The sequence below is a fragment of the Notothenia rossii genome, assembly GCF_949606895.1.
Source record: "Notothenia rossii genome assembly, chromosome: 7".
In the NCBI taxonomy this organism is placed as follows: Eukaryota; Metazoa; Chordata; class Actinopteri; order Perciformes; family Nototheniidae; genus Notothenia; species Notothenia rossii.
The window spans coordinates 36,541,659-36,613,747 of NC_136905.1; the positions used below are offsets into that span (position 1 = coordinate 36,541,659).

Genomic DNA, 72,089 nt, shown 5'->3' on the forward strand with positions numbered 1-72,089 from the left:
CATAAAGCTGGTTGGTTTGGAGATGGCAGTGAATTTGTTTTAATACAATGCGTTCAAGAGTTTTTGAGAGGAATGGTAGGTTGGAAATGGGGCGGTAATTAGTCAGGCAGGAGGGATCAAGACCGGGTTTTTTGAGGATTGGAGTAACAGCAGCACTTTTGAAGGCAGAGGGGACGGTTCCATGGGACAGCGAGGAGTTGAAAAGGTTAGCCAGATAAGGGCAGAGGACGGGGAGGCAGGATTTCAGGAGAGGAGTGGGTAGAGGGTCAAGGGAGCAGGTTGTGGGATTTGAGGAACCGATCAGATGGAGTATTTCAAGTGGGGTAATAACAGGAATTGAGCAATAATTGTCCTGGATTTCATTAGAGAGGTATGTTTCTAACACACAACCTAAAAGCTTAGAATTCCAACAAATTCAGACTTTCCGTATAAAGTAAGACTACATAATTTATTTTTAATTTCAGTAGCTATATTTCAAAAGCATTGCAGCCATCTTATCACACCATAAAACGTGTATTCAATTGTCATTCATTTTGTCACATTTAGATTAACCCAATTATAACATTTAAATTGAGCCTGGTCAGAGACATTTAACAGAAATGTTAAATTACTTATTTAAACTCAGTTGGAAAAAATGCGAGTGCAATTTATATGTTCTTAGACTTATTTTTCAATTGCATTGAAAGCACTTTTTATGCAGCTTGTTTTTGTAGGAATAGTGGTTAGGAAAATTCATAAGGACTTAGGAAAAGACGACCGGGCTTCAAGAGAATCCGACTGCACTTAAATTCGCCGACGTATTTATGATAAGCCAGCGGATGTTATTAATGAGCGTCTGCTGTGGGGAAACTACAGCGTAATTACTATAAGTGCATCAATGCCTTTTTCTGGCTTTATGAACGTGGACAACAGTGAAAAATATATTCTCTATTAGGTTGGAATAGGACAAAAAGGAACAAACGTATTGTTTCTCAACCTCTCCACTCGTTTCAATCAACATTAATCCCAATTGTAAAATAAAAGACCCCCTTCACCCCAGCCACAAACTGTTCAGTCTGCTGCCGTCTGGCAGGCGTTACCGCAGCATCCGGACAAAAACCACCAGATTCAGAGCCAGTTTCATCCCACAGGCAATAAGACTGTTAAACACCTGAACTGTTGTAACAACATCCATAACATTCATCTGCTACTTAGTAATTATGTATCTATTATCTAATATATCATTCCAATAGCTTGCATATAGACTCTTTTTTCACTACTTCACTTTTTTTAAACTACTTTTCTTTTTGTATTTACTTTTTAATATTTACTTGCACTATATTGTCCTGTTTTTTTGTATTATTGTGTTGCACTGTTGGAGAAGCCTGTGACCTAAGATTTTCATCGACATAATCTACTCTGTAGCTATGTTCGTATGACAAATTAAGAACCTTGAACCTTACCCTTGTATGAAAATATTTTAAAATATTATTATGACCTTGTTAGGCCTTAACATCTATTGCTGTGTATATCACCATTCAAACATGTTTTAAAAAGTTTAAGAAACCCCACACATGAAAAATGTTGACTTCATTTGATAATTAAAAAAGAAAAGTATTGGTTGTTTCCGCGAGCGGCCGAATGCTGTGTCACGGTAAATACTGCGGCCGCGAGGTATTGTGGGACATCATTTTCTCCTTTCCTTTTGTAAAGGAAGGTCCAGTGTGTCCTAAGCTAAATGTCAAAGCTCCTTTCCTATTGTCTAGCGCAGGGGTTCCCAAACTTTTTCAGCATGAGACCCAAAACAGAAATGTTGTGGTCCTGAGGGACCCAAGCTCAAAATATTTCATGATTTTCCATAATATCTACATTTATAAACAAAGAATGCAACACACCATGAATAAAAAAATATAAATGAAAATATTTATTTAATTATAAAAGTCTCACCATAACAACCTTCCCTTTGAGCTTGCCCAGAAGAAATAAGGATCAAAGCAGAAAGACGAAACATGGGACGTGCAGTCAAGTATATACAGTACAAATCAAAATTATACAATTATCAAAAGTGCAATATTAAGTTTGTCGCTAGCTCAAAAACTAGGTACACACCATTTTAAACTATTTTAAATAAACAAAGAACAAACATGTTGTAAACAGAAAGGGACAAAACACTAACTGAAGTGCAGTCAAGTGTATACAGTACATCACAGGTGAAACCACATTTAAATTATAAGAAGTGCAACATTACGTTTGTCACTAGATCAAAAACTATGTACACACATTTTTTAAACACTTTTAAATGAAGAGAGCTGTTTTAAAACACTCTGAGAGACTCCAACACTTGGCAACTGATTAACTTTTTTTTTGTGGAGGCTGACTTGATAGGATGCCCTCAGTGCCCCTCTGTTCTCTTTGAATGCCTGAAAATAACAGAGAAGATATTATCATTAACATTGCTGGGTTATTGGGTGATTTTTAACACCAGCCGGCGTACGCTGTATACCCAATGTGGACCTGGCAACCGCATTTATAGCGCATTACATTACATGTTACTTGTTAGACGCTTTTATCCAAAGCGACATACATACTCAATACTGTGGGGAATCCCCACGGAGGGATTTTTACAGGGTTGTTGCACAAAAAATCCAAGCTTGCACAGAAGAAATCTGAGAGCAAACATTTCACGAGCGCACAGAAACAGCCTGAGTGCGAGGAGAAGGTTTTAAGCTGGAACACAGGAAACCTGTAAGCGCAGCAATGTATCTGATTGCAAGCGTACAGTTTGAGCAGAAGCAGAGCAAATCTAAGCACAAGCAGGCACTATTTGTGTGTGAGGACAGGGTTTGAGGGAAAGAAATACATATTCTGAACGTGAAATCAATAAAGTATGCTCTCAAATTTAAAGACCACGCTCTTGAATAAAGATAGGGAATAACCCCCATATGTATTCCCATCTGCATCACACTGCAGCAGTCACGTCCGTGCGGCTGATACTTTCTCTCGCTTTCCTTCTCATACTGCCTGTCACTTTCCCTCTAATCTTCCTGTGGTTATTGTTTCTGTTTTTCTCCCGGCCGTTTTAAAAACATTTTAGGCTAGTGAAAGTTGAAACACCGCTCTATGCCGCTGCAGAATGAAGTGGACTCGCGGGAGCGAGTAGAGGACGAGCGAGAGCGCGCAGCTGGCGGTCCGCTCCGGGGCTCAGTCTGCATTTCATCCAACTCTGCATTAACGAAAATATTTCACAACAGACCCTGCCAAACTCACAAACACACAAAACAAATGATTAAAATGAGTGACTTACTTTTCCGCTGTCAAAACACTGCTTCTTGAAAGACTCTTCTTTGCAGATGAAAAAATCCTTCGATTTGTCCCGATGCAGAGGATGTTTTGTTTGGAGATGCAGGTCCAATTTATTCATTTTCAAGCTTTCGTTACTGAGCACCTCTCCACATAAAACACACTGAGGCCGCTCCTCTCCATTTCTAACAGCTTTTGTGAAGCCAACGTTTAAAAACTCCTCTTTGTATCGTCTTTTTGCCATCATGTACGATCGGGATTAATCAACAGACAATAAACAGAAGGCGCGAAAACTTTCGCGGGGGACGCGTCAGAGCTGATAGAAATACAATCTTTTATTTTTAGTTTATTTGTATTTAGAAAATTAAATCATTCAATATACAATGCTATATTGCATAATTTCATTTTCAAAATAAAAAATAAAATACAAAGATTATAAAAAAATTGTATTTGCAACGCAGCCATCAGCTCTGACGCTGTGTGTGTGTAGCAATGCATTTAACTGGCGACCCAATCAAAAAGGATGGGTCGCGACCCTGAGTTTGGGAAAGGCTGGTCTAGCGAATTTGAACAGCTGTTATCAAGGCTGCCACTGAGGTACTTCAGGGTAATTTCACTCGGTTAGGAACCTTCCTAAATTAAACTAACAATTCGAATCATAGCCGCGGGAAGTAGGGGTGCTGGGGGTGCTGTAGCATCCCCTGTTGGCGAGTGATGTACACTTGAAAAACTGAGTGACCACCTAAATAACAATGATTAAACTACATAAAATAGTTATGATTTTACTTAAAATAAAATTAGCTGTATACAGTAGCATATAATAGTCATAGTACATATTTTTATCAGTCAGGTGGCTTGAATTTATTTTTCAAATAAATAAAATCCGAGTCATCTAGGTCGTAGGTCGTGGGAGAGTGACGTAATCGACGCAACACACACACTGCAGAGTGACAACTTTCTAGAATGGCGCAAAAAATGATTTTGGATTTTTTTTCTCCAACAAACAACCCAATAAAAAGAGTGGACCACCAGCTACTCCTCAGCCCACCACCTCTACAACTAGAGTAATATGACACAGAAGAGACTGACACATCTGACTTTGATGCATGTCCATAGTAACATTTTGGACAATGTGGATGTATCTGCTCTAATGAGGGTCTTCATTAGTGCCACCCCAGGCTACATTTGGAGTTTTGTGAAGCCCCAACACAAGGTAAGACGATATGTTTCCTTTAATGCTGTTGCCACTGTGCAGTGTTTTGCCTTGTCAATCAGTTAACATTGAATTCATAGTTTTATTAATGTTGTAAATAATATTTTCTGACTATTTGTAATGTTATGTAGGTTTGTAAGACCCATAGTTAGCATTTGGGTATGTGCAGCTGTTGCTAAGTGATGTAGGTATAATGGTTTATTAAGCCTAACACAGGGTTCCAGCGGGGTCTTAAAAAGTCTTAAATTTGATAATCTGAATTTAAGGCCTTAAAAAGGTCTTAAATATGACCAAAAAAATAAGAAAGGTCTTAAGTATGATTTTAGAAGGTCTTAAAAATGATCGGATTTGAAAGGTACTTCTGTGTTGCGATAGCGTCTAAATGTGTTTTGGGGGAAATGTCCGGGCTGCAAAGTAACCAGTACGGTAATAGCCTTTCAGTTCCCCCCAACAATTTGTATTGAATTAAATCAACATGGAACCAGTAATCACTAACTTTATTTTCCCCGGCCCCTTATTGGAGAACACCCAGCTAGTAACCAAGCAACCAAGCTTCAGCTAGCGGCAGTCAGAAACTCATGTATCTTCGAATCTACTTACAAATAAATATGGGGAAGTGTAAGTACAACCGTATTTGGTTGGAAAACATCTAATTTAGTGCTTGGTTGAAACCATTGGAGGGAACGTGTTTGAAGCCCGCTGCACCTTTGTTTTGCTAATGCAGCATTAGCTAATGCAGCGTTAGCTAATGCAGCGTTAGCTAGTGCAGCAGCTCCCGCAACAAGACCGGGGGACCTCCGGGTGATGTTTGGGTCTATGTCAACCCTAAAAGCGGAGGTGCTGTAGACGCTAAATACCGTAGCTAAACACCAATCATACAACAGCAACGATGAAATAGTGTAGCCAAGGCAGCAGAGCTCTGAATATAGCTCTTGTCACACACACACACACACACACACACACACACACACACACACACACACACACACACACACACACACACACTAGGGCTGACGGATATAAGGAGCTGTTTAAATGAAAACAGAGGAGCGACATTTCGCTGACAACTGCGCCGAGCACTTGACTTTATGTAGGTAGCCAGACAGTGGGACATTGTGGGAAAAGTCAGCACACTCAGCACGGATAGTGCGCGCAACATGATTGCAACGTCCAGGCAGCTCCCGTTCGAGCATATGCCTTGAGTTGCACACACACACACACACACACACACACACACACACACACACACACACACACACACACACACACACACACACACACACACACACACACACACACACACACACACACACTAGGGCTGCTCGATTATGGCATTATGGCTGGGTCAATAATTACATTTTAGTTGGCGAAACCTGCAGGAACCCTGCTAACAGTTAAGGCGAGACACCCCAGGTGAATAGGGTAATTTTTTTTAGCTTAAAGATATCAGCTAGAAATTTCTCCAGTTAATTACCTACCATAAGGCAATTTTTCCAAATATGCAAATGAGCCATTATCCCATAAAATGCGCGCATATTTTTAATACATTTCAGGAACCGAAATCAGAACTTTGGATAAAGCCAGGTTAAAACATCTTGCTTCATTTTGTAGTCATATTAGCATCTAAGGCTTTTACAGAAGGGATTTTGGATATCTCTTTTTGTCACTCCATAAATCAGAAAATACTGTCAACAGCCCTAAAATATCAATTTTCGCCATGTTTCTAGGTAGCCTATACAATCTTATATAATTCAGGCTATGAATGACATATGAACAAACCCTTCTGTAAAAGCCTTCATAATATTGATAGGAATATAACTGGAAGGTTTGGTGTATGTAAGTGCAACTGAAGTGGACATTTCGGACTCAAGAGTAGGAGAAAAAACTCATTTTGAGAAAACGACCTTTAAAGATTGCAGTGTGGCACTACACTGCAAACATTACTGATCTTGCCAAGAGTTGCCATCTTATATCTAGCCATAAATTCTTACTGGACTTGTTTTGAGAATAATGTACTATGCAAGAGCTGCTTGTGTAAGATGATGAAGCTTCTTTTAAGAACATTTGACTTCTGAATTCTTATTTGGTCAGCAAATCTTGAAATAAGGTATTTTACAAACAAATTAAGATAAATTACTGTCAGACACAGGTTTGGGTCAGTGCCTCATATCAATTTGTTTTTTTTTTTAGCTGTAAGAACTTGTTTCAAGACATGTTACAACTTATTTTAAGAATCACATGGGATCCATTTAAGTCAGATTCATATTTATATCAGATGTTAAATCACAACATTAATTCCCAAAGCAATAACAAATCAAAAATATCAACTTGGAATGGGGCAATATATCGAAATTCAATGTATCACAATAGCTCAATTTAGTAATTATTTCATAGTAAATGATTCTGCTTAGCAAATAACATTGCTACAAAAATGTGTCTCAGAAAAAAACATAGTACCACACTGTCAGACTGAAACTTTTATTTAAGACATTTTATCATGGTTCTATCACATTTCAACCCTATATTGCATTGTCAATCACATTGAGATAATCTAATTGTAATCCCTATCAACTGTATCAGCTCTTCATATACACATCCTTACAATGCTCATTCAATGAACTTTCATTTCAAGGAGAACAAAAGTAGAAATAATAATAATAATCATACTTTCCAAAATCAAAATTCCCTGACTATACTATTTTGCAGGAAAAATAATGTTAGCTCAGTGCATTACTTTATAATGTTTTTCTCCCAACACATGTTTGTAAATAAACAAACAGTCAATACAACAACACAAATAAATCTGTATTTGGCAGAATTCTTTGTTGGATTAGACAAAAAAAGGTAATAAAATAAAATAGTAAAAAAGACATTTAAAAAAACACTTCCTACACATTTTCCTGTGTTCTCTCAATAAGCTAGATTTCACTCAAATTATCATGTTGCATACACAGGTATAACCTTCCAATGCTCATTCAATGATCATCATATTTAGGTTTTAAGTGCAATGACATCCCTAAGGTTATATTTGATCAAAATATACACACTGTTTTCAAAACTCATCGAATAATAGGATGTATAATCAACAAGCTTTTCTGCATCTATCAACTCTGTTGCTTGGGCAAGATTGGGTACAGTGACTTCATATGCTAATAAATCTTTGTTAAAACACACAGTTTCATAAAGCTGATGTTCAAAGCAATACAATGAAGAATCTACGACATAAATGTTTTTTATAAGTCCAAAGATAGGTACTGTATCATTTGCATTAGTTATTATCAGAGACTTTCCGCTGATGTACTTGTTACCATTAAGAATAAGCCACTTGACTGAGACTGCATGTTGTATGCCATCAATCCCCAAGAAATCTCTAATCTTTGCTGTGATGTACTCTTTATTTGCCACTTCTGAGACGGGGCCCAATTCTTTCTCATGTAAAAATATTGGATGCTCAATGCCCATTTCATTTTGACAGCATTCAAGAAGCTGGTTATGGTTCACCAACGATTTACATACATTTTTGAAGTTCAATTTAGATGACCACTGTTTAAAAAAACAGTGCTTTGACTCAAATCTCATGCACATATGCCTTGTCAAAGGACCCAGAGAAAGAATTTGGGTAGGGAGATGCAACATGTAATGTTGCTTAGGCGTTACATTTTTGTCAGGAAAAAGTTGCTTAAACTGTTTTAGATGCTGCTCAATCATTTGTTTAAGTCTTAATACAGTTTGCATAGATATGACAGGCGCAAAAACTATTTGAACTATCTCAATTAATTCCAAAATAAACTTAACGTAAATATTTCCCTTCATATTGTTCAACAGAAAAGGCATGATCTTTAACAATATCAGCATTTGCCCAGAAGACTGTTTAAGTTTGTTATCATTAGATGACAAGGTATTGACACTGACAGGACAGGGCTTGTCTCGTACATCAATAGATGAAAAAGGAAAACTCTGCATGGCTGAATTGAAAATGTCCAACTCCATTTGTCCTGACAGAATAAGGTATTTTAACACACACTTAATTTCCATGGGTGCAACACCCTCAAGAATTATGTGCATTATGTCCTGTGGAGTTTGCTGAATGAGGTCAAAGGCTAGAAATTCAACCAGCTTGCTTTTTCTGTTTATTCCGTAGGTGGTTTTAAGGGCAGATTTCAAGAACTCTGTGCTGGCCCTTTCTATTTTAATGCACTGTCTAATGTGCTTTTCCACTGTCCTTTTAGTGAAACTTTGTTCGTTAAAATTGATTTGCATGTCCTCAAAGGTACATTCACAGTGCCTGCACTTGCTATATGCAAAACCAACTCCTTCCTTAAAGCCAGCGAGCTCATGTTGCGCAAGTGTGTCACCACATAGTGAAATTAAAGCACCAAATAAATCCATTTCACCATTCTGTGTTTGTATTTTGACACCATTGTACAGCAATTTTAAGTCTTTATCAATTCTTTCTAAAACAACATCAACACCACACTGGTCAATATCATTCGCTTTTGCTATAGCAAGGAGTCTAATTGCTGCAAGCTTCGATCTAAACTTGGGGTCTATGTTTCCTAGAGTATAATAAACCATCAGTAATTTGTTTACAGAAGCATGTGACCCCAAGGGGTTGCATATCTCTATTTCATCAGTGTACAAGATCAGCTGCAAAGCAGTAGGTTTTATTGAAAACAGAGGGTGAGATTTAAAAAGACTCCCATCAACAATGTCATACAAAAACCCATCTTTGTTGCAGCTTTGTGGTGCAGTGTTGATCATATCAAAGATTCTGGAGTTGGACAACAACTGTTGTAGACTATTAATTAGGGGTATATAGTAAAAACTTTTGTTTTTGATTTCAAGAACTCTTGAGTCTCCCTTTTTAACTCTACAAACTTTTTGAGACACAACTATTTCCTCTGGTTTCACTGGGTTAAAAAGATTCTGAATGGTGCTATCCTGCATGTATGTGGTGGCCATTAGGGTGAAAGGATCCTGAAAATGATCAAATGTTGCCAATGCTTCCTCTTGGAGCTGCGCCGTACTCCCTGAATGACTCTCGAAGACCCTTTTCATTTTGTCTCTCAAGGTATCCAGAAGAGCCGCTTGATACTGTTGGACCCCAGAGACAATATCGTTGACACTCCTCTGAAAGAGAAAATAAAAAAAATTAAATACATCAGAGTATGCATTTACAGTCCGAGTGTCCATAGCTAACTAACATAAATAAAGTGCCCCCATGTCTGAAAACAAGGTTGAAAATGACATACAAAGATTATCACCACTCTTCAACCCCTTTGACTACAGGCACACTTACATTCATTATGTCACTTAGCAGACACTTTTGTACAAAGCAACTAATAGATGCAATACCTGGGACAGGTGGCATTTTTCACGGACATTGATGGCAAATGCAACTGCACGTCTGGAAAGATTTCCGCCAGATGTATCAGCTTCTTCCTGGAGACATATTCATAGTAATATTACACAATTAGAAGAAAGACTAGTTAACTCAAGTGTTGTATGTTTGAGTAATATTATCATGTAAGATATGGCTTTTAAACCAGCAGCCCCTGTCCAATATGTCTTATTTAAATAGTGTCTGTGAAAATAATTACAGGAAGAAGGTCCTGTGTTCTGGCTAGTGAAAATTGCTATTTCAACCAGTGGCGGCTGGTCCATAGAGGCAGAGGAGGTTGCTCCTCCTCTATTTTTGAGAGGCAAGAGGAAGATCAAATCATCAATCAATCATAGTTTTACTGCTTAAGTTTTCATTGGACAGAATAAAGTAGAGATAAGTAGCCAACTAGTGTAGTAATAATAATAATTAGTATTTATATAGCAATGTCCAGATTAAAAGATTTCCAGAGTAAAAATAAAGAAACCCATATAAGACCCCCCTTCGCTACTAGTAACTAGGTAACTACAATTCTCAGTAGCTTGGCGGTAGCGTCACTATTTCCTGAATCAAGTAACTTTTCAGTAGCTTAACTCTTTTATTGATCAAGTAGTGTGGTAACGATCACTGAAGCAATTTTTTATATGGCTTAACACAGCAGAGATCCCATAGCACGTGAAGGCACCATTAAAGTAGCTTCACATGTAGTGAGCTACTTTTGCGGTGTTTGTGTAACTTAGCTTGCTACATTTGACTGGTTGGTAGCTTCTGTGTAGTGAAGCTCCATAATGGTAGAGTAACTGGTAGCTTAGCTCACTACATTTTCAAAGTAGCTTGCTCAACACTGCAACTTACCTGATCAGGAGGTTGAATCGGGAATTCCTCAAGCTGTTGCTCCTGCTGTGAAGGGACACATGTGCTGACTTGACTGTTGGTCCTTTGCATCCCTCGTGTTGCAGTGGCACAACCAGAAAAAATGGGCATATCAAAATGTTCAAGTCCAACTCTAGATGGTTCGGATGCAGTTGTCATCAACCCAGAAGGCGGGCTTCCATTTTCAAAATACAGAGCATGTCTACGTCTGATGTGGTAGTAGAAAGAGTTGAAAACTCTGTATTCTTCGGTACATCCATTAATTCCACATACAACACGGAAATCTGGACTGCGGCCATGTGCCTTGTTAATATGGCTCAGCAGAGACTTCAATGTTAACGCAAAAAAAACAAAGCAAATCACACACCGCCAATACGCCATGTTCCTCAAAATCTTCTGAACTGAGGAGGAGATGGAAGCTGACAGATTGATGTGACAGACAAAAGATCTGCTAAAGGCAAACTTGAACCACAGCCTGCGCCAGTACTGTAATATCTCCTAGTTCTACTTTTTGGCGGGCTTTGGCACGTTGGTTGGGTCAAACCATATTAACAATGGGGGGGGAGGTCTCTGATATATCCTTTGTAGTATGTGCTGCGATACGAAAAATACAAAAAGCATATGTATTAGCAATTACAAACACTATCGTCACCTTTTTCCCCTCAAATGCTTAATTTTATCATCCCTATTTACTCAGATTATTATTTGTCGAAGGAGGAGTTCAACCCACTACTGTATCATTGTCAAGTAGCACGTTCACGAGGTTAGAAAGAAGAGGTCACAGAAGAAGAGGAGAGAAGAGAAGAAGGTCACACATTTGAAGAGAAGGTGTGTATTCATATTATAATAAAAGCGCATTAATTTGTCACGGTACCAATATTGCTGGGTTAAAAATGCAATAAATATTATGTCTGTTAGCTAGCTAGCTAGCGCTGTTAGCTAGTGCTGTTAGCTAGCTAGCTAGCGGCGATGCTAACGTTGTCGTTCGGGTTAGCAAATCATTATAGACTGCTGAATTAATCCACTAAAATTGTCAGTTGCTTCTTTTTTACACCGGCATAGTGGTACGTTTATTAAATAATGAATTAAAAACGACATGTATAACTTTTATTTGTATCGTGATGTGTTCACCGGTCCCACAACTTCCATTACGCAGTCAAAATGGTAACTAAGAGTGGAAAGTGTTCAGTGTTTTACACTGAACTATTTGACCGTTATAATGAACCATGCGGGTACTACCGGTAGGCCTATAGTGCACACAAATATTTCATGCTTCAGATTGGAACACATTTATACACTCAAAACAGTAAATGTAAGTACAGAAGTATGCAAATTGAGATACAGCAAGGGACAGATAGCTGTTTTGTCAGTATTGACTAAAACCAGTGTGCGAAATATGGGGTCCCTTCGTTCTGAGTTGGAGAGTAGCACGTTTAAGTTCACGGCCAAATAGTAATTAAAGTAGTTTGTTACTATACAAGTTAAGCGCTGTGGGATATTTTCATTTAGGGACTGGAAGAAACCTGCCGCCCCAACTCAGATGTTCAATCTGACCATTGATTGACAGTTTTAGATTTAACCTGCTCCATATCTGGGGATAAGATAATGTTTGATTAATGTTGACATGTTTCTAATATTGATTGAGTTATAACAGGTAACACAGATGCAGAATCAGTGGCCAAGGGGCTACTGAGAGAGGTAATTCCAGAATGAGAATGAGAAGGTGAACTGTGATAATGAAAACAATTTTGTAATATTTCAACAGGTATTAAAGTAACTGAGGTTTGAAATGTAGAAAGAACATATTACAGCTAAGTTAAAACATAGTAATGTAATGAGATAGAATTTAATTTAGACAACATCTTGTAACTAGCCTGGTAAAGAAGTAAAAGCCATAGACTGTTTAGATCATTATGGGGATGTACATTTAATTTAAAGTCATAATAGAAAGACATTTGATGACAGTATGTTGGATTTCTGTATTCATTTTTCAGCTTGATAATATCCAAGCAGTGACAGGTAGAAGCAGTCTCGCCTGGAAATTATTCACTTTGTCAGTATCATGATTTTAGTTGTTTTTAATCCATAACATTAGTGTGTTCCATTACCAGAGACATTAGCAGTTCATATTATATTTAGATTTTAAATGGGATCTCAAGGATTTCATTTATAATAACACAGATGCTTGTCAGGAATTCAGAGCTATTGAGATATGTTATTTAGTTCACCTGAAGATGTTGGGGTTTATTTTGTTGACACAGGCCAAGTATTAGAATTCTGAAGCGGCCTACCAGTGGTGGGTCAAACACCCCAGAAGCACTGAGCGTAGACTTGAGGGGTGGGTATCAGATTTCTCCACACAGGTTGCTGACGCCAAAAGGGGGACCCGAGGAGCAGGAGGCCGACACAGCGGAGTTCGTCTGGCTGAAGGTCGTCAGGCCTACGTGACTCAACCCCAGGTTCTCCGGCCTCTACAGAGTGACCCAGAGGACATCTCATGCCGTCCGCCGAGGAGCAAAGGGGGACATCTGGTACTACTGGAGCCAGTGTGCGGCGAGGAAATCACCGGCTAGGACCATGGAGGACATCAGGACGGACCTGGCTATCGTCAACGCGGACATCCCTACAGCAGACGACTTGGAAGCAGGCATCAGCGGACTGGAGGAGAAGGACCTCGCGGACATCCCTACAGCAGACGACTTGGAAGGAGGCGTCAGCGGGCTGGGGGACTTCTCGAGGCAGCAGAGGAGTCTACTTCTCTCTGATCAGATTCATCAGTTCCACCTTTGAAGGAAAGGCCGCATCTCCCCCTCCCTATCAGCTGCCCTTGTTGGCGTATTCCGCTGAGGGGGGGGCCCTGATGATTCAACAACACGCAAGGATGCTGCTTTCTGGCACTCAGGCTCTCACTCTGATAGTTTCTTCACTGTCATTGGAGGTTGTTTTCTGTTCTCAAAGGTTTAATGAAGGGGGACAGACACAGTATTAAAGAAGGACAGTAGTTTTGTTTCAAATGTCTTATGTGTGTTGGTCTCGTTAATGCGAGACCAAAAAGGGGGAATTGAAGGATTATTTGAATTATTTGAAGGATTAAAGTAACGTGTTATGGCAGGAAAGTTAAATCTGGTATATTCATTTTAATGTCACCTTATATATATTCATGTGTGTTAAATTTGAAGGGACAAAGTATCTTTTCCCTCCCCCAATATATTGAGGTGAAGTCCTTGTGCTTAGAGAAGAGATGGGAGCATGGGACACCCTTATTTGGGAATAGGGCCAAGACTCTGGAATGTTTCCCTCATAAAAGAAGGGTGTGCGCTACACAATCTTGTAGCAGATGTGTGTGTGTTTTCATTGAAGTAAATATAAGTGCTACATGATTACTGGTCAACTATACCTCTGTTCTTATTCTTTCATGTGTGGGTACTAAATGGCTACAAACATTGTGGAGAAATTTGCTTAAACGTCTTTTATTACTCTATATGAAATGGAAGCAGTTTTTATGACAGGGACGAGAGAGGTGGGGGAGGGAGCGCATTCCGAGGAGTTTCAGCATATCAATTGTCAGGGGAATCGACTTGTTTTCAATAGAGGTGTGTGGTTGGTTACTTTGTGTTAACAATAGCAGTATGTGTAAAGGAAGCTGGAAATATACAATGTGAAACCTTTTATTTGAAGTAAAGATGTGAACAATAGCTCAAACAAATGGAGGGGCTATAGGACAAATGAGTGTGTTCTCTGTAGGTAAGCCTGTGTGAAGTTTGACTATTTGAAAAGCATCTCTAATACTGCTTAAGAGCATAGGTAATGTGTTCCTCGTTACTATTGATATGAAAGTAATTAACATGTATTACGTATATTTAGCCAACTATAACAACTATATCTTAAAACATACTTTTAACTTGTGTGTGGCAGCCTGAGGCGGGAAGATGGACTCAGGGACAAAGGGCCATAAAGGAGATGTGTGTGTGCTGGCTACAAGCTGCTGTGTCGCACTGATTGGGTGCGACAGGCCATGTGTTGGTCTCTGCCAATAAGATGACCTCTGGGGGAAAGCAGGCACACACCTCCTCCTGTGTTTTAGTATGAAAGACTGTTTTCCTTTGGTTCGCGCTCTTGTTTTTCACCGGCCGTTCCTGAGACCTGTCTCACACGGTGGTAGAACCTGAGCCCGGAGTACTCTGCAGAGTGCTTCGTGATTTATTTGTATTTGTATTTTGTATCGTTACTGTATATCATTAAAGCAAGATTATTGTTTAACTTGTATTCTGGTGTTTCTTAATCCCTTCCTTTTCCCGAATTCACCCAGCTTATCAAACGACACGCGGAGACGAGGTTGGTTTTCAACATCCTCCAAATCTCCAACAGCGCCTGTAACATCAGTGTTAAATGCGTATGTGCCGGTTGGTGTGTGTACCTTATGAAAGTAAGTGTTTATCGGTTAGCAGACGTAATGAGCGACATTGCAGTGGTCTACATGTAATGCGCACGTTCTATTGTTTACAATTAGCATGCTAAGCGGAGTTAGCTTTATTCACGTCTTATGTTGCCTTACTATGTAATATGGATGAGATTCATGTTGCTTAGTGTAATGCCCCATCCACCGCTTGCTTTGCATGTCCCGCAAACCAACCAGTGGAAGTCAGGGGAGGGCGAAATAGTTTCGGAAAGGACCACTCTACTGCGATGAGGTGGATTTGTTTATCGGCGTTACTATAGCGATCATGACGGTACTGAGCATAAAGTAGAAAGTAGATGAGACGATAGAGGGGTAAGAAACCCATATGAAGATAGGCTTTTTATTTCAGTTATCCTATTTTTGCACCGAAAATATTTGAAAACCATGAAAGTTTAAAAAGTTCAAGATAATGACCACTACACAAGCGAAGATGTGACACCCCGTGTTCGTTCCCAGCGCCCCCCTAGGTTGTACGAACGCCCCCCACAGGGCGCTGACGCCCCCGTTGAGAAACCCTGTAATATAAAACAACGTGCATCCAAACATCTTTAGCCAATGCAACCTCCTATGTCAGTGTTGCGCAACAATCGGGAGATGGGACCCCCCGAATATTGACGGGTATTTCGCACACTGACTAAAACCATTATTTTTCAGCCTCTGTAGCAGATAAAAACATAAAATGAAAAGCATTTAAGAGCTTAAACCACAAGGAATGATTGTATTCACTGTAATATTCAATCACATGTTTGTAAAGCTGTTTGAAATCAAATTATGATAATTAATTAATATTTTTTCTTCCTACCAGGTTATAGATGGGACAATGGATAAACTGGATGATGTTACAGTGTCAATTTTTAAGGGTATGTCATTTGTGTTTGAATCAAAACGATAAATAATTATTTGGGATTGTAAAATGTTGGTAATGATGCTGCTGTCCTCATAGCTGCTAACATCGATGAGGTGTTGATGCACTCCCTCACTCGTGATGATTTGAAAGACCTTTTTCCTGGGCCAGAACACTTTCTTAGGAGAAAAAGAGTGTGGTCTTTGATCAACCCAGAGGTAAATGGTTACCTACTTTGGTCTAAAAGAAAAGTTGCACAAGACATGTTATTTCAGATTGTCGCCATTGTTTGACTTTGACTGTTTGACATTATCTGCTGTTGTAGGACGAGAATCCTATCTTAAAAGATAAAGATGGCCCTTCTGAAACAGGAACTCCACCTTGTAGAAAACATAGTCTCCCCTCAACATCCACTCCTTTGGAGAAAAAACGCCCAAAGATGACCCTACAGCTACCTAGTCCACCAGAGTATGTGATCTACACGGACAGTGAGTTGGAACAAGCTCGTAGACATTACTTTGAGATGGCCCGCACAGGCAGAGAGGGGGAATGTGTAATGTCCAAGGAGTTGAGTTGCAGGCTAGTGAGGAACACACTCACCAGCATGATTTCCATCCTGAGAGCAAGTCCACAAGGAGAAGAGCTTCAGTACCCTTCCAAACCTGAACTCACAGCCATGGCTAAGAAAGTAGTGGAGTAGTATCCCATGTTACAAGACAAAGATGAAGCTGTGAAACATGTAAGTCATTAAAATGTGTGGCTTTTTATTTCTTGCACTTTGTTGATTGTGAAGTACTTAATAATTATTTGAATTCACTGTCATCTCTTAACATTTTGAAAAAAAAGTCAAGGCTTCATCAAAATGATTAAGTAATTCTTATAAAGTTACTTTGTTATTTCCCACAGACAACCATTCACAATAAACTTAAAAAGAGGCTTCTGAACGTAAAGTCTCCGCAAAAGAGGCAAGGGCCTGCACAAGAGAGGGGCTGTCCAAAGAAGAGGCGTTGCCTTGACTTGTCAGCAAGTGACTCAGGAAAAGATTATGATGCTGACTCAAGTGACGCAGGTGGATCAACAATTATTTTGGATCAGACTCTTACCAGTTCTGATGAAAATGAAAGTACATGTAAGTAGAATTGCAACTTAATTTCCATTTATATGGTTCTCTACTCGAAAGGCATATCCACACATTGCTGAAGGCATAACATCATGTGCAACATAAAAGTTGTTTGTAATGGACAGAGATATTATGGTCATTTTCTGTCATTCATTTTGTAGAGAACATTTTAACCTTAAAGGCAGCTATATATAGTTATGTGAGCATGTCATTGTCGTTTTCTGATTTATTGTTTGACAATTGTGGTAAGGCACAAAATGCATTTTTGAAAGGACAAATAAATATCTAAAATATCTTCATTAGCTTCCACAGTAGCCCGCTCGGGCCGCCGGCTGCCCAATTACACCGCGGACCAGCAATCCAGTATGGTCATCCGTTCTCCCAACTCACACCAGGGAGCCAAAAAGCAGCTGGTAAAGGCCCTCCACGGTACACTTTACCCAGCAGAGGACCCAGAGCCCGGGGAGGAAGAAGAGGCTAAGTCCTGAGTCTTCAAAACTTTTCTACTTGTGTGTTGTCTGAATATTTTTACAGACATCACCCAGCCATAAGAGGGCTGCTTCTAAAGGGAGACCATTTTTGACAGTCTTATGTGCACATAATCATTTTAATTTTTCATTTTAGTGGACAAGGATAGTCTGCAAGCACAGGCCAGGCATTTTAAGACTCTGCATGAGATGTACAAGAATAAAAAACAAAAAAAAGATGCTGTCTCTCAACTCCTTGATCTCGAGTTTGAAGCAAGAAGACTGTTCATTGACAGTGATGTCCTGAAAGTGGAGGACAGGCACACAAAGGTCCTGGATGCCTATCCATGCTTCAAGGATCTTCAGAATGTTAGTAAACGACTTCCCATTTTTACTTTTCAACAAAAGTTCCAGATTTTAATACTTATTCACCCTGTAGGTGATGTCTGAGCTGCGTCGCCTCCTGGATAAAGACAACCACAAATACATAGCAGAAGTAAAGAAGAGATGGGACGACTTTGTTGCTAAAGTGCAGTTTTACGGAGTTTCGAAGAAAGCGATGAAACCACCTATGACCCTGGATGGTGGTAAGTCACCTCTTAGTGTCTACAGTGTGTTGGTGAAGATATGACTGTGAATAGGAGTGTGTCATTGATGCAAGGCTGACCAAATAAATCTAAAATGATAATGCTCTGGGGGCATTTTCACACTATTTTGTTATCTTACCATAAGTAGGATCCCTCTATCACACTTTAAGTTCCTAGCTAAAAGTTGTATTTTAAAACCTATTCACAAACTTGCTGAGATCAACTTTTCACTAAGGAATTAGGAGAAATCCAACTGGGTTGGCCCAGATGACATCGCAATTCCTGAAACAGTTATTGGCGGAATGACGGACGGACTTCAAATTTGTGCGTCATTAATGGCGTCTGATGCAACCTCTGCAGCAGTAGCTTACTAAGTCACAACACCAACCAACTAAACAATAGACATCGGCTACCTCCAGGGAGCATGTCATCTGATGCACCCAAAATTAACCTCACAGTGCATGTCTCCTAAACTTGAATAACTTTGACCTTAAGTCAGTTATATATTTATAGACTTTATATGCATTATCTTTTGTTTCATGTGTCTAAACTGTAGTTATGTTAATACAGATTGTGTGAGCTAAAACAGTTAATACAGTGTCTGTCTTTCCATCCACCTGTTCGCGTTTTCTCTTCTCTCTTCTCATAGTGGAATTCTCGATTGCCTTGTTCAAGGCACTCCCTACACTCTTTCCTTCACCAGCTGCACCGCCTAAGAAATTGGGACATGCCAGTGAGGCATTGATACATGTTCTTCAGGTGAGCAATTGTGTCACATTCAAATCTTGATGTTTTTTTTACTTGTGTCTATAAAGCCATTTACTTAGTTTAATTAGGACAACATTTAACAAAATATGTTGCTGTTTTTTAAGCTGCCTTGTCATGAAAGGACATTCTCTCAGCGGCAATTGATAGTAAAGTTTAAATAATTTAACTTTAAGCGTAAGCACTGTGGCAATTTGGAGCTTGTTGGCACCGTTCCATCCATTGGAAGAAAGCGGCACATCAGTGCAGAGCTGTTTTACTGCTGGTCATGTAAGCCAGCTTTCAGCAGGAGGTTAAGCAATTTGTTTTCATTATTTTATTGGAAGACATGTTTTTGTATTTTCATTAGTACATAAAATGGTGCTGTCTTTGGATTCACAAACTACATGCAAAGCATTATAACTTCAATCATAGATGCAATATATACATAATGGTAGTAGAGGGTCTGCTTTAGTAGTTCTATGTTATGGATGTTTATATTAGAGTTTTGCTATCTCCTTTAGCCTACAGAAGATCCCACCGTCTACCTCCAGAAGAGATCTCTGTCCAGCCCCGTCTTACTTGTTGATGACTCCAACTGCCTTGTCGCCATAGGAACCACTCCCATCACTACATTTGCCAAGCAAGACCTGCATGAGGGTTTGCTATATCTAATGGCCTATTACTACACAATACATCTCACTTATCCGAAGTGTGTTGCAACCATCCTTTCTGTTATTCAAACAGAAATATTGAAGGACACTATCCATGACCGAGACGCCACAGCCTCATACAAAAAAGCCATGGCTGAGTGGAAAGCTTTCATTGGGGAGTAGATCTTGGTGGTAGTTAGGTTCCCAACCTGTTTCTACAATGCTCACCCGCAATGTCTGTCGAGGTTGGGAGAGAATAACATCCCAGAAAACAACTCACGTACAAAAACAAAGTTGCAATATTCAGCCCATCATTTCCTTCCAGCCCTCCTTTCCTCAAACTGCAGGTAGCTGCACCTTCAAAGTAAGGGTCACTTGCCATAACCACCTCTCTGTGGGCATTGCCCACATTCAGCCAGCAGGATGCCCACCTTTGTTTTGAAGGTGCAACTAGCAATGCAAATGTAATCATTGCACTTTACAAATGATCAGCTGAAAATTGCAACTTTGCTCTTTGTAATGTAATTAAAAAGCCAGAGTCATTTTTAGGTCTATATATTGAGTCGTGCCCATTTGCTGGGCACAACTCATGCTCGCTTCGACATATACAATGTGGGTGAGCTAGGTGGTAGTTGGGCTAGTTATTGTTAACAATTGATACTGGTACCAGTATCTGTTTTTGCATTGATACTTTGGACACAAGAGACATGACTTTCTATCATTCAGTGTTTGATAATTTTTGTTCAACAATAAGAGAAAACAGTAATATTGAAGCTCTTAAGTTATAATTCTTCAGTTTTGGTTATCTAACACAAAGTAATGTTGAGTGGTTTTCAATGTTATAATTTAAGTTTAAAATTATCGTCATGATTAATTCATACGTTTTGTAAAATGCATGCTAGGTTCTTGTTTTGAGATCTGTCTACTTGAATTCAGAAATAAACAAATGGTAAAAGAAAATTTGACAACTTGTTTTGAGTATATTTGGCTTATACCTGTGCATGGAATAAGTGTTTTTCTGCTTAATTCAGGACATTTGCCACTTTTCTAGCATCCATATATTTCTTATTTCCAGAATTATTATTCTTATTTTAAGAATTCTTATTTCACGCATTCTTATTTCAAGAATTGTTATTCTTATTTTAAGAATTCTTATTTCAAGAATTATTCTTATTTCAAGAATTATTATTCTTATTTTAAGAATTCTTATTTCAAGAATTATTCTTATTTCAAGAATTATTCTTATTTCAAGAATTATTATTCTTATTTTAAGAATTCTTAATAAGTCTAATTATCTCACTGCACTGGCAGATTATTACACTTGTTTCAAGTCTGTATAAACTCAAATCACATATTTTTTTTCTTGTTATAAGATGGATGATTTTTGCAGTGTACCTAAACCCTCCTGTTCTTTGGATGACAGCTTGCACCTCTACGCACTCCGTGAAGGTATTTCATGTTCGGGGTCATTTGTTTTTTGTATAATCTTGCTTCGTGCAAGTAACAATTGTTGTTGTCTTCTCTGTGAAAGTTTTTTTCGCCATTCTTTTGCCATTTTGAGATTTATATTTATAGCGGAAAGCTAACCGGGAAGTGTTTTAGCACACCACGTGACGCATCTGAACGAATCACGTTGTCAGAAGTTGACACCAGCCAATGGGATTTCGTTTCTTGGTTTAAGACCCTTTTGTACTTTCACGATTGGTTGCTGATACGAAGGAAATGACCATATTTGGATCCGATGAAAATGTGCAGGAGAGACGGAGCTTTCCAACGATATCTCTGATGACATGGTGCAAACAGCGGTCGCGGTGCTTTATGTTACTTCAGAATGCTAACTTTTGGTGAATTTAGGAGAAATATACAGACGGAAATAGACAAACTATAGTAAAATGAACACTTAAATGTGTATTTTGTACGTTTTCCTTCCAAAAGCCTGAAAGAAAACATGTTATGGAATCAAAATAGCACAACATCTCAAAATTGAGCAGTGCATGAAAAACGATGTTTTTGCCTGCCTTGTCTCGCCTTTAACAAACAATTTATGCGACTCGTATCACTGACAGCCGGGCACCACTTTTTTTTTTTTTTTTTAAGCGGCCCCCTCCCCACTTTCGGCAGCACCCCCTGAGCAAAATGACTTCCCGCGGCTATGATTCGAACCCAACCGAGATGCAGCACGGAGAAAGGTAAGCTGATGAGGTGGGAGTGGCTGGCAGAGGCGGGGTTGGGGAAAAGAACAGAGGTGCAGCAGAATTTAAATGTACCTTGACAGTACTTTTCTACTAATTGTGTCCGTTATTTTTGATTGTGAACTGTTTATGCACCTGAAATAAAAAAATTAAAGGGACATCAAATTATCAAAATAACCAACTATATAGAATTATTGCTGTAATTGTCTTGTTTTTACGCAGCCCCTAAAGCAGGGGTGGGGAACCTCCGGCCTCCGGGCCGTATACGGCCCGCGAGACCATTTTGTACGGCCCTCGAGGTAATTTATAAACACACGCAAAAAATAAAAAAATTCAAGAAATCTAGACCGCAAAATAATTAAACAAGCTTGTTTTTCCTGGCCAAGGTCAGGGTCCTTGAACACAACACGAGCCTAACGTGTCATCACGTGGTATATGTCTCGTCTGACAGGAGTGTAGTTCTAACGGAGAGCACCAGAACGCGGCTCCGGGCCGGGACTTCACAAATTGCAATACCCATAAGGAGCTGTACACATGCCGCAGTTTTTGCGTGGCTGTGCCTTTAGTTGAAAGCCCAGTGGCGATCTGTTCGTCTGTCATACTGATCATACAGTTAATAACTTTATTGTTATTAGCATCTGGTTAGCTAGCTATGCTAAAGAATATAAGAAGCTTTTTCTCCAACCAGTGAGGTAAAGGCACATCTTTATATGATCATTATAGTTATAGAAAAATAAGAGAACAAAGTAAACAGGTATACAATACTAATATGACAGTAAAAAAAAGTTGTTATTAATAAACAAGAATACAGTTTAAAAGGGAAGTGATTTGTAAAATATCCATAAAGAAAGAAATCTGCTTGCAGTTCTGTTTCATATGGGTGTTGAGAGATGTATCCATAGATCTCTTCATGTTGCTCTCAAAGTGCACCAGATTGATGCTTTGAACTTCAACATTTAAAAAAAATCTTCCTGGTGGTGCATGCCCCCAAACCCCCCTAGAAGAGGTTAGATCCGCTCCCCCCCCCCCCCCCCCCCACACTTAAATCATGTCCACATGGATATGAAACTAAATACATTTGCACACATATTATGTCCATATCTTTCTGTTTTGGTGGTCATGCCACGGTGCATGAATGCGCGGGTCATGGTCAAATATCTGGATTAAGAGGTTGCTTTTTCTTTGCACAGCATGAAAGAAAGGCGAAATGAATGGGCTGTGATTTGAGTTTTTTAAGCAGACGTTGAGTTCAATAATTTGTACGGCCCTCGAAGGATGTTGTAAAAATTGAAATGGCCCTTGAGAGGAAAAAGGTTCCCCACCCCTGCCCTAAAGGGTAATGAAAAATATATATATCTTGTGCGCACAAGATACTTTCTTATGGTTAGACAGGGCATGTGTGTTTGTGTATTAGGGATGTGCATCTCCATCACTGAGGCCGATACAATGCGCATCTCGATACGTTGCCAACGATACGATACATTAACGATACCTTTGAAACACCAGGCGATGCGATATGATACACCCCTGTTGCGATACAGTTCGATACGATTTGATTCAACATTATGCGATTCGGGACGATGCAATTCAATATGGTACGACAGAGGATTTTTGTTTTATTCCTTATATGGAGCAAATCATACATTAACAAAAAAGTGCTTTACATATTTGGTTCTACTAGTACTGCACATCCCATTATGCTGTTTATTTTTTACCTTACAAAAAAACAAACACTTGGACCTTTCACAGACTGGCCTTTTCACAAGTCTAGTAGTGTTCTCTGTCTCCAGAGTAACGTACAATTGTATAACACCTCACAGTTAAACAATTTAAGGATGCATTGCCTATGATTAACAATGTGCAAATAACAACTACCATATTGCAATGCCCATACAACTGCCAGCCTGATGTGCTTGACACTCATTCATAGGCTAACTCACCAGTGAGCAGAAAGCAGTGGTGTGGTTTCTATATGAACCAGGCCTGGTTCTACAGGGGTGCATAAGGGTGCTTTGCACCCTCAGTTGGTTTCGTTATGCACCCTCATTTGAAAAATGAAAAGTAAAAGAAATTACATATATAATAACAACAATAATAATAATAATGAGAATATAGTATAATTGTGGTTGAATAACATTGTCTGCTGCATTTATTTGGTCAATTTAAACTATAAATAGTAACTCCACATTTCTAATCAAGGATTTAATTATGAAAAATAAGAAGTGTACATTTAAAATAGAAAAAGTGACAATTACAGATGTTGAATGTCTACTAGGTAAATGTAATGATAAACCACCAGGAGTGGATAATTTAGTTGGTACATTTCTTAGATATGTTGCTAATTTTGTTGCAGAGCCTATCTGTCATATTATACATTTGAGTATTGATAAATGTATTTGCCCACAGGCATGGAAAATAGCAAGAATTATTCCACTTGCGAAAAATCCAGCTGGACCATTTTCTGGTACAAATAGCCATCCAATAAGTTTATTACCAGCATTAGCAAAGATAATGGAGAGAATAATTTTCAATCAAATACAAAAATACTTTGAAGGTAATAAACTTAATACTGTGTATCAACATGCTTACAGACCTGGCCATTCCATATGCACCGCTTTAACACAAATGACAGATGACTGGAAGGGCGAACTAGATAATAGGAAGTTAGTGGGTGCAGTACTACTTGATTTTAGTTCTGCTTTTGATGTCATTGACCATTCTTTGTTGTTACACAAGCTGGAACAATATGGTTTTAATTTTGAAACGCTGAGGTGGTTAGAAAGTTACCTGACAAATCGAAGTCAAACTGTTTTTTTTTATGGAAGTCTCTCAAAGATGAAAACAGTCACTTGTGGAGTACCTCAGGGTAGTTGTTTGGGACCACATTTATTTTCTATTTTTTACAAATGACCTAGAGTACCATTAGTGTTAGAAAAAGCTAAAATTGTAATGTATGCAGATGACTCAACAATATATTATGAAGCATCAACTACAAGAGAGTTGACAAATGTTATGAATAAAGATCTACTACTGATATCAGAGTGGGTCATAAATAATAAGTTGGTACTTAATGCGGGAAAAACAAAATCGTTATTAATAGGATCAAATCATCAGTTAACAGGTGAAACAAAATTGCAACTACATTTAAACCATATTGAAATTGAACAGGTCAAGGAGACAAAATTGCTAGGTATAACCCTGGATCATAAATTATCTTGGTCTAAACAAATAGATAATGTTGTATGTAAAATGGGAAGGGGTGTGTGAGTTGTAAAAAGAATTGTAAAATATTTGCCTATGGATGTCAGTAGACAAGTTTTGGATGCTTTGGTTCTGTCGCATGTTGATTATTGTTTGGTTATATGGTCTAGTGCTGCTGAAAAAGATTAAACAAACTACAAGTAGCACAAAATAAGGCAGCACGATGTGCACTGCAGTGCTCCTACAGAACCAGAGTCAATGAAATGCTGGAGACATTGAAATGGTTAACTGTCAGACAAAAGGTCAACTTATAATTTATTAAATTTTGTCAGAAGTATTACAGTGACTCACTCACCAGATATATTATCACAAAGGTTTATAGCGCAATATGCACAACATAACTATCAAACACGACATACAATTGAAGGAAGGTTTGTATTACCCAAATCTAAATCAAATATGGGACAGAAAACAGTCATGTACAGAGCCATGATCAGCTGGAACTCTTTACCGGTTCACATCATTCAGGAAGGATCAGGAAGGAGGATTCTCAAGTACATTTCAAAAGGTTGCAAAAAACTTATTTAAGTATTATAAAGTAAATTTGAACTGTGCCTGTGGCTATGTATGCATATATTATGATGTAAACTTATTTGTATTTACTTTTGTTTGGCCTGAGGATGGCGATAATTGGATGACCATTTTAGTTTTTACTTCATTTCACTGTAAATTGCATGCAATTATGAGCTGTTTTGTTTTGTTTTAATTTTGTTTTGTTTTGTTTTAATTTTGTTGTATGTATGTTTATGTATGTTTTGAGTGTGTGAGGACCCCAGGAAGAATAGCCAATGCTCATGCTAGTGCTAATGGGGATCCTAATAAAGACAATAATAAAGACAAAAAACGGTAAGTAACGTTATTATGTCAGGTACGTGTGACCTATGCCGCTGCACGTTCATCATCTGCAAGGTGCTTACACAGCAGTGCTTGGACATCAGAAAATGGTTAAAACAACCAGCCCTTATCGCCAGCAGTAACACTGCATCTACTACAGGTAATAACAGTTCAGATCATGGGGACATTACGTTACCCGCGGCCACTGTCGTGCGCCTGACTCGTCGGCTTTGCCCGCCTCGTCGGCTTTGCCCGCCTCGCCCACAGAGGCGGAGCAGCCGCAGCCGTCTCCGTTGCCCCAAACACCACCACCCCTCGGCGGCCCGCAAGTGCCAGAGGACCTGGTCCTCTGCGTGGGGTAAGGCGCTCATTTTGCAGCTCATGTTTTCAAAACAGAGATTGGCTGGAATATTCATGTAAAAAAGATGCCATCTTCTGCTATGCATGTAAACATTTCGGTTCAAGTAAGTCAGGTGCCTTCACCACAATGGCTACAACAACTGGCGCCATGCTCTTGTACGTGATAAGAGACTGGGAAGGCATGAATCAAGCAAAGAGCACATAGATCCATAGATCTCTTCATTTTGCTCTCAAAGTGCATCAGATTGATACTTTTAACTTCAATATTAAAAAAAGAAAGAGGAGGTGAGGAACCCCCTAGAGGGTGTTAGGTCCACTCCCCACTTATAAAAATAGCACTTTACCACTGCACCCTCTCTAATCTCAGATGCACCCTGAGTCATTTTGTTCTGGAACCGGGCCTGATATGAACAATAAAGAATACAAATAACCTTTCATAAACAGGTATTTCATAACTGCTATTGTAAGGAAGACATTTAAACTATTATTGGCAGTCACAGGCTGTTGTAAACTAAACACCACTCTCTCTGACATAACACCTCACTGAGTGATTTAAAGGGGACCTATCATGCCAAACGCACTTTTGTACGTTTTTTATACATGAATATGTGTTCCAGGGAACTCACCAAGTGTCAGAAAACACAACCCTCTCTATTTTCCTCAATATCCAAATCTCTAAAAAAGGGGCTGCAACGGATCTGATAAAAACTGACGTCAGTAAAGTGGCGCTACGGCTATTGGGCCAACTCTCCACCTATCAGGGGAATGTGGGGTTGGGCCACGGCCGGCCATTGCCGCTCGAAAGCGATGGAGACGCTGTAGTACATATGCCAGGCCTGTAAGTGGCGCTGAAGTCTGCCACAAAAGCAGCGGAGAAGACTTCCCGTGCATGGTTGCCCTTCTACCCTTCAAGCGTTTACTCCCGCTGCTGTAATTCAATGCAATCCCTCCCCGTCGAGGCAAGCACTGTAATTCTCTCTGGTTAGTCCACCAGCAGATGACAAACACCCACCTCTCCGCTTCTTCCAAGGAACGAGGGGACCGTGCGGCAGGGTTTCAGTCGCCGGTCAAGATGTCCGTTAAAGTTTAAATCTTCCGGACCAAATTAGAAAATAGACGGTCAAAGGTCTTCTTTGTTATTTATCGAGCTTTAAAACAAATGAATAACGACTCTATATAATAATATAATAAAACACGGAGGACGGAGATCTATTTGTCTCCACCTCTTCTGACTTGATCAGAGCACGCTCCCCTCTCCTGCAAGGGGCCATGGTCAGCTGCAGCTCAAAAGAATCAGCCAGCTGCAAAAACAGGGCTGGAGAACAGCAAATAGAGCAAAATGAGGCATGGCTAAAATGCATGTTCTGTTTGGTATATTGAAAACATCCATCCATCCATCTTCTCCCGCTTATCCGTGGTCGGGTCGCGGAGGTAGCAGTTCCAGCAGAGAGCCCCAAACTTTCTTTTCCCTGGCCACATCAACCAGCTCTGACTGGGGGATCCCAAGGCGCTCCCAGGCCAGAGAAGAGATATAATCCCTCCATCTGGTTCTAGGTCTACCCCTTGGTCTCTTCCCAGCTGGACGTGCCTGGAACACCTCCCTAGGGAGGCGCCCAGGTGGCATCCTAACTAGGTGCCCGAACCACCTCAACTGGCTCCTTTCGACGCGAAGGAGGAGCGGTTCAACTCCGAGTCCCTCCCGGATGACCGAACTTCTCACCTTATCCCTAAGGGAGACACCAGCCACCCTGCGGAGAAAACCCATCTCGGCCGCTTGTACCCGCGATCTCGTTCTTTCGGTCATGACCCATCCTTCATGACCATAGGTGAGGGTAGGAACGAAAATGGCCCGGTAGACAGAGAGCTTTGCCTTCTGGCTCAGCTCCCTTTTCGTCACAACGGTGCGGTAAAGAGACTGCAGTACCGCTCCCGCTGCTCCGATTCTCCGACCCATCTCACGCTCCATTGTTCCCTCACTCGAGAACAAGACCCTGAGATACTTGAACTCCTTCACTTGGGGTAAGGACTCATTCCCTACTTGGAGTGGACAGTCCATCGGTTTCCTGCTGAGAACCATGGCCTCAGATTTGGAGGTGCTGATCCTCATCCCAGCCGCTTCACACTCGGTTGCGAACCGATCCAGTGAGTGCTGAAGGTCGCAGACCGATGAAGCCATCAGAACCACATCATCTGCAAAAAGCAGTGGTGCAATCCTTAGTCCACCGAACTGCAGACCCCCTCCCCCACGACTACGCCTCGAAATCCGATCCATGTATATTACAAACAGGATTGGTGACAAAGCGCAGCCCTGGCGGAGGCCAACCCTCACCTGAAATGGGTCCGACTTACTGCCGAGGACCCGGACACAGCTCTCGCTTTGGGAGTACAGAGATTGGATGGCCCTGAGTAGAGACCCCCTCACCCCATACTCCCGCAGCATCTCCCACAGTGACTCCCTGGGAACCCGGTCATATGCCTTCTCCAAGTCTACAAAACACATGTAGACTGGATAAGCATACTCCCAGGCACCCTCCAGGATCCTTGCGAGAGTAAAAAGCTGATCCGTCGTTCCACGACCAGGACGGAATCCGCATTGTTCCTCCTCAATCTGAGGTTCGACAATCGGCCTGACCCTCCTTTCGAGTACCTTAGAGTAAACTTTCCCGGGGATGCTGAGTAGTGTGATGCCTCGGTAATTGGCACACACCCTCTGATCCCCCTTTTTGAAAAGGGGAACCACCACTCCGGTCTGCCACTCCTTCGGTACTGTTTCCGACTTCCACGCAACGTTGATGAGACGTGTCAACCATGACAGTCCCTCAACACCCAGAGCCTTCAGCATTTCTGGGCGGATCTCATCCACCCCCGGGGCTTTGCCACTGTGAAGTTGTTTGACGACCTCAGTGACCTCCCCCCGGGAGATTGGTGTCGATCCCCCTTCATACTCCAGCTCTGCCTCTAACATAGAGGGCGGAGTTGTCGGGTTCAGGAGTTCCTCAAAGTGCTCCTTCCAACGCCCTAACACTCCATCAGTTGAGGTCAACAACGTCCCATCCTTACTGTACACAGCTTGGATGGTTCCCTGCTTCCCCCTCCTGAGGTGTCGGACAGTTTTCCAGAACAACTTTGGTGCCGCCCGAAAGTCTTTTTCCATGTCTTCTCCGAACTTCTCCCACACCCGCTGCTTTGCCTCGGCCACGGCTGAGGCCCTTCGGGCCTGTCGGTACCTTGCAACTGCCTCGGGAGTCCCCCGGGATAACAAATCCCTGAAGGCCTCCTTCTTCAGTCGGACGGCTTCCCTGACCACCGGTGTCCACCAGGAGGTTCGAGGGTTACCGCCCCTTGAGGCACCTAGGACCTTGAGACCACAGCTCCCCGCCGCGGCTTCGGCAATAGAGGCTTTGAACACCGACCACTCTGGTTCAATGTCCCCAACCTCCACAGGAATGCCCGAAAAGCTCCGCCGGAGGTGTGAGTTGAAGGCCTCCTGAACTTGGGCCTCCTCCAGACGTTCCCAGTTCACCCGAACTACACGTTTGGGCTTACCAGGTCTATCCAGAGGCTTCCCCCGCCACTCGACCCAACTCACCACCAGATGGTGATCAGTTGACAACTCCACCCCTCTCTTTACCCGAGTCTCCAAAACATACGGCCTCAGGTCCGATGATACGATAACCAAATCGATCATGGACCTTCTGCCTAGGTTGCTCTGGTACCACGTACACTTATGAGCATCCTTATGTTCGAACATGGTGTTTGTTATGGCCAATCCATGACTAGCACAGAAGTCCAGTAACAAACCACCACTCCGGTTCAGATCAGGGGGGCCGTTCCTCCCAATCACTCCCCTCCAAGTGTCTCCATCATTGCCCACATGTGCGTTGAAGTCTCCCAGCAAGATTAAAGAGTCCCCTTCAGGAGCCCCATACAGGACTCTTTCCAGGGTCTCCAAGAAGGCCGTATACTCTGAACTGCTGTTGGGTGCATAAGCACACACAACAGTCAGAGTTTTCCCCCCCATAACCCGCAGGCGTAGGGAGGCAACCCTCTCGTCCACTGGGGTAGACTCCAACAACGAAGCACCCAACCGGGGACTTGTGAGTATCCCCACACCCGCCCGGCGCCTCACACCTTGAGCAACTCCGGAGAAGAATAGAGTCCAACCCCTATCCAGAAGTAAGGTTCCAGAGCCGACGCTGTGCGTAGAGGTGAGCCCAACCAGATCCAACTGGTAACGCTCCACCTCCCGCACAAGCTCCGACTCCTTCCCCCCCAGAGAGGTGACGTTCCACGTCCCCAAAGCCAGCTTCTGTCGCCCGGGTCTGGTCCGTCGAGACCCTCTGCCTTCACTGCCACCCTTCTGGCAGCGCACCCGACCCCATCGCTGTTTCCCGTAGGTGGTGGGCCCGCGGGACGGAGAAGCGGAGGTGTTGCCCACGTCGCCTTTTCGGGCTGTGCCCGGCCGGGCTCCGTGGCAAGCCCGGCCACCAGACGCTCGCCGACGAGTCCTCCTTCTGGGCCTGGCTCCAGAAGGGGACCCCGGGCTTCCTCCGGGCCGGGTATCCTCACTTCGTGTGTCGTCTTTCATGAGGTCTTTTGAACCAATCTTAGTCTGGCCCCTTGCCTGAGACCAATTTGCCATGGGAGACCCTACCAGGAACACAAGGTTCCAGACAACACAGCCCCCAGGTTCATCAGGGCAAACAAACCTCTCTACCACGGTAAGGTGCTGGTTCTTCAGAGAGGAAAACAGAAACGTATAAATATACCTTGTATAGGTATGGCCCTACAATATATCATTTAAATATAGCATGATAGGTGTCCTTTAACTCATATGTCTAACTTTCAGGTTTTTCTTTTCAGCCACAGACCCCATGTCACCTCTTTATGTGCGTCGCTAAGTTCCTCCTACTACTTGGCAAGTAGTGGCAAGACATCGTTTACAATTTGCGAGTGATTTTTCAAGTTGTCCGTCTGTCTTGAAGAATCCGAAGTGTTGCCAAACGTTTGATTTGTAGGTATTTTTCGGTGCGCTGTGTTTCTCTTTCTCCTCGACTTCCATGTTTGTTGATAGCTGAGACTCTGGGAAGTGAGTGTGGAGTGCGAAGCAAAGATCAAAGATCGTCTCTGCTGAGTGCTGAGAGGATGTTATATGAAGGAAAATACTTTACCGATGCAAAGACGCTACAATCATTGCGAGTTCAACCCAAACTCTAGCCGATGTGCACTCGCATCTTGAACGTTTATGCCGGTGCACCAATGCGAATTGGTGAATCTTAACATCCCTAGTGTGTATGTGCGTGGGCATTTATTTTCAGAAGATATGATAGTGTCTTCCGTTCCGGTGCACTCCGACAGGACTAAGCAGTACATCGAGATTAAGATTAAATGAACTTCTTTCACTTGTGAATACACATATACCTATGGAGTTAGCCCGATGTGTGTAAATTACTGTTCACGGTAATTTGAAAACAAATGCCGGTGTTGGACGCACACATACACCGAACACACACACACAGAGCGGAGCTGAGCAGAGCACAAACACATCATGTGCCCTGGTGACCGGACATCTCCTTCATAAAACGAGTAATAGGGGGAATAATCGGGCAGTTCAATGTGTGTGTGTGTGGTTAAAACATAGCAGCCTCGATCTCTATTCAACTGTTCTAATGAAGGTAAACACAGTGAAGGTGGTGCGTAAAAGGCACAACTCTCTGCGCGCAGATACTGTGAGAGTCACAGACATTAATTCATAGATCAAAGCAGACTGGTTTACAGACTCTCCTGTTTTGCGAATCCGGTGCTTAACCTGTTAAGGCCTGAGCCCGTTTTTCAGGCCTCAGGCTCGAAAAATGACTGGCCCAGAACAAATGGCTATATCTTCACTACTAAAAAGGGGTAAATTCATAATATTTTTTCTCAAAGCAATGTGAGTTGGCTGTAGAAGTGTCAGAATCAATATAGATTTTTTTATTTTAAAGTAAATTCAGATTGAACATGTAAATTATAGTTTCCGTCTAAAGAAAAAACATTACTTATAGTGAAAACCACCCTTGAATGATGGGATAGTAGCCTTTAGGAATCCAAACTATAACATATAATAAGTACCCTGTATCAAGATTGATGCAAAACAAGTGAAATTTGACCTTTTGAGAGAGGTTTAGAAAAAAAAAGTCCATGCGGGTTCACCTCTGAGTACATTTGGGTGTATTTGCCGTATCTCTGGAACCCATTAGTCGATTTGGGTGAATGACACCTATAAGGGTCTCACTAGCACTGAGCTAGCTATCCATCCAGTTTAACCGTTTGCAAACAGCAGTGTCAACCAACCACCACAAGGTGGTGTCAAAACACAGCCAAGAAACACATACATGACAGATATACACCAAAAACAACACCTCTTTGTAACTGTTAGAGCCAATAGAATCGAGGGGAAGTTCCTAAATCCATCTAAAGATTACCATTGGGGAGTTATGCACAGGCAGCATGCCCAAAACCAGAAGCTAGCTCTACACCCATGGCCGAAATGTCCTTAAAATGAAGTCAGAGTTTGAAATATATCTCAAATAATGTATGCATTGCCATTTCCCCAAATAAACATAACAGTCTGAAATTAAACGGTTGTCTCCTGTGTGCTCCATTTCCTACCTCGTTCGCACGAGAAAGTATATTGTGCGTATCGAGATTTTTTTCCATTGACATTTCGGGGCTCCGTATGTTATACCATTGTTTAGGCAAAAAAAGAATTTTCAGAGTCATTTTAACATTTATATAAGCATTATTCGTCTCTGACTAAAACAGTATCGCATCTGCACAGTAAGCAGTGGAAGTGCTTTGGGTTAAATAACATTCACTTGTAAGCTGGGTCCGATATATTCAATTTCACAAAAATGCTGCTGAACCTTTTGTTTAAATATCAACCTTAAGTTTAGTTAAATACATTGCTATTACCAATTACCTTGGCCTTTATTATATGATATCCATAATGTAAAGTACATTCCTCTTGAATGTATTCACTTGTGAATGAATTTTTTTGAACACCTTATCCCTTTGAGGCAAGCAATACATCTAATAATCGCCAGGAACCTAACAGAGGCGATTTAGCCCTTCATTCAGGAAAAATTATTATTTTGGAATTCTCAAAAACAAATATGAGACCTTTATAAATGCTGTTCAACATATTAAATGGGATGATCTATTGCTGGGAATAGACCACAAAGATGACAGTAAAATGTTCTCAAAAACACTAGAGAGCACTATCGGAGATTTCAATTGCAAATTCAAGCAGAAAAATAAGAAAAACACTGTCCCTTGGGTAAATGTTCTTGACTGTAATAGACAAGGCAGGGGGTAATTCTAAAATGATCTGGAAACAGTTAAAACTATTCACTGAAAATAAATATAAGGAAAGAAATCAGCTTGAACTTAAAGTCAATGGAAAGCTTATAAACAATCCAGCTGACATAGCTGAAGTTTATACCACTACTTCATTGATTCTGTTGACAACCATTGCACAGTGTTTCTCCCCTGACTGCACACATTTTTGTTATGTTAATACAATTGAGCTGGCTTTCAGCATAAGAAATATCACTGAATCTGAAGTTATAAAAGCTATTGGATCACTTAAACCATCGAGAACAAAGGATATACTTGGCATGGACATGGTTATGCTAAAAGATCTCAGCACAACACTTTCTAATCCTATTGCCAAAATTATTAACCTCTCCTTCAGTCAGGGAATGTTTCCAAGTGTTTGGAAGCCGGCTATAGTTATCCCAATATTTAAAAGTGGAGACCTCATGTCTTCCTGTAACTACAGGCCAATTTGCATCCTTCCTACAGTGTCAGGTTGCTGAAAAACTTGTGTCTGAGCAAATCATTGACCATTTAAACACTAGTACATTTTCTCTGCATCCAATGCAATTTGGCTTTAGGGCAAAATACTCAGAGACCGCCAACTGTTTTTTCACAGAACAAATCAAATCAAAGATGGATAAAGGTGGTGTTGTACGAGCTGTGTTTCTCTACCTAAAAAAGGCTTTCGACACTGTTAACCTAGTAAGCCCTGAGCCTGTTTTTCAGGTTTCAGGCTCGAAAATGCTATGCCCAAAACAAATGACTATAACTTAACTTCTAAAAGGGTTATATGAATAATTTAGTTTATCAAAGCAAGGTTATATCTGTGAGTTGAATGGAGAAGTGTCAGAATCAATATAGATGTTTCTGTGTCAGAGTAAATTGAGATGGAACATATTAATAAAAGGTAAATTCTTACCTCCGCCTAAAAAAAACACACCCTTGAATGATGGTATGGTAGACTAAAAGCTTTAGGAATTCAAACTATAACATATAAGCGGACATATAAGCGGACTGACCTTTGGGCACATTTTGGCACATTTGGATACCATCAGTGCCATTTGACCTTTTTCAGGTACCATACTGTACAAATAATTGCATTATCACTATAGGTAATCATTCCATCCAAATACAAGAGTTTTTATAAAAAAAAAAAAATGTAAAAACATTTTTTAAATTACATTTCTTTTTTTATGTAAATGGTGTGTGTGTGTCTGTGTGTGGACTTTGCCACAGTCCTTACATGTTTATCACCCAACTAACACTTCTAGGAAGGTTTACTTACACAATGAAAAATTAGGAAACATAGGATCAATTTGTCTCCAACAGGAGCAGATTTATTTCAAAAATAACACACTAAAAAACTACACTAAAACCGAAATAACGCCACAAGCATTTTTCTTGTAAACACTGGCAAAAAAGAAAAAATGTACACAACCTGAATGTGTTTAGTGTTTTTTAATTGAGGCACCAGGCACTTAGTGCAGTAGATAGGTCTTCACCGTTTTGTTGCCAGCATCAGAACACCTCCTGAGCGCGGTGGCATCTTCCCCATAATACTTGGGAATGCATACGAGTGATGATGGGGGGGTTAGTGGTGGTGGTGCTGCAGGGACTTCACCCCTCATGTCTGCAGCAAGCTGCTCCCTGAATGACTTCTGGGTGTGTGGCTTCATCCTGCCGGGGTCACCCCTCATCTTGTGCAGCTCCTTGTGGAGAAGGAAGCTGTTCACCACTGCAATGTCCAGAAAATGGTAAAAAAAAGTCTTGTACCATTTCATGGTTTTGTGGTGAACGCTGTAGTACCCAATCAAAGCATCAGATGCATCCATGCAGCCCATGCTTCTGTTGTAGTCCAACACAGCATCAGGAACGGTAACAATCTTAGTCTGCCACACACCAGCCCGTTTCACTTTCCTCCTGACAGTCTGTCCACTGAATCAGAAGATGCAGAGGGAGGCTGAGTTAATACTGGTGCAGACGTCCGGCGGCGTAGCTTGGATGTGGATGGCTCTGGGGCAACTGTATGCTGATCTGATTTACGTCGTAGCTCGGATGAGGCAGATGTTGATACTCGTCCTCATCACTGTGAAAACAAATGTGGAAAAAACAATTACTTTGATTACTTCACTGGCTTATTCTTTCAAAAATGTAACTCAAATCAGAAATAATTCCTCCATTTAGCGTGTGTGAAATGACAGTATACACACATATATATAGACTGATATACAATACAGCTTTATTTATAAGCTGCTAATAGTCAATGTATGTAGAACTACAAAACAGCATCCAATTGGCGTGTGTGAAATAACAGTATATATATAGACTGGTTTGATATACAATACAGCTTTATTTATATACTGCCGTGTTATAGTCACGAAGTACAATTAATCTATTTATACGTTCACCAACACAATGTTCCCATTGTTTTAGTTTCTCACGGAACGATAACGCTACATCAACAAAGCGGCATCCATTTTGTATTTTAGAGTGTGGAATTACTATAGATTACACCAAATACACAACTAATAGATATAAACAGAGAGAGTACATACCTTTCCTGAAGTTCATAATCAGGGTCTGATTGTGGCCGAAGTACATCCTCATCTTCTGACGAAGAGTCAGCGCTGTGCGGGGGAGGTGCAGATGTGCAGCTGCGCTATGCGTTAGGGGTGGGCGGATCGATCCCAAAATATCGATATTTCCGATATTACGTTACGTTTCAAAATATCGATACTAGAGCCAATAGGATCGATACTTTTATACTTTTTTTTCCGTCTCCTCTACTCGTCAATTTCTTCAAAAAACTATGTGCAGACGAACACAAGTATATGCGCTCTTTTCTTCTCTTCTCCTCGAGGCTCGCGCACGCGCAGCGCGCTCCCTGCCTGAACGCCGATTATCAAGCTGACTGACAGCAGCCAGCGACTCGCGAGTGCAACATACACACACGCATGATGGCTGAGAGAAAGCGTTGTGTGGAGCAATTTCACAACTGGCAATTTAAACTTAGCGAACTGTGATGTGTGCAAGAAGACAGTTCGCTACTCTGGCCACTTTGTATTGTTATTTTTCATGTTTGCACCATAAATTTGCAAAAGTAAAACGTTTATTTGTCTATAAAAACTGTCCTGTCTTTATTCATGAAAATGTAGTCTATTTATGATGCTTTCAGCTAAAAAAATCATGTCATGCAGCTCTCCCCTATATGAAAGTACCTAAGACGCTTTTCATTTTAAAAAGTATCGGTATCGATATCGGTATCGGCGATACTGGCCCTGAAATACTTGGTATCGGATCGAATCCAGATTTTGTGGTATCGCCCACCCCTACTATGTGTAAAGGTGCCGCTGCTGGCATTATTCATACTGCATATTATATCAACTTTTGGGGGGTTGACACCTTTTTTGAAACTTTAGAGCCAATAGAATCGAGGGGGAGTTAGTAAATCCCGCTAAACACTTACGTCAAGGAGAGAGAGGCTTGCGTAAACAGCACATGAGACAGCCGGAGCCCCGGACTGCAAAACTTTATACCTACTCTGCGGCCATGAATGTAATGATGGATTATCAGCAACAATTCTAAAGCGACTAGGAGACATTGGATTAACCTTGAGCAGCGTTTTTATTTCCTTGAACACGACTTTTGATCACAAAACAGCAACGGTAAGACATAATTATTGTTATGGTTTAGAACAGGGGTGTCAAACTCATTTTCACCGAGGGCCACATCAGCATAATCGTTGCCCTCAAAGGGCCAGATGTAACTAAATGCAATGTAAAATAAATGTAACTACTCCTTAATGTTAAATAACTGAATTTATTACTTATTCAAGTTACAAATATTACATATATATTTGCATAGATGTAAAAAATATGTTTGCTTGTTGCTCTGTTATTATAACATAAATCCTTTTAATTTGTCAGGTTATGAAACCCATATTACTCCATCAATCAACGATCAAACTATCCAAGTGAATAAAGAAAAATAACATCAAACACAAGTTATGACATTAACTTTGTTCACAACTTGAAATAACAAATAACTGTAAAACCAACAATTGTGAGCTGCTAAGAACATGTGTGACAGATGTAGCATTTTACAAAAACAAATGGCTGCACACAGCCTTGCAGGGGGCATACATCCAACTCATGAGAGATGGTTTGATTACAGTAAACATTTGTTTGCAGAAACACATAAAACCTGCAAACACTAAATACATTGCTACACATATAAAGTAGTATATGTAATAAACTCAAAATAACAAAATAAGGGTTGTCTCAGTCCACAACTATATTGGTCAAGTTTTTAGGTTAGTTTTTGATGAGGAGATGCTGCCTGTCCTTGAACACACCATGTGGATCCCCTCTCCACCATCCTCATCCATTGATCATGTTCTGTAAATAACAAACACAAAACAAAATGCAAACACAATCATTACATTGCACATAGTTTAACTATTGTTCTTCTTGGTTGAATTGCATTTTATTATATATTATTAGGTTTTTTCAAATGCTTACCAATGTGTTTTCTGACCAGATGTCTGACACCGTTTTTCCGTGGACAGTGTGTCAATGTCTGGTTTTAGGTCCTGTGCTGTAGCAATCCGTAGAACAGCGTGGAGGTTGTCGTCAGTGATGCGTGATCTGTGCTTGTTTTTGTTTAGATTCATTATTGAAAACATCTGTTCGCACAGATAGGTGCTCCCAAACATAGACAGAACACGGGCAGCATGAAGTCGAAGCTGTGGCATGAAAGCAGGGGGCAGTAGACGGTAAAAGTCCTGGATTGTAACATCCTGGAACTTTGCTCTCAGGCCACTATCGCTTTGAAGCTCTATTAACTCCATCTGAAGTTGTTGGGGTGCAGTGCACACGTCGGTGGTGAAAGGACTAGCAAAGATGGCAAATCCAGAGTGCTGTGGTCTGAAGTCAGAGAATCGCCGATCAAACTCATTCATCAACAGGCTCAGTTTGGTAGCTAACTGAGCACATGAGAAAGTACCGGGACATGAGGCTGAGATGCTCTGAGAAACAGGAAAGTGGGCAAGATTGTCCTGTTTCACTTGGCACATCCATAGGTCAAGTTTACGCTGGAAAGCCGTGATCGTGTCGGACATCTGCGTGATGACTTGTTTGCGTCCCTGCAGCTTCTGATTCAGTTGGGCGAGATGTTCGGTTATGTCACACAACATAGCAAAGTCACACAGCCAGTTTGGATCTGACAGTTCAGACAAGGGTTTTCCTTTACTCTGCATGAAAAGAGCAATGTCTTCCCTAAGCTCAAAAAAATCGTTTGAGGACTTTGCTCCTACTCAGCCACCTTACTTCTGTATGGTACGGCACGTCTCCGTGCTCCGAGCCCATCTCCTGCAAGAACAGCTGGAACTGACGATGATTCAGGCCACGCGCCCGAATGAAGTTCACTGTCTTCATGACCGTGGTCACTATATCATCCATCCCCAGCACCTTCCCGCACAAAGCTTCTTGATGGATAATGCAATGATACGTTATCAGAGGCGTGCGACAGTTACTTTCTTGCATTTTCTCCTTCATTAGTCCAACCAAGCCCACTTTTCTTCCACACATTGCAGGTGCACCGTCTGTAGTTAATCCCACCAAGTTTTCCCAGGGCAATGCGTTTTTACTGACGGACTTCTCCACCGCATCAAAAATGTCCCGTCCCGTTGTGGTCCCATGCATGGTAGCCACATCCAACAGCTCCTCAGTGACAGAGAGGTCCGACTTCACGCCTCTAATAAAAATAGATAGCTGCGCTGTATCCGTGTTGTCTGTGCTTTCATCAACAGCTAATGAAAAAGCTATGTAGCTGCGTGTCTCTTCGGCCAGCTGTGTTGCCAGGTTTCCTGCTAGTTCCTTAACTCGGTCCGCGATGGTGTTTCTTGATAAACTGACATTTTTAAAAGTCTGTATCTGGTCGGGACACACCTGCTCACAGACCTTCAGCATGCACTGCTTCAAAAACGCTCCCTCTGAAAAAGACTTTGAAGCGCGGGCGATTTCTTCAGCCACAACAAAGCTAGCTTTCACTGCCGCGTTGTTTTTGGTTGTGGCTTTCGCGAACACATTCTGCTGCGATCGCAGTTTGCCTTTTAATTCTTGGGCAATTTGTTGTTTTTCTTGATGGCTAAATTTGGCATACTTACCACCGTGTTTGGTCTCAAAATGCCGACGTAGATTGTACTCTTTGACAACCGCCACCGCCTCATAACACAAAAGACATACCGGTTTTTCTCCTTGAAGCACAAACATGTATTCGCCTTCCCATCTTTCTTGAAACACCCTTCCATCTGCATCAATTTTTCTCTTCCTGGACATTTTGGGATCATTATTTGTATTTCTCAATTCCACTTGTTGGGAAAATCGCATCGATGTGGAAACACTGCAGTCTAGTGGCGGGATGCCGTCACTTCGCGGGTAACATAATCAGCATGTATTGTGGGAAATGTAGTTTTTGGTCACGGCACGCATTTGACTTATTTATTTTTAGACAATCAGACCTATTAAGAAAAAAAAAAAAATTAAGAAAAATTAAAAAAAATTAAGAAATAAATAAAAAATGCAATGTAATGTAATTAAGCTCTCGCGGGCCACATAAAATGACGTGGCGGGCCACATTTGGCCCGCGGGCCTTGAGTTTGACACGTCTGGTTTAGAACAATGTTTTCTTGCTCCGTTCTGGCTGCTAGCTCAGTGAGTTCGTGTCATACAGTGATGATACTTATATCAAAATAATCTGTGGAATATCAGCTTTCAGATGATATGTAGTTTGTGCAGAACATAAGTTTTAAAGATCGTTTTTGCTAGTTAGCACCGGAAGTAGCATCAGCCTGTTTTCACTAAGGGCTAATGCTAACGCTTCTTGTGAGACTTGTGTTTTGTTTCGGTAAAATGGCTCATATTGTCAGGTTGCTGAGTTTTTTCCTGTTATTTGAGTATAAGACATTCATAGGTTTTTAAATATTAAGAAGCCCCCAGACGCTGTCTCCTGCAGTGACGCGTTTTTCCCCCTGGTAGCGGGGGGACCGGGCTTAGGAGGTTAATCATAAAATACTCATATCTAAGTTTTTCAGTTTTATCTTTTCTTCACAAACTCTTAAATGGTTAGAAACATATTTGTTTAACCAATCTCAGTATGTGAGAGTTCAAAATCATGAATCTGCTGACCTTCATCTTTCGACAGGGGTCCCACAAGGTTCAATCCTGGGACCATTACTATTTTTGCTCTATATAAATGATTTACCATCTGTATGTCCTGACACAAACATCCAAATGTATGCAGATGACACTGTAATTGTCCCGAACTTGGATACTCAAAAGGTAAGGAATCAAATGCACGACCTGGGAGCCAGAGGTAAAGTATAATAAATATACTTTATTTCTTCCACAAAAGAAAAACACTCTTACGAGGTGACAAAAAAGGGTCCAAAAAGATGCAACAAAAAATGGCTCACTTTCAATACATTTCAGAAGCATAAAGTAGGCTTGAATTGGAGCAAACCCATATTGACCTGGGACGAGGTTTTATTGCAAGCACACACCGGACAAGCCGCTATGTACTCCTGCACATCCTTCTTCATGGCTGGCCACCAGAAACGCTGCTTAATCCTGCAGATAGTCCTTTGAACTCCAGGGTGGCACGAGAGCACAGACATGTGGGCCCAGTGGATGACCTTGGAGTGGAGAGACACAGGAACAAAGAGCAGGTTATTTGGACACTCGCTAGGTGCCGGGTTCAACATATTAGCCTGCTTAACGTCCGATTCTATTTGCCAGCAAAAAGCTCCGACCATACGGTTTAAGGGAAGGATGGTCTTGGGCTCTACAACAAGGGGTTCTCGGTCGAAAAGGCGAGACAAGGCATCAGGCTTTTGATTCTGGGAACCGGGGCGAAAAGAGAGGGTGAAATTGAACCTCCTGAAAAATAGAGTCCATCTGGCCTGGCGGGAGTTGAGGCGTTTAGCATTTCTAATGTACTCCAGGTTCTTATGGTCTGTCCAGACTAAGAACGGCTGCTCTGCCCCCCCCCAGCCAATGTCTCCATTCCTCAAGAGCAGCTTTCACAGCTAACAGTTCTTTATTCCCCACATCATAATTCTTCTCTGCAGTCGTCAACTTACGCGACAGGAAGGCACGTGGGTGTATCCAATTCCCTCATTGGAAGCATCGACCTCGACCGCAAACTGGCGCTGGGGATCCGGAATGGTGAGTATAGGAGCTGTGTTGAACCTTTCCCTGAGGCGCTGGAAAGTGATGTCAGCCTGGGGAGTCCACTTGAAAGGAACCTTAGGAGAAGTCAGAACATGCAGAGGAGCAGCAACAGAACTGAAGTTTCTTATAAACTTTCTGTAGAAGTTTGCAAACCCCAGGAACTGTTTAACCTTTTTCCTGGAGTCTGGTGTTGGCCAATCGGAAACTGCACTGACTTTGGCAGGATCCATTTGTATCTGGTTAGGAGATATTATGTATCCTAAGAAAGACACAATTTCTGCATGGAACTCACATTTGTCTGCCTTGACATATAAATGATTCTCAAGCAGTTTCTGCAGAACCTGACGGACATGGTTAACATGGGACTTAGTGTCTGGTGAGAAAATCAAAATGTCATCGAGATACACAGAAACATTCAAAAACTCCCGCAAAACCTCATTCATAAAACCCTGAAACACAGCCGGTGCATTACACAGTCCAAAAGGCATTACAAGATACTCACAGTGGCCACTTTGAGTGTTGAATCCTGTCTTCCACTCATCCCCCTTCCTTATTCTAACCAAGTGATACGCATTTCTTAAATCCAACTTAGTGAATATCTTGGCAGTCTGAAGTAGTTCGAAAGCAGAGGACATGAGTGGCAGAGGATAGCGGTTCTTTACCGTAATTAGGAGTGGGTATCGTTTGAATTTCCACGATTCTGATTCTGATTCTACTTTTCGATTCCGGTTCTTAACGGTTCTCAATTCCGATTATTTGAGGGGCAGGGTAAAAAAAATGATACACGCTTCTTCCACCAAACAAATTACATTTATTCGAGAAACTTTTACACAGGTTAGTTTACAGTAATATTCACAGCTATGTAACTGTAACCTGAGAACCACTGAAGCTACAACAGTGCAACAGTCCAACTTTTAAAGGAAACCCCCCCCCCCCATTTAAAAACAGTTCTTGTTGAGAAAAACAAGCATATCTGCCTCCTCAGGCATACTGGGAAGATGTCACAGTTTGAGAAACAAGCAGGACCCAAATGCAGATATAAACTGAAACTTCCTTTATTTCAAGGCTATGGTGTATATATACAATGACAAAACAGAACACTCACCGCAGAACTAGTCAGGGAACAAGACGAACCGACCAAGACAGACAGACAACCCAGAACTTAAATACACACAAGACTCAATCACACAACAAGACACAGGTGAGGAGGGAGGAGAAAACACAGGGGCCCAGGTGAACATAATCAGACCATTAGACACACCAGGGAAACTAATGACAAGAGGAAAACACAGGGAAAAGGACAAGACAATAACCCAAAGGAAAACATGACATGGAAAACAGCAAAAACACCCAAACCTACAAAACTATAAACGTGACATAACATGAGAATCGTGACATAACCCCCACCTCAAGGGACGGATTCCAGACGTCCCAAAAAAACAAAAATCCAGCAGGGTGGGTGGAGGGGGTCTGGAGGACGGGTGGAGGGCGAACGGCCCGGGGGCAAGGTAGAGTTCAAAAAAGGGGAATTCGGGCGGACGGCCCGGGGGCAAGGCAGAGTTCAAGAAGGGGAATTCGGGCGGACGGCCCGGGAGCAAGGCAGAGTCCATGGAGGGAATCTCGGGCGGACGGCCCGGGGGCAAGGCAGAGTCCGAGGAGGGGTGAAGACCAGACAGCTCCGGAGGCCGGTCAGGAGCCGGTGTCGGCAAGATCCGCCATGGAAGAGGACACAGGACTGGCAGGACCCCCGGCAGGAGAGCAGTCGGCGGAATCCCCAACGCGACAGGACATGGAGTTGGCAGGACCCCCAGCGGAAGAGTAGTCGGCGGGACCTCCAACGTGGCAAGACATGGAGTTGGCAGGACCCCCGGCAGAAGAGCAGTCCGCGGGACCTCCAACGGCTCAGGACATGGGGCTGGCAGGACCCCCGGCAGGAGAGCAGCGTGCGGGACCTCCAACGGCTCAGGACATGGGGTTGGCAGGACCCCTGGCAGAAGAGTAGTCTGCGGGACCTCCAACGGGACCAAACATGGAGTTGGCAGGACCCCCGGCAGAAGAGTAGTCTGCAGGACCTCCAACTTGACAAGACATGGAGTTGGCAGGACCCCCGGCAGAAGAGTAGTCTGCGGGACCTCCAACGGCACAGGACATGGGGTTGGCAGGGCCCTCGGCAGAAGAGTAGTCTGTGGGACCTCCAACGTGACAAGACATGGAGTTGGCGTCGGACGGACAGCCATCAGGACACGGGGAGCTGGCGTCGGACGGACAGCCAACCGGAGACGAGGTGCTGGAGTCGGCCGGTATGCTGACAGGACACGGGGAGCTGGCGTCGGACGGACAGCCATCAGGACACGGGGAGCTGGCGTCGGACGGACAGCCAACCGGAGACGAGGTGCTGGAGTCGGCCGGTACGCCGACAGGACTCGGGGAGCTGGCGTCGGACGGACAGCCAACCGGAGACGAGGTGCTGGAGTCGGCCGGTACGCCGACAGGACTCGGGGAGCTGGCGTCGGACAGACAGCCAACCGGAGACGAGGTGCTGGAGTCGGCCGGTACGCCGACAGGACTCGAGGAGCTGGCGTCGGCCGATGAGTCAGCAGGTGACGAGGAGCCGGAGTCGGGGCCATGGTTACTGGAGCCGGCACTGAAGCCGGGACCATGGCTGTAAGGTCCGGTTCTGGGGCCGGAAACATGGCTGTAAGGTCCGGTTCTGGAGCCGGAAACATGGCTGTAAGGTCCGGTTCTGGAGCCGGAAACATGGCTGTAAGGTCCGGTTCTGGGGCCGGAAACATGGCTGTAAGGTCCGGTTCTGGAGCCGGAAACATGGCTGTAAGGTCCGGTTCTGGAGCCGGAAACATGGCTGTAAGGTCCGGTTCTGGAGCCGGAACCATGGCTCTTGGGGCTTGAGCTGCTAGCTTGGCCTTGCGACTCCTCCTCTTAGCAGCCGCCTGAATACTCCGTGGACCTCCATAAGCCAGACGAGTTCCAGAATATGACTCCTGGACAGGAGCAGGAACTGGGGCAGAAGCAGGGGTTGACTTCAGCCGGAACCCACCAAGGCGTATGGTGCCAGGTTGGGAATTGGGAGACATGGAGCTAGCATGCCTGCGGCTAGCAGGCCGGGAATGACACACTGAGAGGAAGTCCAAAATCCAGCCAGGTAAGAATTTAACTAAACCTGGTTTCTCCATTGCCCTCTGGTGTGCCTCAGCCCGACCAGCCTCTCGCTGCTGACCCCTGGACGCTGCCAACCATCGACTAGAGCAGACAGCCAAAGCAACGGTTAACTCCAATATCTCTTGCTCGAAAGGATCTGCTGGGCCCATATTTCGGGTCGGTTCGTACTGTCACGGTTTGAGAAACAAGCAGGACCCAAATGCAGATATAAACTGAAACTTCCTTTATTTCAAGGCTATGGTGTATATATATACAATGACAAAACAGAACACTCACCGCAGAACTAGTCAGGGAACAAGACGAACCGACCAAGACAGACAGACAACCCAGAACTTAAATACACACAAGACTCAATCACACAACAAGACACAGGTGAACATAATCAGACCATTAGACACACCAGGGAAACTAATGACAAGAGGAAAACACAGGGAAAAGGACCAGACAATAACCCAAAGGAAAACATGACATGGAAAACAGCAAAAACACCCAAACCTACAAAACTATAAACGTGACATAACATGAGAATCGTGACAGAAGATTTTAAAGTAAAATGCTTCAATCTGGTGCACTTTAAGCAGAATTACTAGAGACTAGATCTAGGGGGTACAACTCTAAACACCCATATGAAAAAGATCGGTTTACATTTTAATAATTAAATAAGTATGTGAACATAACCAATAACCTACCATAGCCAATAACAAATCAGGGCTCGACATTAAGGGCTGCCCGATGGCCCGGGGCCATCTAGTATTTAGCTCGGGCAATGAAGCCTCACCTGCCTGTTGCCCGATCGGGCAATCTATTATGCCAGCAGCTCGCGGATCCAGTAATGAGTGACCCGACAGTAAAACTAAACATATCTATAACTATCAATCAATCAATCAATGTTTATTTATATAGCCCAATATCACAAATGTTACATTTGTCTCAGTGGACTTCACAGTTTGTACAGAATATCAGTATGACAATACGACACCCTCTGTCCTTAGACCCTCACATCGTACAAGGAAAAACTTCCAGAGAAAACCCCACAGTTTAAAGGGAAAAATGGGAGAAACCTCAGGGAGAGCAACAGAGGAGGGATCCCTCTCCCAGGACGGACAGACGTGCAATAGATGCCGTGTGTAAATTGAAAAGATAATACATTTGCAACATAGGTAGTCCAAATGTTTGGAAATGCATGTGTGTATAATAGGAAGATGAATCCACGAGGATATCCATCCAGGACTTATGATCCAGGACCACAGCCACGACTCAAGATCCAGGACTCGCAATCCATGACACAGGACCGCAGGATCATCCATGACTCCGGATCCCGGCGTATATAGACACCAAAAAGAAAGAAATTTGGGGAAGCTGGGTTAATCGGAACATGAGAGTACACAGGTATAGACAGAGAGAAGGAAGAAGTAAGATGTCCCCCGACAAAACTAAGCCTATATCAGCAAAACTAGGGGCTGAATCTAATCAGCCCTAACTATAAGCTTTATCAAAAAGGAAGGTCTTAAGCGCACTCTTAAAAACGGATAGGGTGTCTGCCGTCCGAACACAAACTAGAAGCTGATTCCACAAAAGTGGAGCTTGATAAGAAAAGGCTCTGGCTCCCATTGTACTTTTAGAGACTCTAGGAACAACCAACAACCCTGCATTCTTGGAACGCAATGCCCTAGTAGGACAATAGGGTATAATGAGTTCTTTAAGGTAAGATGGCACCTGCCCATTAAGGGCTTTGTAGGCGAGAAGAAGAATTTTAAATTCTATCCTGTGTTCTATAGGGAGCCAGTGTAAGGCAGCCAGAACAGGAGTAATGTGGTCCCTTTTCCTAACTCTGGTTAGTACACGAGCTGCAGCATTTTGAATCAGCTGAAGCGACTTGACTGACTTCTTGGTACACCCTGATAATAAGGAGTTACAATAATCCAGCCTTGAAGTAACAAATGCATGGACTAGTTTCTCTGCATCGTTTTGAGGCAAGATATGCCTGATTTTTGCAATGTTACGTAGATGGAAGTAGGCGGTCCTTGAAATTGATTTTATGTGGGTGTTAAAGGATAAATCCTGATCAAATATAACACCAAGATTCCTTACAGTCTCACTGGAGGCCAAATTAATGCCATCCATAGTTAATATATCTTTAGATAATTTGTTTCGTAGATTCTTCGGGCCAAGTACAATAACTTAAAAAATTAAGGTCATCCACGTTTTTAAGTCCTTGAGGCAGTCTTGAATTTTATTTAGATGATTAATTTCATCAGGCTTGATTGATAAATATAGTTGAGTATCATCCGCATAACAATGAAAGTTTACAGAATGATTCCTTATAATATTGCCTAACGGAAGCATATATAGGGTGAACAAAATAGGTCCAAGCACTGAGCCCTGTGATACTCCATGGCTAACTTTGGTTTGCATGGAAGATTCATCGTTGACACGTACAAACTGAGAGCGTTCAGATAGATAGGACCTAAACCAGCCTAAAGCAGTTCCCTGTATGCCAACTAAGTGCTCTAGTCTTTGCAATAGGATATCATGGTCGATAGTATCAAATGCAGCACTAAGATCGAGCAAGACAAGAATAGAGACAAGTCCCTTGTCAGAGGCTATTAGAATGTCATTTGTGACTTTAACCAGAGCTGTCTCTGTGCTATGTTGTGTTCTAAAGCCAGACTGAAAATCTTCAAATAAATCATAGTTTCTTAAGTAATCACACAGCTGTTTTGCGACTGCTTTCTCAAGAATTTTTGAGAGGAACGGAAGATTAGAAATAGGTCTATAGTTGGCTAAAACCTCTGGATCGAGGTTGTGCTTTTTAAGAAGCGGTTTTATCACTGCTACTTTGAATGATTTTGGAACATAGCCTGATAATAAAGACATATTCATAATATTTAATAAAGAAGTGCTAATTAATGGAAAAACTTCTTTTAACAGCTTAGTTGGAATCGGGTCTTAGATACACGTTGATGGTTTAGAAGAGAGAATCATTGAATTTAATTGTTCAAGGTTTATGGCTGAAAAGCATTCTAGTTTGCTATCTAGTGTAATATTATTAGAACTTACGTTTCCGGGAGCTGTTGATAACACTATACTGGTCAAAGGCAAGAGGTCATTGATTTTGTTTCTAAGAATAACAATTTTATCGTTAAAAAAGCACATAAAATCATTACTACTGAGTGCTATGGGAATAGAAGGCTCAGTCGAGCTGTGGCTCTCAGCCTGGCTACAGTGCTGAAAAGAAATCTTGCATTATTCTTATTCTCATCTATTAATGAAGAGTAGTATGCTGCTCTCGCTTTACGCAGTGCTTTCTTATATTCATTGAGAGTAATATGCCAAATTAAACGAGATTCTTCAAGTTTAGTGGAACGCCATATCCTTTCAAGTTGTCTCGACTTTTATTTTGCGGGTTTCGGCATTATGCCATGGAGCTAATCTATGTTGTTTTATTTTCTTCTTTTTCAAAGGAGCAACAGAGTCTAATTTTATTCGCAGCGCATCTGTAGCACTATCAACAACATGATCAATTTGGGGTGGTGTACATTTTGTATAAGTTTCCTCCCCTACATGCAGACATGCTATCGAGTGAAGTATTGGTGGAATCTCTTCCTTAAATTTGGCTATAGCACTAACAGATAGGTTTCTGCTGCAGGAGCTTTTGGCTCATGCTTTGTAGTCTAGTAACAGTACTTCAAAAGTTACTAAGAAATGGTCGGATAAAGCAGGATTATGAGGTTCGACTAATAGTTGCTCAATTTCAATACCATAAGTCAGAACAAGGTCAAGAGTGTGATTATAGCAGTGGGTTGGTTTATTTACACTCTGACAGAAACCAACAGAATCTAATATAGAGTTAAATGCAACAGTAAGGCTATTTTTATCATCGTCAACATGAATATTAAAGTCACCTACGATAATTACTTTATCTGTTTTAAGTACCAAAGCTGATAAAAACTCAGAGAATTCTGATAAGAATTCTGAATAAGGACCTGGTGCATGGTACACTGTAACAAATAAGATTGGCTGCAAAGTTTTCCAGGTCGGATGCGTAAGACTGAAAATGAGGCTTTCAAAGGAGGTATAATTTAATTTTTGTTTTGTTTTTGTTTGTATTGATAAGTAAACTTGAGTCAAAGAATGCTGCAACTCCACCTCCTCGGCCCGTGCCTCGGGCAATATGAGTATTGATATGGCTGGGTGGAGTGGCCTCCTTTATGCTGACATATTCTTCATGTCTCAACCAAGTTTCAGTGAGACAGCATATATCAATATTATAATCTGATATTAAATCATTTACCAGTATTGCTTTAGATGCTAGAGATCTTATGTTTAAGAGACCACATTTAATCTTCCTGTTTTGTTGCACTGTAGTAGTTGTTACATTTACTTTTATTAGGTTATTATGTATGACACCTTTATTAGTTTTTACCTTAAATTGTCCTTGGGCAGACACACACACCGTTAATATTGGGTATTTTATTGGGGTCGGGATTCCTATGGATGACTGCCTAGGAGAGAGCGCAGAGAAGCGTGTAAGACTGCGACTCTGCCTCCTGGTCTCAACTCCAGTTTGTCATGGATTAAGTCCACAGAGCCCTGAAATGTTTGCCGAAATGAGATTTGCACCTTCCAAAGTAGGATGAATGCCGTCTCTCTTAATCAGACCAGGTTTTCCCCAGAAGGCTGTCCAATTATTCACGAAGCCCACATTGTTTGCTGGGCACCACCAAGACAACCAGCGCTGAAATGATGACATGCGGCTATACATGTCATCATTGATCAGATTGGGGAGGGGACCAGAGAAGATTACGGTGTCCGACATTGTTTTAGCATAACTACACACCGACGCCACATTAAGTTTGTGGCATTCTGATTGGCGTAAACGAACATCATTACCACCGACGTGAATAACAATCCTACTGTATTTACGTTTATTTTTAGCCAGCAGTCTAAGATGCGCCTCAACGTCGCCCGCTCTGGTCCCCGGAATGCATGTGACTGTGGACGCTTCGGTCTCTAAATTCACGTGTCTCATAATAGAGCTACCAATAACCAGAGTTGGCTTCTCAGCGGGTGTCTCGCTGAGTGGGGAATATCTGTTAGATACGTGAACGGGTTGGTGGGGACCTGCGGGTTTCGCGTTATGCCCCTTCTGAACAGTCACCCATTCTCCCTGCTGCTCGGGAGTTGCCGGGGGACGGCTAAGAGGAGCTACCTTTTGCCGGTCCGCACCGGCTAACATGGGCTTTACTGTAGCTGAGTTATTTTCTAAGATGCGGAGCCGGGCTTCTATGGCTATGATTCCCGCCTCCAACCTAACAACTATACTACATTTAACACATGTATCGGTACCAGTAAAGGAGGTAGGGGAGTAACCAAACATGAGACAGTTAGAGCAGGAAATAGCACCCGAGGGTGGGGAAAGAGCCATGGCTAGCTATCAAGCTAAAGTAGCTACCGTTAGCAAACCCGAAAAGAGTGTAGGCAACTGTGGAGTTACAGTCGCTAAGAGAAGGAGAGTTTGTGAGTGCTTAAGCTGTAGTAACGTGTGATTACAACGTCAGGAAGTTGCCGTGATCAAGAGTTTTAAAACGATTGATTAAGTTAAGATAACAAGCTATCAGCAACATAACAGGCACACGGGATACCCGGAGATGACAACAACAACCGGAAGTTACAACATGCTTACCGCAATAGTGGTCCGTGTAGAAACGAGTGCAACTAGTTTAGGTAGTTTGAGAGGTAATTAAAATAGCTACGTGTGATATTCTAACGTGAAGTGTGTGTTTTGTCCGCTCACCGCTGCATGTGATCATGCAGTGCTGCGTGTCGACTCGTCAGCAGCAGCTGATCTCTCTCTCCCGTCAGATTAGACTTCACTCGCGTTTATGTCCATATTGATCAGATCTAGCTAGTTCTAGCTAATGATAGGACTACCTGCTTATTAAAAGACACCTAAACAATAAGTGTCGCTATGCAACTGGGTGAGGCCACAAAGTATAGCGCAGCATTATGCATTTGTTTACATGCCCACCGGAAACCCGAGGCATTACCAACAGATCAACGCACAATCAACCCATACAGGACATCTCTTTCTCCACATTAAGTGTTTGACATTAGAATTGACTATTCTTGTCTGTCACATACTCTTCTTGTCTGTCACATAAGTGGCGCAACTGAAGCGGTATTGTGCTAAAGGGAAATTATTGTGACCAAAGAGATTTAGATTTGCCGGCCAACGGGAACTCTGACGTCGCCATTTTGTATGCTTCGCGGATGCGCTCGGCTCCTCTCGACTGCTGCTCGGGTCTGCTCGGTCAGCTTCCGGATGAGGAGGCATTCGTTCGACCAATTTACAGTAGATAATAGTGTAAATAATGTTTGTTTTGGCAGTTAGAACTGAATGTAATGTTTTCTACTTCTTTACATCTGATGAAGGCATTTGCCATTTGCATGCAAGCGAACAAACACAAACAAGAACAAACAAACAAGTGAAATGAAGAATAAAATTGAAATTGTACAATATAATATTGTGCTGGTTCATCTTATAATTCAGTCCAGAGAATGCACCAGACAGCATCTAAGACCTGCAAAAATCTAAATGTTCTAGGGGGAGGCCCCCCAAACCCTTCGTGGCATTTCGTCCGCACGCATTTTTCAGGGCAATCTCTATTGGGCTCAGGGCCATCTAAGCTAATCCTTAATGTCATGCACTGCAAATACATGTAACGTATTTTATTTTTGTTGTTCATTCATATCTTACCATTTTATTTATGCATATTTTTTTATCTCCAGTTTAAAACGATATATCTGGTTTACTTTGCTATATTATACATTGGAATGATTTCAAACCTGTTTCATCCCAATAATTATAAAGGAGTGCCTTGGAAATATGTGATTACATACATTGTGATCAAAACGTTTGAGACCCACTGAGATAACTTAGACTAAAGTGAACTATCTAAACACTCGAGAGTCCTTTACCTCACTGAGCTGTTGTTATCAGCCTCTCAGTCTGACTGGAGAGGACTCTCCCTCCACATTATTGTAGAAACATCTTCTTCTAATATCCATTAGAGCAGCTAGCACCAGATGCTAATAACAACAGCGCATACCGGCGCACCCTCGCTCGCTCCCACGTTCACTCGCACTTTGGCTGTGAGCTGCGGGTGCCAGATAAGCCAACATCCCCCATTTTGATCACTTACAGCGCCCATCGTACAGGGCAAATGAAAAGTGTAACCAGGATGAAAAGGGTGTTACATTTACTTAATTATGAACGTTGTTACATCAAGGCCAAAAATTAGGATGAGCACCAACGGTCAAAACATTTTTTTTCTCCCAGAGCTGTCAGCGCAGCGCCTCCACAGATCTGGCGCCCTAGGCGAACATCTATAACGGCAGTGCGACGGGCCGGCCCTGGTCCCAGGTTACGCTGTAGGAAGTGCAGGTACAACGCTACATTTCCCGCCTGCCGCAGTCATACAGTAGGCTACGGAGAGCGGCGAGAAACATTTCCTCAGGCATCGAAAAGCGGAACCGAAATTCACCTTTCTAAATGATGCCGTTCGAATCGAAATGTTGGAACCTAACATTGAACCCTAACCGTAATGTCATTAAGAGGACTATGCAGGGTCTCAGAGAACCGTGTTTTTTTCCCTACGAAGAAAAACAACGCTCCAGCTGGGGAAGATGAAGGTCGGATATTCCCTGATTTGAGAGAAGAGGAAATCTACTCATCCATTGCCGCTCTCTCGGGCCTTGAGATTGAATACAGTCTTCCCTTGGGAATAGGAGCCCCCGGTAGGAGATCAATGGGGCAATCAAGAGATCGGTGAGGAGGTAGTGACATGGCTTTCGATTTGTTAAAGGCTTCCCTTAAATCGTGGTAACAAGGAGGTATTTTCTGTAGATCAGGATAGTCAAGGTGATCTATAATGATCCTATCAGGGTCTGTTGGTGCATTAACAGAGCGTGAATGTTTACACCTGTTAATACAATCCTCTCCCCACTCCTTAATTTTCCTTGCGCCAGTCAATGTGTGGGTTGTGAATCTTTAACCACGGAAAACCCAAAATAATCGGATGCTGAGCAGATTTGAAAATGTGAAACTGCATAACTTCTGTATGGTCCTTATTGACAGTGATCCAAATAGGCTCAGTGCAGTGGGTAACAGTGAACAAAAGAAAACCGTCTAAGGCACTGGCGTTAATAGGGCGAGATAGAGGAACAGTATTTTTTTTTAGCTGTTTGACTATGCCCCAGTCCATAAGACTTTCGTCAGTCCCTGAGTCTATAAGCACTCCCTGGTCAATGGCCTGATTATTAATAAAAATGTTTACCTGAGTAACAGGTCGAGGAGGGTAATCTGTGGGAAGCTTGCTCTCCAGCGCCCTCCTTTTGGCTGGTGAGCTCGGTCTTTTCCCAGACATGAGAGGAGTTGGTGATCCGACTGGCCACAGTAGAAGCAGCAACCCTCCCGAAGGAGGCGCTGCCTCTCCTCCAAAGAAAGCCTGGTCCTACCCAACTGCATGGGTTCGTCTGAGTCAGGCGGAGGAGCTGTCCTCTGACGGTCCGAAGCCACGGGCAGGAAAACTTCCAGCGGCTCTCAGAGGAAAGCCCTGGAAACTGGGATGTCCGTCACGGGTGCGCCGGCCAGAGTTCCCGTTAGCTGGTAATTACCGGACTACGACCGGTAAAATATGCTGAAGACCGGCAAATCTAAATCTCTCCGGTCAAAGTGTCCGTTCAAAAAATAATTTCCGTTTAGCGCAATACCGCATCAGTTGCGCAACTTGCACCACTTATGTGACAGACAAGAATAGTCAATTCTAATGTCTAACACTTCATGTGGAGAAAGAGATGTGCTGTATGGGTTGATTGTGCGTCGATCTTTTGGTAATGCCTCTGGGTTCCAGTGGGCATGTAAACAAATGCATAATGCTGCGCTATACTTTGTGGCCTCACCCTGTTGCATAGTGACACTTATTGTTTAGGTGTCTTTTAATAAGCAGGTAGCCATATCATTAGCTAGAACTAGCTAGATCTGATTGATATGGACATAAACGCGAGTGAAGTCTAATCTGACGGGAGAGAGAGATCAGCTGCTGCTGACGAGTCGACACGCAGCTCTGCATGATCACATAGAGCGGTGAGCCGAACAAAACACACACTTCAGGTTAGAATATCAAACGGAGCTATTTTAATTACCTCTCAAACTACCTAAACTAGTTATAGATGTTTAGTTTGACTGTCGGGTCACTCATTACTGATCCGTGAGCTGCATGATACTGACGGGCTGTCAGGAGAGGGAGAGAGCGCTCCGTTTATTATTCCGGTGTTCTTGTAAATTACTCTTCACTTTTGAATAACGTAGTTGATCTACTATAATTAGTTTGTTTAATATCGAATCATATCAATTTGTTTTAAAGCACACTAAATAACAAAGAAGACCTTTGACTGGCACTTTTCTCATTTAGTCCGGAAGATTTCAACTTTAACGGACATGTTGACCGGCGAACAAATATTCTAACGGGAACTCTGGCGCCGGCGTTCTCTCTTCCTCTCCCGAAGTCAGTTGTCGATCCGGATAGATGATGAGAGACTCCAGGTTTCCTGGCACCTCCAGAGGAGCCAGCTAGTCCTTTATTGGATCCGAAAGTCCAGTCAGGAAAGCGTCACGAAGAGCCGGAACATTCCACCCGCTGTCTGCTGCTGCCGTGCGAAACTTGATGGCATAATCAACCACCTGACGGTTGTGCTGGCGCATCTGAAGAAGCCTTCTGCTGGCCTCTGTAGCAGGTGACGAGTGGTCAAAAATGCGACTCATAGTGTCTGTGAAGTTGGCTAATGAGTAACAAAGCTTAGAGTCTCTGGACCATTCTGCAGTAGCCCAGGCTGCTGCTCTTCCCGTTAAATGGGACACAATAAACGCCACTTTACCAGGGTATGATGAGAAAGCCCCTGGGGTGTGCTGGAAATGCAGATCGCACTGAACCAGGAAAGCTCTGCAGTTCATGGATTCTCCGGAGAACCTCTCTGGAAGAGCCAGCTGTAGTGAGGAGGAAACTGCCTGGCTCGAGTTGACAGCGTCAGCAGGAAGACAGTCAGCTGTGAATGACGTCATCGGTGGAATAGTCTGTAGGTGAGTGAAGAATTGCTGCATGTGATCCATCAGCTGTTGTATCTGGATAGAGACGGAATCCTGGAGCTTGGCCCGGCTTCTTACAAGCTCTTTAACTCCTTGGCTGATTAAGCCCAGCTGTTCCTCATGAAAAAAAATCTTCTCTCCTTGGGCCGACAGGACGGCATGACATTTCTTTGGGTCGGCTGAGTCCATTTTGGTCAGTTCGTTCTGTCACGAACTTGGATACTCAAAGGTAAGGACTCAAATGCACGACCCGGGAGCCAGAGGTAAAGTATAATAAATATACTGTATTTCTTCCACAAAAGATATACAAAAGAAAAACACTCTTACGAGGTGACAAAAAAGGGTCCAAAAAGATACAACAAAAAATTGCTCACAACGTGAGGAATTAAACTTTCAATAAGTTTCAGAAAAGCAGGCTTGAATAAAGACGCAATCGATGACAAGCAGAGTACTGGTGTTACGTGCTGGGTGTGTTTTTCTATGTCTCTCTGTGCAGGTACACCTGGTCCGCTCCTGGCTCCACCTTCCCCAGGTGTCCTGATGACATTCAGCTGGGGATGAATTTAAGAGGAGAAGCTGAAGAAGAAGAGGTCTCTTTTCCCGTCTTGAAACCGAGGGATGACGACCGTGGTTTTCCTCTGCTCCTCGTGTGGATATACATATTTAGGCTGTATTTTATTGTGTGAACTCTGGTGGATGTTAGCATAGTTTTTTTCGCGGCTTTGTTTTCCTCCCAGTAGGATGTGCTTGGACCTCTGGGTCCTACGGCCCATGGCCCAGGCCCCCATCTTCTTTTTTTTAGTTTTACGCTGTCTTCCAGACTTGGTTCATTTCTGCCGGTAGGTATGCACATGGGCGCGGGAAGGGGGGTGCTGAGGGCGCTGCAGCACCCCCTAGCGGCAGGCAGGGGGTGCGGAGCTCCCCTGTCTGAATTATTATTTGACGGTTTTTGCTGCTCCCGCTGTGCATAATCTGTGTAATATGTAGTCAATAAATTCCACATTGTTGTCAAAATAATATTTTGGCCTGCCCCGAATGTTTTTTCTGTAGCCCCGGACAATTCTACCTCAATAATATAATACATTAACCGTGCTTTACGTGAACCTCATCAAGACACTAGAAAGGACGGCAGGACTGTAATTTCCCGTGTTCAGTGAATGCAACAGAGGCAAGACACCAGACCAATCAGAGAGTTGCATGGAAATAAAAGTGTGCTTGTGTCGTTCAAGCTCGCGGCTCTGTGTGTGTGCGGAATAGCGCATTTAGTGTGTGTGAGAGAGGGGGAGAGAGAGAGGGACCGGTGCCAGCAGCAGGGACCGTGTTGTTAGCATCTGGTTAGCTAGCTGCACTAACGGACATACGGAGCTGTTTGTTCCACAATAAGCTGGAAGAGAGCTCTCCTCTCAGACTGAGGGGCTCAGGTGAGCTAAAGGACTCTCTGAGTGTTTAGATAGTTAACTTTAGTCTAAGTTATCTCAGTGGGTCTCAAACGGTTTGGTCAAAAATTATTCAAAAGATTATTTCCGCGGCACACCTTCATATGATCATTATGGTTATAAAAAAAATAAGAGAATAAAGGAAAAACAGTTATGAAATACTATATGGCAGTAAAACAAGAATACAGTTTGAAAGGGGAGTGATTTGTAAAATATCCATAAAGAAAAAGAACATCTGCTTACAGTTGTGTTTCATCTGGGTGTTGAGAGATGTATCCATAGATCTCTTAATGTTGCTCTCAAAGTGCACCAGATTGATGCTTTTAACTTCAATATTTAAAAAAAATCTTCCCGGGGGAGTATCCCCCCGGACCCCCCTAGAGGTCCCCACTCGTAAAAAATAGCACTTTACCCCTGCCTATATGCCGTGAGCTGATTATCGAGCCTTCATTGTAACAGTCGCGGGTTTACTGTGTGTTTGCGTGTGGGGAGTTTTTTTGTGCGTGCTCTAGTGCCCGTAATAGTGTTTACTGGAGTCCAGCACCTCAGCACCCCCACTCAAAATACCTTCCCGCGCCTCTGGGCATGCATATGAGTTACGGCTGTGCTACCAATAAATGCCCGTCGTTAACTAAATTCTGTGTTTGGCATGGTTGTTTTTATGTTACGGGTCTTCCCACGAGCCACTACCGCTTGGTAGAGGGACGGGACGTAACAACTGGCATGAGGACAGGACAGGACAAACTGACAAAGAACACATGGGAGACAGGGGAATTTAAACACAGGATAACAAGACACAGGTGGGAACAATCAGGGGCGGGGCTAACGCTGATGAGGGCGGGAGACACACACGAGGATAGGAAGTGGGAGACAAAACAGAAAATGGTAAATCAAAACATGAAACATGACTTGACTTAACATTTCTGTCGGTGCACAACAGTAATATATGTACATGGAAGCAATATGACACAAGTGGCTAATGAACTGAAAAACACCATGGTTCATGTAACAACTTGGTTGGAACAATACTGTTTGCAACTAAATATTTGTAAAACAGTATGCATCTTCTTCATTAAAACAAAGTCCTCTTGTGTTGCGCCAGATGTTTTTGTATCGGGGGAGAGGCTACAGGTGGTGTCACAATACAAGTACCTTGGAGTCATGATTGATTCAACACTCAATTTCAAGGCTCAGGTTAAACAAATATGTAATAGGGTCAAATTCAGTCTGTCGAATTGTAGGTTCACCAGAGATTACATGTCAATTGAGGCATCTCTGATATACACACACTCTATGGTTCTTTCACACATCCCCTACTGTTTAACTACCTGAGGCCTGTACTACGAAGTTGGTTCAACATAACCTGGATATGTTTGAGTTAGCCGGTTGGCCTAATCCAAAACATACGCGCTCTCGCTAAGTGTTCCTACGACGCTGGTTATCAAGTGGATCGCTTAAGCCAGCTATCTAGTTAGGTACAGCTGGTAAAAGAAAAAGTGTTTGAATGCGTACATTAACAGGTTTATGATTTATATATATATATATCAGTTACATTTGACTTGAGTGTTTCGTCAACTTAATGTGTTGCTTAAAATAATACTTCTGCATACAGTATGTGACAACGTGAGTGTTGCACGGCATAGGCGGCGCGTGAGGCTCAGGTTTGGGAAGGCTAAATAACTTTTTGTACCTGACGCTGCCCGCCTCCGGCGTTTATAGAAAAGTGAACTCAGTGAAAGCACCGCCTGCTGACCAATCAGAGCTCAGTGTGCGGGTTTAAATCTATCAAGTCCTATTACAGGATAAAATAAATACAGTTTAAACTGCCGTATGCAGAGAAGACGCTGACGTGTCGCACTTATCATTCATATCACATCATTAATCAGATCATCGATCATATAATATCATAATATATAGTATATTTCCTTATCTGAGACAGCTTCTCGAGCCGTATCTGACCGTGCAACACATTGTCACATACTGTATGCAGAAGCGTTATTTTAAGCAACACATTAGGTTAAGGAAACACTCAACTCAAATGTAATTAAAGTCAGATCCACTCGTGTCTTAGATGGGGCAGTGATATCATAAAACTGTACGCTTTCAAACACTCTGTAGTTTATTTATTTTGTAACCAGTTCTATATTCACTTTGCAGGTGCAACTATGTGGCTTGTATCCTGGATTATATGTTTAAGTCATGGATGTTTAAAGTTCATATTTGTCTAATATTAGTTTCAGCTGGAGAGAGAAACCCTGGTTGCGTTCGGATAGTTTAAAAATCAGCTCCTAAGTTCTAACCCTATCTCCTATTCCTTGACCTCTGAGTGAAACGACACGGGGTTAAGGGATAGTGGATAGGAGAATTCAAAAGGACTTGGGAGAAGAGACTGCGGCACTTTAGAGAATCCGAATGCACTTTCACTATCCGACGTGTTTATGATGCGCCAGCGGACGTCATTTTGTGCGTCTGCTGCTGTGGGGAAACGATGGAAACTACAGTTTTCTATACAACGGACTACAACATGGATGTTTAATAAGAACGAGGGACTCATCTAGAGACTCTGCACCGTGCTCTGATGCTGTTGCTTTATGCTTTATGAACAACAGAGAAACATATTCTTCATGACCAAAATTGGAATTGAAATAAAAAATGAAAGTGAAACTTACGCTCGTCACCCTCTCCCTCCGGTCCACATTAATAAAAATGATCCCAGTATGATTGTATGAACGATGAAAATATCTTAAAATCAATACAAATGTATTTATTATAGACGTTAGTCTTTAACACCTATCACTGCGTATATCACCATTCAAACATCTTTTAAAAGTTGAACAAATCCCACACAGCTCAGTGAAATGTTGACTTTATTTGATCATTTCAGTAAAAACTAACGTTCATATTTCTCTTTTTGATTATAATACTGATGAACGTTCAAAACAAAGCACTTTGGCAACTTACCACATACGTTTTAAAATGCTTAATAAGCACCGTAACTTTCATGATATAATTTCTCCGTCATAATCGTTTGTGTCCGTGAACAGCCGACTGTTGTGTGACGTCAAATGCTGCAGCTGCAAGGCATTGTGGGGCAGCATTTTCTCCTCTCCTTTCGGTTAGGGAGATCCAGTGGTTCCTAAGCTAAAGGAGGTTATAAAGGAAGTTTGAAACCTCCTTTCCTATCATTCTAGAGAATTCGAACGGCACTTATCATGGCTGCCGCTGAGGGACTTCCGGGTCATTTCACTCCGTTAGGAAGGTTCCTAAGCTAAATGGACTATTCAACTTCAGCCCCTGACTTGATTTATCGAGTTGATAACCAGCATCGTAGGACCGCTTAGAGATCTCGTTTGTTAGGGTTAGTTAGGACAACTCAAACATATCCAGGGTCTGTTGAACTGGCTTCGTAGTACAGGGCACAGGTGGCTGCATAGCAGCGCTAATGTCAAAGACACAAACATTATACATTATATTTTTATTTGACCAGGATGCAACACAAATATTTGGGAAGGCTTAGCCTTCCCTAGCCTACAGTACCCGCCGCCCCTGCTGCAAGGCCAGATACGGCTCAAGAAGCTGACTCAGATAAGGAAATATATGATACATTATGATGTGATGTGATATGAATGATAATGGGACACATCGACGTCTGCACTCACAGTGCCGTTGACTGTACGTAATGTTACTTTGATCCGGTTATTTATGTTGTGGCAGATATTTAATTAAGCTTTCTTAACGCCAATTTTATAATAGTCAGATTGCTCTGAAGATGGGAGGTGATATTCTATTAATGTTCACGTTCACACAGTCGGTGATTTTTGACGGCCGTCTTTCCTGCAACGGAGGTTTAAACTGTATTTCCTTTCTCCTGTAATATAACTTAATCGCTTTAAACTCTGCACACTAAGCTCTGATTGGTCAGCAGGCAGTGCTTTCACTGAGTTGATCTCTTAGCCTGCAACCTAACCTACTCAGGTGCAGGTTAGCTGCACAGCATAAGTTACCATGGAGATCTAGCCCGCTAAAAAGAGAACCAGCGTCGTAGGACCGGAAAGCCAGAGTTTTCCCTGAAGTTAGCCCGCTAAGCGAAAATCCTGCTTCGTAGTACAGGCCTCTGGTCACATGCCAGTACAACAACATTGAAACCACTTGAGTCATTGTACGAACAAACACTCAAAATACTGGACAAAAAAATCTGTTTTTTCGCATTACAGCCCAATACTCAAAAAATAAAACTTGCTAAGCTGGGAAAACCTCATTAAGCATGCAAATGCTTGCCTCTTTTACAAGATTGTCAACAGCCCTACCTCACCTCCTTTTAGACAGTGTATTAACATATGCACAACTGCAACTTGGGTAACAAGAAGTGCAGCGAGAGGAGATTGCATTATTCCACTCAGAAAAAGTTCTTTCAGTCAGTCTTCATTTTCTGTTAAAGCTGCTCAGCAATGGAACTCAATCCCATATCCAATCAGAGACCAGACCACATTCACTTTATTTTAATCAAAACTCAAAATATGGTTAGTGAGGAATCAGCTCTGCCAACACTGACCCAATCTTCTGCTCCTTACAACCCACTGCCTGTGTTTTAACATGTTCTTTTGTTTTTAATGTTCTGTATTTTAAATTGTTTTATTTAGGTATCCCAGTAATGTATGTTGCATGTTTTAAATGTATTATATTTACTTTAAATTAAATGTGTTTCAGGTTGACTTTTAAAATCTGTCCAGGGACCACAGATGAAAAATAGCCTCTTGGCTAACTCTGGCACATTTACAGAAATGTTCATTAATGTGCACTGTCCCTGTTAAATACATTTAAAAAATAATAATAATAAAGTTCATGGTTGTTACGAACTCAGACAATTAGGAGGTTGGACCCAATTGCACGACCCGGGAGACAGAGGTAAAGTATTTGTAAGATACTTTATTTTTTCAAGAACAGCAAAAATGGTCTTTACAAAAATGGAGAACAAAATGAAAACGCTCACGTAGTGAGGAACACAACTTTCACAAGAGCAGTTAGAGAGCATAGATCTGACTGTGGCAAAAGACAAAAACAAACTGACACTGAACACTGGGAGACAGGGGAATTCAAACCCATGACAATAAGACACAGGTGGGAACAATCAGGGGCAGGACTGACGCTGATGAGCACAGGAGACACAGAAGGGATGACAGGTGAAAACGATCAGGAAATTAGACACACCAGGGGGGTATACTACGAAGCAGGATTTTCGCTTAGCCGGCTAACTTCAGGGAAAACTCGGGGTTTCCGGTCCTACGGAGCTGGTTCTCTTTTTAGCGGGCTAGATCTCCATGGTAACTTAGGTTGTGCGGCTAACCTGGTCGGGAGCAGGTTAGGTTGCAGGCTAAGAGATCAACTCAGTGAAAGCACAGCAGAGCTCAGTGTGCGGAGTTTAAAGCGATCAAGTCATATTACAGGAAATACAGAAAAGCTGTCGTTGCAGGAAAGACGGCCGGCAAAAATCACGGACTGTGTGAACGTGAACATTAATAGAATATCACCTCCCATCTTCAGAGCAATCTGACTATTATAACATTAGCGTTAAGAAAGCTTACTTAAATTAAATATCTGCCACAACATAAGTAACCGGACCAGAGTTACATTAAATACAATCCGCGGCATATCACATCATAATGTATCATATATCTCCTTATCTGAGTCAGCTGAGCCGTATCTGGCCGTGTCACATATTATATGCAGAAGTATTATTTTAAGTTGACGAAACACTCGAGACAAATGCAATTAAAGTCAGATCCACTCGTGCCTTAGACGGGGCAGTGATATCATAAACCTGTTAATGTACGCATTCAAACACTTTTTCTTTTACCAGCTGTATTCACCTTGCAGGTGCAGCTATGTGGCTTTTATCCTGGATAAAGTGTTTAAGTCATGGATGTTTAAAGTTTAACGTCTTCATATGTGTCTAATTATATAGTTGACTTTTCATTCAGGAAGTATGACGCTGATCTGTCAGTACGCTTGTCAGTGTTTGTGGTTGGTCGAATGCTCCAAATACCACCCCTTTCATGTGAACGCGCACCTAACTAGATAGGACACGGTTGGCTTGAGCGATCCACTTGATAACCCGCGTCGTAGTATCGTTTAGCGAGAGCGCGTATGTTTTTAGGCCAACCGGCTAACTCAAACATATCCAGGTTAAGTTGAACCAGCTTTGTAGTATACCCCCCTGGGAAACTAACGACAGACAGGAAAAACACAGGGAAAAGGACCAGACAATAAGAAAAACATGACAGGCAGAACAGCAAAACACCCAAACGTAGACATAAAAACGTGACATAACATGAATATCGTGAAAGGACCCCCCCCTCAAGGGACGGATACTAGACGTCCCTAAACACCAGAAAAAATCAAAAACGTCCAGCAGGGTAGGTGAAGGGGGTCCGGAGGACGGGCCTTGACTGACAGCCCAGGGCACGGCAGAGGACCAGGAAGGGGTGTCGGGCGGACGGCCCAGGGGCAAGGCAGAGTTCGAGGAGGGGGCCCTCGGGCGGACGGCCTCGGGGCAAGGCAGAGTCCATGGCGGAGTCCTCAAGCGGACGACCCGGTGGCAAGGCAGAGTTCATGGTGGAGCCCTCGGGCGGACGGCCCGGGGGGAAGGCAGAGTCCATGATGGAGTCCTCGGGCGGACGGCCCGGGGGGAAGGCAGAGTTCATGGTGGAGTCCTCGGGATGGGGAATTCAGGAGATCGGGCTCTAGGGCGAAAGCCACTGGGAACTCAGGAGCCCGGGCACAAGGACGGGCAGGTGCCGGCGGGCCAGGCGCAGACGAGACCCTGGACGGAACAGGACATAGGGTTGGCAGTACCCCCGGCAGAAGAGCAGTCGGCGGGATCTCCAACGGCACAGAACATAGGATTGGCAGGACCCCCGGCAGAAGAGTAGTCAGCGGGGCCTCCAACGGCACAGGGAATAGGGTTGGCAGGACCCCCGGCAGAAGAGTAGTCGGCGGGGCCTCCAACGGCACAGGACATAGGGTTGGCAGGACCCCCGGCAGAACAGTAGTCTTCAGGGCCTCCAACGGCAAAGGACATTGGGTAGGGACTTGAGAGGGAACTCGAGAGGAGCCTCGAGAGGTGACTCGAGAGGGCTCTCGAGAGGTGACTCGAGAGGAGACATGAGAGGTGACTCGAGAGGGAACTTGAGCGGGGACTCGAGGGGGAAACTGAGAGGTGGCTCGAGAGGGAACTCGAGAGGTGACTCGAGAGGGGACTCGAGAGGTGACTCGAGAGGGGACTCGAGAGGGGACTCGAGAGAAAACTCGAGAGGTGACTCGAAAGGAGACTGGAGACGGAATTCGAGAGGTGACTTGAGAGGGAACTTGAGAGGAGACTTGAGAGATGACTTGAGAAGAGACTTGAGGGGGGACTCGATAGGGGACTTGAGAGGGAACTCGAGAGGTGACTCGAGAAGGAACTCGAGAGGTGACTCGAGAAGGAACTTGAGAAGGGACTCGAGAGGAGACTCGAGAGGAGACTTGAGAGGGAACTGGAGGGGTGACTTGAGACGGTCGGTATGCCGACAGGACACAGGGAACTGGCGTCGGCCGGTACGCCGACAGGGCTCGGGGAGCTGGCGTCAGCCGGAGAGCCAACAGGAGACGAAGTGCTGGAGTCGGCCGGTACGCCGACAGGACTCGGGGGGCTGGCGTCGGCTGGAGAGCCAACAGGAGATGAGGTGCTGGGGTCGGCAGGTACGCCGACAGGACTTGGGGAGCTGGCGTCGGCTGGAGAGCCAACAGGAGACGAGCAGCTGGAGTCGGCCGGTACGCTGACAGGACACGGGGAGCTGGCGTCGGCCGAAGAGTCAACAGGTGACGAGGAGCCGGAGTCGGGACCATGGCTGCTGGGTCCGGTACTTGAGCCAGAACCATGGCTGGAACTTGGGCCGGAACCATCGCTGTATGGGCCGGTTCTGGAGCAGGGACCATGGCTGCATGGGCCGGTTCTGGAGCCTGGATCATGGCTGTGTGAGCCGGTTTTGAAGCCGGAAACATGGCTGTGTGAGCCGGTTTTGAAGCCGGAAACATGGCTGTGTGAGCCGGTTTTGAAGCCGGAAACATGGCTGTAAGGTCCGGTGATGGAGCAGGGACCATGGTTGCTGGGCAAGGAACCGGAACACAGAACCATGGCTGTGTGGGATGGTACTGGAGCACGGTACCATGGCTGTGTGGGCTGGCACTGGAGCACGGAACCAGCTTACGAGCTGGCTTCCTGACCTCGCGTTTTTTTTAGGTCTTTGGAGGCTCCGTGGACCTCCAAACGCCAGGCGGGATCCCAAAAAAGGGTCAGAAAATGAAGACTGGCACTCAGGGCTGCGTGAGAAAACTCTGAGCCATTCAGGCAACGAGCTTCTCAACCATGGCATGTTGGCCACCTCCATTTGTGCCTTTCTGAGGATAGTCTCTTTGTCCCTTCTTGACGAGTTTCCACTCCACTCGGCAAAATAACATTGAAGAGAAAAGTCTAGATCGAACAGATCTAACTCAAAATCTTCCAAATCCGCTGGGTCCATATTTGGTCAGTTCGTTCTGTTAGGAAATCAGACACTTAGGAGGTAGGACCCAATTGCACGACCCGGGAGACAGAGGTAAAGTATTTGTAAGATACTTTATTTCTTCAAGAACAGCAAACATGATCAACAAAAAATGGTCTCTACAATAATGGAGAACAAAATGAAAACGCTCACGTAGTGAGGATCAAAGCTTTCACAAGAGAACTTAGAGAGCATAGACCTGACTGTGGCAAAAGACAAGAGCAAGATCTGACCATGGCACTATACAAAAAGCATAGACCTGACCATGACCATCGACAAAACGAACTGACACTGAACACTGGAAGACAGGGGAATTTAAACACATGACAATAAGACACAGGTGGGAACAATCAGGGCGGGACTGAGGCTGATGAGCACAGGAGACACAGAAGGGATGACAGGTGAAAACAATCAGGAAATTAGACACACCAGGGAAACTAACGACAGACAGGATAAAACACAGGGTAAAGGACCAGACAATAGACCAGGAGAAAAACATGACAGGGAGAACAACCAAACCTAGACATGAATATCGTGACAGTTGTAACATCATAACAGAGGTCATTGTCCTTGAAAAATATATTTTCCAACAGCAATCAACCAACAGCCATTATCTTCCCTCCTGCCCATCGTCCCTGAAGTTAAACATGCAATGTTAGCAGAATAAATTGCATTATTTTTTGAGATACTATCCACTCTTAAGTCTCTACATTTTTAATTTAGTTTGTGTTGACACAGATTGCTATCTGCTATCACTTGTCTCTTATCGAAGTGATGAAATGGAATTTCAGTGCTGCATATAACAGATTCTCCAGGAATCAATCTGTCATAGTCTGAAGACACCTTATCTGTCATCAGCTGGGACTTTACTCATGTTTAACTGCTTTCCCCCATGCACAAAGCCTCCTGGATAACCACCTTCCTGTGATGCAGTGATTCGTGTTGACTGCTATTTCAAAATAGATTTCACAAGCAGAATATGCAAAGGGTGTGTAGGTTTGCAGGCAAATTGAATACAAATGTGTTAGAGAAACCAAATGTATAACATAACCAGTGCATGACATTAAGGATTTTGGGAGATGGCCCTATGGGCCATCTAAGCTAATTTACAGATGGCCCTGAGCCCAATAGAGATTGCCCTGAAAAATGCACGTGGACGAAAGGACGCACGAAGGGTTTGGGGGGCCTCCCCCTAGAACATTTAGATTTTTGCAGGTCTTAGATGCTGTCTGGTGCATTCTATAAACTGAATTATAAGATGAACCACCACAATTTTACAAATTTCAATTGTATTCTTCATTTCACTTGTTTGTGTTTGCTCGCTTGCATGCCCTGCATAGCTATAATAAATACTTAAGTTGTTGGTCAAGACACTTTCCATCTGATGAAGGCAAATGCCTTCCCAGATGTAAAAAAGTAGAAAACATTACATGCAGTTATAACTGCCAAAACAAACATTATTTACGCTATTACGGCCCCTGTTAAAAATGTTTGTAATGTTATCTACTGTAAATTGGTCGAAGGAATGCCTCCTCATCCAGAAGCTGACCGAGCAGACCCGAGCAGCCGAGTGCTTCCGCGAAGCACACACAATGGCGACGTCAGAGTTCCCGATAGCAAACAAATCTAAATCTCTTCGGTCAAAATGTCCGGTCAAAATAATTTCCCTTTAGCACAATACCGCTTCAGTTGCGCCACTTATGTGACAGACAAGAAGAGTATGTGACAGACAAGAGTAGTCAATTCTAATGTGTAAAATGTGGAGAAAGAGATGTGCTGTATGGGTTGATTGTGCGTTGATCTGTTGCTAATGCCTCGGGGTTCCGGTGGGCATGTAAACAAATGCATAATGCTGCGCTATACTTTGTGGCCTCACCCAGTTGCATAGCGACACTTATTGTTTAGGTCACGGTGTCTTTTAATAAGTAGGTAGTCATATCATTAGCTAAAACTAGCTGGATCTGATCGATATGGACATAAATGCGAGTGAAGTCTAATCTGACGGGAGAGAGAGATCAGCTGCTGCTGACGAGTCGACACGCAGCTCTGCATGATCACATGCAGCGGTGAGCGGAACAAAACACACACTTCAGGTTAGAATATCACACGTAGCTATTTTAATTACCTCTCAAACTACCTAAACTAGTTATAGATATGTTTAGTTTTACTGTCGGGTCACTCATTACTGGATCCGCGAGCTGCATGATACTGGTATAATAGATTGCCCGATCGGGCAACCAGCAGGTGAGGCTTCATGGCCCGAGCTAAATACTAGATGGCCCCAGGCCATCGGGCAGTCCTTAATTTCGAGCCCTGATAACGGAGCTTACACACGGCGGCGTGCGTTGAAGCTTCAACGTTTCTGCCCATTCACTTTGAATGGGGTGATGTCACGCTTCGCCGAACTGCATTGTGGGAGCAAAGCGTAGAGCAATGTTCTACTTTTGAAGCTTTGACGGAAGCGTCAGCCAATCGAATTATCTAACCGCATGCTTGTGTGTCCGGGGGCGGGAGATTCATGTGATTGGTTGTTGGTCAGACACGCCCGCCGGCAAGCTTCAACGCACGCCGCCGTGTGTAAACTCCGTAATTTGGGTTAGGGGTTAGTGCTGATTCTGGGTCAGTAGCTACGGGGCCACGCCCCCTTTGGAGCACACATGCAGCAGAGTTGCACAGAGAAGCAGATTCCCAGCTAAATGCTGCCGTAATTAAACGCCATATTATGTTCAAAACCACATCAAGGATTATTTCTGAAACAGTATGGAGCTCAAATGCTTTCTCTCGCGTGTTTACAACAAGGTGAGTAGCTTTTATATCCGGCTTTTTTACACATATTCTCTCCAGTACAGCATTAGCTCTGAGTGTTAGCAATTCTTGCTAATGTAAACAAAGACCGTATTACTTCCAAAACCAACACACTCTCACTCCCTAAGCGTCCAGTTGTGACGCGCCGAGGCTCTTTCAGCTTCATAAACGGACGCAACTGATTGCGATGTATTCCCATCGGCGGCGGTATTTGACGCTTAGGGAAGCACCACATCCATGTATGTCGGCAGCTCTTAAAGGCAATGTGAGTGTCCATTCCCATTGGATAACGGAGAATTGTACACCCGGAAGTAAGTATTCTCCTTACTGTCGATTAATTTGACAGTGATATCTCCACTACTCATCAACTCAAAAACACCAGATAGGTTTAAATTAAATACACCAGATTACCAACAAGGGACGGATCCCAGACGTCCTCAAAACACAAAAAGTCCAACAATATCCCGCAGGGTGGATGGAGGGCCGTGGGCAAGGCAGAGTTCGAGAAGGTGTTCTCGGGCGGACGGCCTGGGGGCAAGGCATTGTTCATGATGGGGCGAAGGCCACCGCGGGCAAACTCAGGGGGCCGAGCATGGGGCGAAGGCAGCGGCTGGAAGAGTCAGGGGGCCGGGCCCGAGGGCGAGGACCGCAGCTGTGAAAGTCAGGGGCCCAGGCTCGAGGGCGAAGGCCGCGGCTGGAAGAGTCAGGGGGCCGGGCCCGAGGGCGAGGACGGGCAGGAGCTGGTGGAACTGGTGGACCCCTGTCGGGTCAGACGTAGACGAGATCCTGGACGGAACCTGGGCTGGTGTCAGTGGAGCAAACGACAGCGCAGGCGTCTGCGGGACCCCCAACGGGACAGGACATGGAGTTGGCAGGAACCCCGGCAGAGGAGTAGTCGGCGGGGCCCCCAACGGGGCAGGACATGGAGTTGGCAGGACCCCAGTGGAACCTCCAACGGCACTTGAGTAGGGACTAGAGAAGGGACTTGAGATGGAATTCGAGAGGGAACTCGAGAGGAGACTCGAGAGGGGACTTGAGAGAGGGCTCGAGAGGTGACTCGAGAGGAGACTTGAGAGGTGACTTGAAAGGAGACTCGAGAGGGAACTTGAGACGGCCGGCCGTCAACTGCCCTTGATGACCGGCCGTTCTGTGGTTCTCCAGATTCTCCAGATGGCCAGTCCGCCCCTGGCAGTGCGCCAGGGGCGCTGTTTTGAAATGGAACGAAACAACGGCAGACTATTCAAAACTGGACTCGAACGTCCCCCGAGAACTACACACGCTGGCTATTGTGTTTCGCAACATGTTCTCTATGCCACTGGTGGTCCGCAAGGGTACTGCAGGTGGTCCGTGGAAAAAAAGCTAAATAAAATCCACTTTTTACTACAGGCTAATATCAAACTATATCGATTTAACTTAATACAGCTTTTCTAACTGACAAGACAAGAGCGACAAGAAAACAGCGGAGAAGTAACAGGCAGAAATCCTCCTTTTTACGCAGCGGTCCAGAAATAGACATCAAACGGCGACACATATTCAGTTGCCAGTTACTTTGGCATTAGGGCAGGAATATCTAGATACTTTCCAAGGTTTGACATAATGAATTGTTCTACTTTTAAAGCAAGCAGCGATGTTTTCAAATCTGTAATCAAAAAGCTCCTCAAAAACGCTATCGAAGCAGTTCCTGCCGTTGCTACGTTAGTTCAAACAGTAACAACGGACTATTTGTATTAGCGGATGCATGTAAATTTAAATCAATACATACAACTATTTTTTAAATCAATAAAATAATTTTCTAAATCCATAAAAGCATTTCAATTAATAGTGGGAGTCATAACGTTACTTTGTTGAGAATGTGGCCATGTAATAAGCGGGATAATGTGCAGCGACTTGGTCATTATGGGGAAAAGAACACCTTCATGCCGATCTAGATCCCTCCGCTACGCGTCGGGTTCCTGATCACCCTGTCGGTGTTCTTTTCCCCATAATGACCGCGTCGCAGCACATTATCCCTTACTTATTGAATTTCATTATTTTTATTATTAGATATTAATAGGATCCCTATAAAGTATATTCATTACTCGTTATTCTCTACTAATAGTTAATTAAAGACTGTATATAATTACTATTTTGCACATCCCTTTCAAGATTTCAAGATTTTCTAAGGTTTATTTACATATCATATTCACAAACGGCGTAGTTATGCAATGAATGAAAAACTTGGGTCGCAGGTTGCTCAATAGTGCATTACAAGACATCTATCAATATTTGTGCATACCTCCAGCAATGTTAACTTTGTTGAAGCACTTATTTTAACTGATATTATACATATGTATTATACTCTTATAGGATGTATGTAGATATTTCATCTCCGGCCTTGTCAGGTATTGAACAATCAATAAATAAAGAACACAGAATTATTCAATATAAAACACAGAATTTGTGTGATTATACTAAATGATTTAAAAATAAACACCACTGCATAATTACAACTGTTACACATATGTTACGCAAATGTTTCCAACTTGGGATCAATAAAGTATATCTTATCTTAAGATGATCGATGGCAACTGCCATATTTACAAAATTTGCCTCTGAACCTTGACAAGTGCATGTTTTAGGCTTATCAATTAATGTAATGTTATCAATTAACAGGAGGGGTCACAAACATAGGACCAGCTGTTAAATAAAGCTCTTCTGACCTTAGCTGGCATGTGGGTACATATATTAATGCTGCCCATTATGGGCATAAGCAATTTTCACCCATTTATTAATTATATGTTTTAAATTTGAGTGTTTCCTATCCCCTAAACCTCCAGGGATGTACACAGTTTAATACTTGCAACTTCTTATTATGGGAAATACGAAAACGTCTTTTAAAACTACAACTCCCAGTAGAGACGTGCCATAGATAGATAACATGTTGTGAAACACAATATCGATAGCAGCGTCCCTAGCAACAAGTAACAAGCAGTTAATAATAATAAAAGACATTAAGAAAAAGCCATTTTAAACAGTCATTAAAAAGCAACACAATCTACCTGCATTGCATTACTCTAAACGTGTAATAACGTGCTTTAACCAGTAGGTGGTTTGGGTTAAAAAGCTGCCAAGTTTACAGTGTTAACAAAATAAAATATACTGCTGTTTCTGTTTTAGTTTACGACAGATATAGTTATTGTTTTGATATTTGTAACACAAAAGCGATGGAAAAAACCCACAGCAACACAGAAAATATGTTCTTAACATGACCCAGCGGTCTAGTAGTTCATAAAAAACAATAATATCAAAACAAAATATTACTACTAACTTTATTGTGAAATTCAAACTGAACGGTAAAAGAATAGTTTCCGGTCTATTCTGAGCCCGATCTCTGTAGATAAATAAAAATAAAGAACTACGACAGATGTGTAATATATTTAATGCAGCCGAACCATTTATTACAATGCATTCATGTGATGACTTTCAAATAGTAAAGCAAGCACTGCTGAATAAAGTATGATTTTATCTTTTACGAAACGTTTTTTTTCATATGGAATGCAGTTGGAGCTCAACCAATCAAAGAGCTTGAGAACTAATCACGGCGTTTGTCAAACAGAGCACATGGTGTAGTCCTAAACGATAGCTGGGGATTCTGGGTGTCTTCTGCCATCCTTTAGTCCGAAAAAATATTTGTTTATCCGAATCGAAGGGGGAAAATACAAAAGCATTGCACACAATTTAAACCAATCAATGTTGTGTAAGGAACAAGGATAATCTGGTGTGTTTTAGTTGAGTAGTGCAGATATCACTGTAAAATCAATCGACAGTAAGGGGAATACTTACTTCCGGGTGTACAATTCTCCGTTATCCAATGGAAATGGACGCTCACATTGCCTTTAAGGGCAGCCGACACAAACGAATGCCGTGCTTCCATGAGCGTCAAATCCCGCCGCAGATGGGAATACATTGCAATCAGTTGAAAGCTATTTGCGTCCCTTTATGAAGCTGAAGGAGCCTAGGAGCGTCACAACTGCACGCCACGGGACCCTGACCAAACGTCGCTCCTGGACGATTATGGAGTGAGAGTGTGTTGGGAAAAACACACATTTCTGA

General features: G+C 42.8%; 4 protein-coding genes and 1 long non-coding RNA gene across 5 annotated transcripts; 2 read left to right on the plus strand and 3 right to left on the minus strand.

The window, feature by feature from the left end:
- Positions 1-6,956: 6,956 nt before the first annotated feature.
- LOC307045614 lies at positions 6,957-11,215 on the minus strand. The gene is made up of 3 exons (XR_013809957.1): positions 10,728-11,215; positions 9,848-9,934; positions 6,957-9,622 (listed from the first exon to the last, which is right to left on the minus strand). It is a non-coding gene; the product is annotated as an uncharacterized lncRNA (long non-coding RNA).
- A 336-nt stretch (positions 11,216-11,551) lies between these two features.
- On the plus strand, positions 11,552-17,543 carry LOC307045613 (uncharacterized protein). Its single transcript, XM_079691391.1, has 6 exons — positions 11,552-11,573; positions 16,010-16,064; positions 16,148-16,266; positions 16,374-16,787; positions 16,955-17,177; positions 17,472-17,543. The coding sequence occupies exons 2-4, from the start codon at positions 16,025-16,027 to the stop codon at positions 16,746-16,748; spliced, it is 534 nt and encodes a 177-aa protein (XP_079547517.1). The 5' UTR covers positions 11,552-11,573; positions 16,010-16,024; the 3' UTR covers positions 16,749-16,787; positions 16,955-17,177; positions 17,472-17,543.
- LOC307046375 (uncharacterized protein) lies at positions 17,534-20,802 on the plus strand (the record flags this gene model as incomplete). The annotated part of the gene is made up of 5 exons (XM_079692771.1): positions 17,534-17,597; positions 17,793-18,004; positions 18,075-18,222; positions 18,872-18,981; positions 19,491-20,802. 5 exons carry the CDS (start codon positions 17,534-17,536, stop codon positions 19,800-19,802), a joined length of 846 nt encoding a protein of 281 aa, XP_079548897.1. The 3' UTR covers positions 19,803-20,802.
- Positions 20,803-37,393: 16,591 nt separating this feature from the next.
- LOC307045973 (general transcription factor II-I repeat domain-containing protein 2-like) lies at positions 37,394-40,064 on the minus strand. Its single transcript, XM_079692056.1, has 2 exons — positions 38,143-40,064; positions 37,394-38,019 (listed from the first exon to the last, which is right to left on the minus strand). Exon 1 carries the CDS (start codon positions 40,009-40,011, stop codon positions 38,905-38,907), a length of 1,107 nt encoding a protein of 368 aa, XP_079548182.1. The 5' UTR covers positions 40,012-40,064; the 3' UTR covers positions 37,394-38,019; positions 38,143-38,904.
- Positions 40,065-41,132: 1,068 nt separating this feature from the next.
- LOC307013643 (uncharacterized protein) lies at positions 41,133-51,852 on the minus strand. Its single transcript, XM_079641106.1, has 3 exons — positions 42,959-51,852; positions 41,763-41,915; positions 41,133-41,315 (listed from the first exon to the last, which is right to left on the minus strand). The coding sequence occupies exon 1, from the start codon at positions 45,177-45,179 to the stop codon at positions 43,218-43,220; it is 1,962 nt and encodes a 653-aa protein (XP_079497232.1). The 5' UTR covers positions 45,180-51,852; the 3' UTR covers positions 41,133-41,315; positions 41,763-41,915; positions 42,959-43,217.
- Positions 51,853-72,089: the final 20,237 nt, after the last annotated feature.

Coding starts and splice junctions, on each gene's coding strand:
- LOC307045613 (XM_079691391.1), top strand. CDS start 16,025: ATGGATAAACTGGATGATGTTACAGTGTCAATTTTTAAGG. Junction 16,065..16,147: donor TACAGTGTCAATTTTTAAGG/GTATGTCATTTG, acceptor CTGTCCTCATAG/CTGCTAACATCGATGAGGTG. Junction 16,267..16,373: donor GGTCTTTGATCAACCCAGAG/GTAAATGGTTAC, acceptor CTGCTGTTGTAG/GACGAGAATCCTATCTTAAA.
- LOC307045973 (XM_079692056.1), bottom strand. CDS start 40,011: ATGCGATTTTCCCAACAAGTGGAATTGAGAAATACAAATAATGATCCC.
- LOC307013643 (XM_079641106.1), bottom strand. CDS start 45,179: ATGGGCCCAGCAGATCCTTTCGAGCAAGAGATATTGGAGTTAACCGTT.